This window comes from Garra rufa, chromosome 6 (assembly GCF_049309525.1).
Source record: "Garra rufa chromosome 6, GarRuf1.0, whole genome shotgun sequence".
Taxonomy (NCBI): Eukaryota; Metazoa; Chordata; class Actinopteri; order Cypriniformes; family Cyprinidae; genus Garra; species Garra rufa.
In genome coordinates this window covers 27,108,950-27,177,261 of record NC_133366.1, presented here as the reverse complement: position 1 = coordinate 27,177,261, position 68,312 = coordinate 27,108,950, and the positions used below count along the sequence as shown (strand labels likewise).

At 35.8% G+C, this 68,312-nt stretch overlaps 2 protein-coding genes across 2 annotated transcripts; one reads left to right on the top strand and one right to left on the bottom strand.

The window, feature by feature from the left end:
• Positions 1-15,918: 15,918 nt before the first annotated feature.
• LOC141336735 (transmembrane protein 41A-B) lies at positions 15,919-28,506 on the top strand. The gene is made up of 5 exons (XM_073842463.1): positions 15,919-16,189; positions 22,088-22,238; positions 22,588-22,749; positions 26,472-26,610; positions 26,805-28,506. Exons 1-5 carry the CDS (start codon positions 16,032-16,034, stop codon positions 27,032-27,034), a joined length of 840 nt encoding a protein of 279 aa, XP_073698564.1. The 5' UTR covers positions 15,919-16,031; the 3' UTR covers positions 27,035-28,506.
• Positions 28,507-36,048: 7,542 nt separating this feature from the next.
• Positions 36,049-51,863, bottom strand: igf2bp2b (insulin-like growth factor 2 mRNA binding protein 2b). Its single transcript, XM_073842290.1, has 11 exons — positions 51,559-51,863; positions 47,771-47,905; positions 47,476-47,598; positions 47,172-47,307; positions 45,177-45,305; positions 44,907-44,975; positions 42,360-42,476; positions 41,438-41,512; positions 41,163-41,294; positions 40,672-40,785; positions 36,049-36,356 (listed from the first exon to the last, which is right to left on the bottom strand). The coding sequence occupies exons 1-11, from the start codon at positions 51,738-51,740 to the stop codon at positions 36,258-36,260; spliced, it is 1,311 nt and encodes a 436-aa protein (XP_073698391.1). The 5' UTR covers positions 51,741-51,863; the 3' UTR covers positions 36,049-36,257.
• Between the last annotated feature and the right edge of the window lie 16,449 nt (positions 51,864-68,312).

Sequence of the window (68,312 nt, the reverse complement as noted above, 5' to 3'; positions counted from 1 at the left end):
GACCGATTAGTACAGCCCAAAACATGACAATAATTGACCATTTTTAGCCGCAATAATCAGCAAAATATGCAAGTTTCCTTCAGTTCAGTGGCATTGTTTACATTCCGTGCCACCAATATGGCCAATTGATGATGTGTCAGAATTACTATTAGGAATTTCACTGTTATAATATTTTTTTGTTTGTTTTGCCAATTTTCATAATGTAGGCAGAGAGAATGCATAAGTCTATTAATTTATATAATAAATAGCCTATAATAAATCAGTACATTAGATGAGGTAAAATAAACCATGTGCATGAGTCGACATTCTATTGCTTTGTGCTTACTGGTGAAAGTGCAATACCTGAAATGCAAAAGTAAATTTCTCAAATGACGACCATCATTACGGTTATAATTTTGAGCAAAAATATATATATATATTTTTATCAGTTTAACCGTTAAACAGCATGATGAAAATGGGACAAAGATTTCATTGACTAAAACTAGAGTAAAATACCTCAAATAAAATAGGACAAGGCTGATTAAATATGATAAAAACTACCAAGCACATTTAAAGGAGAAGTTCACTTTCAGAACAAAAATTTACAGATTACGTACTCACTGGCTTGTCGTCCAAGATGTTCATGTCTTTCTGTCTTTAGTCATAAAGAAATTATGTTTTTTTGAGGAAAACATTTCAGGATTTTTCTCCATAGTGGACTTTGTGGAGTTTGAACTTCCAAAATGCAGTTTAAATGTGGCTTCAAACTATCCCAAATGCGGTTGTAAACAATCCCAGCCGAGGAAGAAGAGTTTTATCTAGCGAAATGATCAGTTTTTTTTTAATTACAATTTATATACTTTTTTACCTCAATCCCTCGTCTTGTCTTGTTTGATCTTCTTTGCATGTTCACTTTGCAAACACTGAGTCTGTACTTCTTCAGCAATGTAAGCCCTTCTTTCTCCACTGGGATCGTTTATAACCACATTTGTGATCATTCGAAGCCGCATTTAAACTGCATTTTGGAAGTTCAAACTTGGAGCACCATAGAAGTCCACTATATGAAGAAAAGTCCTGAAATTTTTTTCTACAAAAAACACTATTTCTGCACGACTGAAGAAAGAAAGACAAGAACATCTTGCATGACAAGGAGGTGAGTACATTATCTGTAAATTCTTGTTCTGGAAGTAAACTCACAGGACTAAGACTAAAATTGCAAATAGCTGAAAAAATTAACACTAGCTTCGTGCTACTCTTGATAATGGTGCCTATGGTAAGGGAGAATAATTGTTAAATTAAGCTATTTTAGTTTTCTTTGCACACAAAAAAGTATTTCTTTGTAAAATTACGGTCGAATCACTGATGTTAAGTAATAAGCTAACACGAGTCACGATAAAAGAGCTCAAAAATAAAAGAAGCAAACTATAATAGCATGGTTGCTATGACAAATGCATTTTTATGTCATATTTCACATCTGTTTAACCTCTTAAACTCTGCGGACCCGCCGGCGGGTCCAAAAAGTGTTTCAAAATGTTGCTGCTTCATTTACATGACCTTCCTCATATAGTATCAGCCCAAATATGGTCTCATTTGAAAGCTTAGAGTCTCCTCTTTACGAGGAATACCATAACTTCTAGTTTTATGATTCATAAAGTAGTAAAATTATGCTTAGAATTTATGTTGTTCCACACACAAATTTCCGCCTAACGATTGTGAAGAATTCTTACAAAGAATGTGTTTTTCTTATATTTTTCTCAAAACAGACAAGTCATATATCACAAGAAAGCTCTCATTCTCAAGAATCTGACCATATAAATCATTTTATTGTGTGACAAACACAGATCGAATAATCTTCAATTGAATCGCGATGTCAGAATATAATAAAAAGTGTTTCAAAATTGTTTCAAAATGTTGCTGCTTCATTTACATGACCTTCCTCATATAGTATCAGCCCATAAATGATCTCATTTGAAAGTTTAGAGTCTCCTCTTTACTAGGAATACCATAACTTCTAGTTTTATGATTCATAAAGTAGTAAAATTATGCTTAGAATTTATGTTGTTCCAAACACAAATTTCCGCCTAACGATTATGAAGAATTATTACAAAGAATGTGTATTTCTTATATTTTTCTCAAAACAGACAAGTCATATATCACAAGAAAGCTCTCTTTCTCAAGATTCTGACCATATAAATCATTTTATTGTGTGACAAACAGAGATCAAATAATCTTCAATCGAATCGCGATGTCAGAATATTACCTCAAGAGTAAAATGACATATTCTATAACTTTCCTCCATATTCTACTGCTCCAGTTAGCCGCAAATAGCCACAAACTAAACAAAAAGCCATTTTATCTTTTAGATTAGGATCTCTTCTTTCAAACGAGACCATTCTCACGTTTCTGCGTTGCTTCATTGCTGAGAAATCCGTTGTTTTGCCAGACGCGCTTTTTCCTCCACTTGCGCTTTTATGTGTGTGCGCTCTGAGCCGCTCAAGCAGCTGCGTGTGTGTCTGCGGCCGCACTCAGAGCGTCTCAGTAGATCAGATTACACTCTCCGGCCGCCCGCTGTGCTGAACACAGCTGTGAACGATGACACAGACGCATATCCAGCGCGTAGAAGAAGAAGTGTCATGGAGAGGTTCCGGGTCACACAAGATGCTTCGACGGTTCGGGGAATTGTGGGATATGTAGTTTTTGGACTCTTTGAGTGTAGATATAATGTCTCAGAGGAATATAGCGGTCGCCATTATCCAAAATAGACGCTAAATGAATAAATAACGGGCCGTTTCCATGGAGAGCAGAGGATCCGCGGCTCATAAGCGCGTCTATAAGTATTACAGTGCTTCTATTCAGGTTTGTTTTATTCCTATAATTACTTTGAAACGTAAAGGACACCAAAACAATCTGCTAAGCTATGTATTGAGTGTATATTGAATGTTGACAATAAAGTACAGTAGGTGTTTCAGTAAATACACAGGCAAACATAAAAATGAAACATAATTCAGTCAATAATCATGAAAAGTGCTATGGTACATAGTAAAATAGTAGAGGTCGACCGATGTATCGGTTTTGCCGATTAATCGGCACCGATAGTTGATTGGCCGAACTATCGGTTATCGGCAAAAATCCTTGCCGATAGTTTTTCCGGGTTGCGTTCTTTGCTGAAGCGGCTCACGCTCCGCTGTCATGGAGTATGAGAGGTTATACGAGAGGTTATATGAGAGGCCCTAGACCAATGTTTAATGCCAGGATTGTTACCATATATTTGTATTGATTTATATCCAGCTGTTTATATTCTTAGCCAGCAAAGTTGCAGGTGTAAAAACATGAGAAAGCAAACTGTGTTCATTCAGCCGACAAAATCAGTCACAGCGCGCCATAGTTTTACATTACACATCTTTCCTACATCGTTCATAAAGATTGCATTTAAGCAAACTATTTGTATTTCTGTAGCTCTAATTAAGTCTGTATGCTTAATACAGAGCTATAATTTATGTTTTAGCCTTTTCTTCAGGCCGTTAAAGCATGGTGAGTTTGCATCTTGTTACGCACTTTATTTCACAATGCCATTTTCCTGTTCCTATTTGATTTTAATAACTGATCAACAAAAATATCTATTAAAAATTAAGATAAAAATAATACAAAACGAAATTCGTTAAAGAAGGGATTTTCCACAAATAAAAACGTACGAAGTTGTCAAAAATTGTGTCTGACCCTCTCCAATTCTCCTGGCGTATTGCCGTCCAATTCATACCACGTCCTTTATGACATTTACAAATTACACAAACTTCTTTCGTAATTAACATATTAAACTGAAACAAAACAAAAACAAATAATATTTTAACATAAATGTAAAACAGAAAAGAAATTGTTTCTGAAATGGCTGCAATATAGATCGCACTTTCTCTTTCCGTTTCATGTTTAAACTAACCTTTGCCGCTTTTTTGATCATTCTTGAAGTAAACATTTGCCCGTTTGGTGATTAAATAAACTGTTTTAGATTTATGCTTGAACTATACAACGCGTCCTGTGTGTGTGTGATACCTGCAAGTTGTCCGCGCAACACAGCGCTGCACTTTTGTTCGGTTTCATTAAAGGGTGGGTGAAAAATAGATTCTCCGACGCACCTCAATCCTCTCTTCAATGAGCGTGTGTTTTTCCCGCATATGGCACGCGTGCGCGTCAGAAACGCGGCTGGCTTCATTGCACAGAATTTCCACAGTGAGCTAAGTGTATTGTTTGACAGTGTGAGCTATCAATCGCAGTTTTTGACTTTACATGTGCCTTCATTTCTGCCGTTTATAATGCAGTACTATTAGATGCACTGACAGACTTTCAATTGCTCTTTGTGTTTGTTCGTCCTAAAAAGCTTGATTGCAGATGCAGTTAAATGCACTTGGATTTTCAAATACTTTTATACGAAACTGATGTACACACAGTCAGTTATGTTTTCAGAGCAGGACAAAACATCTGATACATCGAAATAGATCTGTGCATTCGTTTGAATGCAGCCTGTTAAAGCAGCCTCTGTCTGATCTCATCTGTAATAATCAAACGAAAAAGAAAAAAACTATTTCTGTAAACTTGCCGACACTTAAAGAACACTAATTTTAAATAAGTAATTATTTTAAAAAGCAGCCTGCTTATATAATAAAAAAATGTTAAAATTTAAAGATTCCCACCCCTTTACAATGAGCCCATTTGTAACATCAACTAAGATTGATGAAAGCTGTAGAATAGAAGTGTTGTTCCTTGTTAGAGTGTTAATTTCAACATTTACTGATATGTTGTTAAATTTCGAAGTTCATTTTGTTAACATTAATGAACTATGAAATAACTTTAATGATCAATTTATAATTAATATTAATATTTTTATTCATTTACAAAGTATGGTTTAGTATTTATTTTTTTAAATAGTAGAGCACTATTTTAGTTGGCCTTCAATATCCATTTTCAAAAACTATCGGTTAATTAATCGGTATCGGCCAGCGTGGTCCAACCTAGCTATCGGTATCGGTAAAAACCAATATCGGTCGACCTCTATAAAATAGTATTCTAAGGGGTAATATGCTTTATAAAACCTGTTTTTGCTAAGAAACAGAAGTATACTTTTAGGGGGAAAAAAGTGGGGAAATGGGGGTAAAAGGGGCAATGTGACTCCCTTTGGTTATAATTCAATAACTTTCAATTAGAAACTGTTATATGAAAAAATCTTTTTTCTGGTATATCCTGAGACCTAGTGGAATCAAACAAAACAATTTGCAAAGAACTGAGACACCTAAATCCTGAGTTATAGACTTTCAAAAAAAAACTTTTGAAAAAAAAATCAAAAAGCGCCTATGTTTTTTTTGTTTTTATTGTAATATTTGAAATCTATATAATGTTATTTATAAAGAATTACACTGATATTATGTAGTTTAAAAGGTTTTCTATACAATGAAACCATTTTTTTTAATTTCCTCCATTGTATGTGTATAGGGGAACCATTTGAATTTAGGTAGGCCAAATGCAGGCGGAAATCCCCCAAATAGCCGCAGAGCTTAAGGGGTTAAAATAAAACAGCATGCTTTTTCACGTCACTGGATATTTTACGCTGGAAGTGACATTTTTTCCAAGATCCGTTCTGCCAGGTTATTTAAAAATATCTTTTTTGAAAAAGAAACTCTTTGATGTTTGGAACTACACAAGGGTGAGTAAATGATGACATTTTTGGCTGAACTACTTACTTTTTTAAGTTTGATAAGTCCCTCTGAGAGAAAATTCAGTTTCTGTTTCACAGTAAACCATCTTCTGTCAAGAAAGCGTTTGTCATTTTTCCTAATCATCAACTGCATTTACATTTTAAATACTTTACGGATGTCAATATAAAGTAGATTAAGCAGACTGTGTTTTACCATTTTGTTGACACTATTTAAATAAAAGTCAAGGTCTTAATGTCTTAATGCAGCTCTCAGCTGATGACCCATCTTGCAAGAGTGGGAGTGTGGCTTCTGTTGCAGCTACGGTTGCTCTTCTGCGTTGAGGTAGTGAGAAGGGCAGCATGCCATTTCTGCTCAGCACTGCTGCATATGCTTCTGCCAGAGACAATCTGCATGCATACAAAACAAAATACATCCTGTCATAAACCTCTTCTGCCTCTCTCTTTCTCTGACAGAAATGACCTGCTGTGTGGCATTGTGGCATGGTGCTGACTTTATAAAAGTGATAGGGTGTGACAGAGAACAGAGGCATGCATATATACACATCTAGTGGCATTCTAGCTTTTATCCACAAACACAGATTGTAGGCTGTACCCAGATACTCTCAGGTAGGCACATTTACGTTGATGCATTTAACAGATGCTTGCTTTTATCTAAAGCAAGTAAGAGGAATCGCCAAAGAGCCAACAATAGTTGTTCATTTTATGGTAAAGCAACGACAAAGCTTGATGAAATCTTTCTTTTGCATGCCATGCACTATGCTGTAAAATGAACTAGAACAATGAAACATGCCACACAAAGGCAGTCTAGATGTGTAGAGCTCAGCCTCAGGGTTCATGGTGACAATAAATCATGAGATAAACTTGCCCTCTGATGTGTAGAGGATGAAAGCACAGAAAGTGAGATTAAATTTAGACCAGGATTTGTGATGTAGATGTTGTGTCTGACTGAATATTCCCCCCTTGGATGCTCTTTGAGTCTGGCACATGAAGTAGGGGGAAGTGTCAATATATAGCTACCAAAGCCTGCAGCAATAACTATATCTAGGTTGAATGCACCCTCCTCCACATGCTCACTCACATAGCACACATACAACACACATTTATAACATCTGAGAAATCCTTCTCACACTCAGACATTGAGCTTTATTGAACAACTTAAATATCACATTTGCTATCATCCACCAAACAGACACTGCCCGAGGCACTGAGACTGTTATTGGCAGGATGGCACATCTCTGAATCTGTTTAGTGTGTATAAGGTTGTCTTGCTTTCTCAGTGTAATGAGATATGGGCAGGAATTGGACCCTAAGCCTGATGCAGAGTTATATCCATCACCAAAACTGGGTTACACACTTCTATTTCAACAGTGCAGCATCCCATCTGGGGGAAAACCCCATCGAACACCATCCTCTGAATGACTTTACATGCTTGCAATGCATGACTGCTCTCTTACTCCGTCCTGAGCCCTTTACCATGACTCCTTTTCCATTTATTTATTTTTTAATTAGTTCTTTTTTTTATTAAAGCTTGATCTGCCTAACATTGGATTTTGCCTCAGAATAATTTATTATTAAGAGGTTTTTTTAATGCGGTTATGTTTTTGGCAAGTCATTTCAGGTTCAGCTTCTGATTCTCCAGTAGATCCCCAGTGGACCTGCAGTAGATCTCCTGGGTGTAGATTCACCATCTCATTTGTTAAGGGGTCCAATGCATGATCCAGATGTTTCAGTCACTACAAGGGTGAACATAAATCATTTAGGGACAGTGCATGAGTGTGCATATGTTTGTGTGTGAACATGCGAGCAGTAGGCTACTTCTGCTGGAGAATTTAAAACTCATTCATCTTTTTAGAGTTCTTTAGGTACAAATAACAATCTAGTTACTGTGATTTTTTTTTTTTTTTTTTTTTTTTTTGAAGTGGAATTAAAATAAAAATTTTCATTATTTAGCTGCCCTAACAATTGTAGGCATCACTCATACGTGCAATTACAATAAAAGGGAGACTGAGGCTTTCAAGCTTCAAAAATTATTATAACATTGGTCTTATGAAGCCATACAACCGCTTTTTGTGTAAGGACCAGGAACAGACAGAAATTTAAAGGAATACCATGTTTAAAAAAAAGCATATGCTGGTTAGGTATGTTTTAAAGCATGACAAGTCTTTAAAGCATGGATTGAACTGATTTTAGCTGATACTTAGTTGGTCATGAGCTGGTTATGAGATGGTCCTGAGCAGGAGCTAGTTGCCAGCACATGACCAGCTTAAACAAGCTCACAGCCAGCTTATAACCAGTTCAGGACCATCTTAAACCAGCTTATGACCAGCTCAAACCAGCTGCCATGCTTTAAAACATAACTAACCAGCATATGCTGTTTTTTTAACAGGGTAATATCCTCAAAAATGAAAATTCTGTAATCATTTACTTACCGTTATGTTGTTCTAAACCGTAAGACTTTTATTCTAACACACACAGGGAGCACATCAAATATGGTAAATGGAAGCTCAAACATGCTTGTTTGTTGCATGAGTTTCTTTCTCATGCATCAAGGAAATAGGTTTGAGTTTCCATTTAAAAGGGACATAACAGTTTCTGCCAGTCTCATGTGAATATTGAGTACCTATAGAGTAGTAGCCTACTTTATCCTTCATATCAGATTTATAGAAGACAGATGCTTCCCTTGGAAAACAAGCTCCTGCAAGGATGCCATGGGCAGGCATAATAATACACAAGCAAGCCAAGCTTTTGCATGACATTTGTCTTCAAGCTGTGACATTGATATAAATAAACTAGGAACAAATGTTTTTTTGACTGAAATTTTATTTAATTTGTTTATAAAACATAAAACACACTTACACAACTCTGTTGCTGGCCCGGAAAAACAAACTGCATCCCAGAGATTGTCTTATTATTAAGAGGGTCTGTATTACTTACTACTGGAGAAAATATAACGGTCAACTTGAATCATGTGTGACTTGGATCACTTTACAGCCTTCACGTCATTGAATTTCAGGCAGAGCTGTGCAACACTCAATTGTCGTTTAAGAATACATTCATAGGAATGAATGAAAAGTGCTATACAATGAATCCCACCTTGTTTTGGGGGGTGTAAACTATAAAAATATTTTGGTAACACAATAAGGTTCATTAGTTAACATTAGTTAACCATATTAGTTAACATGAACTAATAATGAACTGGACTTATGCAGCATTTATTAATCTTTGTTAATGTTAATTTCAACATTTACTAATACATTATTAAAATTTTGTTAACATTAGTTAATGCAGTGTGAACTAACATGAACAAACAATGAACAACTGTATTTCCGTTAACTAATGTTAATAAAGATTAGTAAATACAGTAACAAATGTATTGTTCATGCTTAGTTCATGTTAGTTAATACATTAACTAATGTTTAACTAATGAACCTTATTGTAAAGTGTTACCAATATTTTAATCCAAAAGTATTGTTTAGTGCAAAACATGTTGAAGATTAGCCAATATACTGAAGATTCATTTTAATGATGAGCAGTTTTCTCTAAAAAGCTGTTTAGTCAGTGTAGTGAAGCCTCTCCTCCATTAACATCCATTCAAAAAAAAAAAAAAAAAAATCCCACGTATTGCTTAAAGGGGCTATATGCAACTTTTTCCCCAAAATAAACGTAACAAAAAAATCCCACGTATTGCTTAAAGGGGCTATATGCAACTTTTTCCCCAAAATAAACGTAACAATAGCCTTTTTATTTGACCATTTATGACTCAAACATCTCCTGATGAGCATACTGACACCTTGTCAGCTCAGTGGGTGCACCTACAGGTCCTTTTCAAAAAATTAGCATATTGTGATAAAGTTCATTATTTTCTGTAATGTACTGATAAACATTAGACTTTCATATATTTTAGATTCATTACACACAACTGAAGTAGTTCAAGCCTTTTATTGTTTTAATATTGATGATTTTGGCATACAGCTCATGAAAACCCAAAATTCCTATCTCAAAAAATTAGCATATCATGAAAAGGTTCTCTAAACAAGCTATTAACCTAATCATCTGAATCAACTAATTAACTCTAAACACCTGCAAAAGATTCCTGAGGCTTTTAAAAACTCCCAGCCTGGTTCATTACTCAAAACCGCAATCATGGGTAAGACTGCCGACCTGACTGCTGTCCAGAAGGCCATCATTGACACCCTCAAGCAAGAGGGTAAGACACAGAAAGAAATTTCTGAACGAATAGGCTGTTCCCAGAGTGCTGTATCAAGGCACCTCAGTGGGAAGTCTGTGGGAAGGAAAAAGTGTGGCAGAAAACGCTGCACAACGAGAAGAGGTGACCGGACCCTGAGGAAGATTGTGGAGAAGGACCGATTCCAGACCTTGGGGGACCTGCGGAAGCAGTGGACTGAGTCTGGAGTAGAAACATCCAGAGCCACCGTGTACAGGCGCCAGGTCAAGCCACTTTTGAACCAGAAACAGCGGCAGAAGCGCCTGACCTGGGCTACAGAGAAGCAGCACTGGACTGTTGCTCAGTGGTCCAAAGTACTTTTTTCGGGTGAAAGCAAATTTATCATGTCATTGGGAAATCAATGTGCCAGAGTCTGGAGGAAGACTGGGGAGAGGGAAATGCCAAATGCCTGAAGTCCAGTGTCAAGTACCCACAGTCAGTGATGGTCTGGGGTGCCATGTCAGCTGCTGGTGTTGGTCCACTGTGTTTTATCAAGGGCAGGGTCAATGCAGCTAGCTATCAGGATATTTTGGAGCACTTCATGCTTCCATCTGCTGAAAAGCTTTATGGAGATGAAGATTTCATTTTTCAGCACGACCTGGCACCTGCTCACAGTGCCAAAACCACTGGTAAATGGTTTACTGACCATGGTATTTACTGTGTTCAATTGGCCTGCCAACTCTCCTGACCTGAACCCCATAGAGAATCTGTGGGATATTGTGAAGATAAAGTTGAGAGACGCAAGACCCAACACTCTGGATGAGCTTAAGGCCGCTATCGAAGCATCCTGGGCCTCCATAACACCTCAGTAGTGCCACAGGCTGATTGCCTCCATGCCACGCCGCATTGAAGCAGTCATTTCTGCAAAAGGATTTCCGACCAAGTATTGAGTGCATAACTGAACATAATTATTTGAAGGTTGACTTTTTTGTATTAAAAACACTTTTCTTTTATTGGTCGGATGAAATATGCTAATTTTTTGAGATAGGAATTTTGGGTTTTCATGAGTTGTATGCCAAAATCATCAATATTAAAACAATAAAAGGCTTGAACTACTTCAGTTGTGTGTAATGAATCTAAAATATATGAAAGTCTAATGTTTATCAGTACATTACAGAAAATAATGAACTTTATCACAATATGCTAATTTTTTGAAAAGGACCTGTATAAGTGGGTGCACCTATAAGCCTGTATCCTATTTTTCCTATTTCCTGTCGGGTCGGATTTTTCGCGCGCTGTCTGCGGACGTGACGTCAAGCGCGTTCATGTTAAATGACATGCCACCACCGCTAGTCATATATATTGCAAACAAACTTAGTTTCTCAAACAATATATGTATTTGACTGTTCTTACGTCTGTAAACATAATGTAGACTTCTTTGCAGCGGATGACTTGTGAAGTGTGTACGTTCGAGCGCGCGCTGCGAGAGCGAGCAGAAAAGAAGAGCAGTTCCGTTTTTTGGCCACAGGTTTCAGTCGCGAGTTTAAATTTCAGAAAATTGCATAGAGCCCCTTTAAGCAGAAGCGTTGACATTAGCTGTTACACTTTTTTGGCTCAAGGTTGCAGTCTTGTTTTCTAGCGGCTTTGCTGCATTCACTGTTCGGTTCTTTAGGAAGCTAAACAAGGTTATCTTTTCCTCACAACCAAAAACACACTTCTTTGTTGACATTGTTGATTTTGTTGTCTAAAAACAAAATAGATGAAGCACCCCTGAAAAAAAAAAAAGCGAAAACCAGCACATGACCAGCTAAGGACCAGCAAGCTCAAACCAGAATGAATGCTTCAAAACCTACCTAAAGAGCATATGCTGTTTTTTTGTTTTGTTTTTTAACAGGGCTGGCACGGAAATACTCATGAGATCCAACTAGTAAATAGTGTAAGTCAATATGCATGAAATAGTTTTAGACCTCACAGATATATTTGATGTGCTCTATGTATGTGCATTGATCACATTTGTACATGTTTATATGTAAATAAAGCCTAAATTAATGGCTTTATAGAAAGTGGGGACTTGTTGGTTTCACTGGTGGATGAAAAAAGAAGACAATGAAGAGACTTGGGTTTGGAAGATAAATGAAAGTCTTTTAGAAATGGCACAAAGTTGAGTAAATGATCAGAGAATTTTTTTTTTCATTCTGGGGTGAACTATCCCTTTATGTTGTTGTCCTTGCTGCATTCATTCATGAAGGAATTATTCCTTTAAGTTGGATCTTTTCAATAAATCAGCTCATTCTGTTCACAATAGCAGTCTGAATGTTTTGATCATGATTGAGGGTGATCTAGATCTGGAGTTCAGCTGATTGAAAACTCAATTATCTGAGCACAGTGGTTTATAGCCCAGTGGTGAAAAAGGTTATCAGGAAATAATGAATGACTTGAATCTGGGTCTGTTTCACACACAAAGGATTTATTTGACTTCACAAGACATAGAATAGAGCATGTGAATTGTGTGTGTGTGTGTGTGTGTGTGTGTGTGTGTGTGTGTGTGTGTGTGTGTGTGTGTGTGTGTGTGTGTGTGTGTGTGTGTGTGTGTGTGTGTGTTTCCACCACGTGCATTCAAACGACCCATCAATGAACTGGTTCAACTGATCAGAGATGTTCCACACAATACAAATCGGTTGATCCTCAACCAATCGTGTAAATGTGGAGACAAATGTGCCTGTTATCAATCTATAATTCCCAGTCAGGCATGGCATTCCTGTGGAGAATTTACACAGCAGTATACACACAGCAGAATTTTATCAATGAATCTGCCTCTGCAGTATGCTGGGAAGGTTATTTTAATCTTTGATGATGAAACAACTTTCTCAAGGGGAACATTAATTAAAAATGTAAACGTCTCTTGCTTTCTTTTTCTTGCCTAAGTGATGCCAATGCCTTTTCCTGAATAAAATATTGCTGTCAGACAAAAATATTAGAATGTTATTCAAGCCCTAACTGCAACTTAAAGGGTTTAGTTCACCCAAACATAAAAATTATGTCACTAATTACTCACCTTCATGTCATTCCAAACCTGTAAGACCTTCATTTAGCCTTTCATTTGATGAAATCTGAAATCTCTGTCCCTCCATAGACAGCCATTAGTGGAGAACATTGACAAAATAGTCTGTTACATACATGGTTTAACTGTAATTTTATGAAGCTACGAGAATACTTTGTATGTGCAAAAAAAAAAAAAAAACAATCCCCAAAATAATAATTATTTTCCTTTGCATGCATGGAAGGACACTTGCTGTCTATGGAGGGTCAGAAAGCTCTCGGATTTCATCAAAAATATCTTAATTTGTGTTTCGAAGATGAACAAAGGTCTTACAGATTTGGAACATGAGGGTGAGTAATTCATGACAGATTTTCATTTTTGGGTGAACTACACTCTTAAAATAAAAGGTTCTTCACAGCGATGCCATAGAAGAACTATTTTTGGTTCCTCAAAGTACCATTCAAAGGGTCTTTAAAGGAAAACTCCACTTTTTTTGGAAATAGGCTCATTCTCCAACTCTCCCCGAGTTAATAAGTTGAGTTTTACCGTTTTGAAATCCATTCAGCCGTTCTCCTGTTCTGGCGATATCACTTTTAGCATAGCTTAGCATTGATCATTGAATCCTATGAGACCAATAGCATCACATTCAAAAATGACCAACGAGTTTCCAAATTTTTTTCCTATTTAAAATTTGACTCTTCTGTAGTTATATTGTGTACTAATACCGGCGGAAAATGTAAAGCTGCGAATTTCTAGGCCGATAAGATTAGGAACTACACTCATTCCATGCTTCAGCCATGTTACGGCAGCAAACTTCCTTGACTATTATGCCGGAATGGGAGTGTAGTTCCTAATCTTATTGGCCTAGAAAATCGCAGCTTTACATTTTCCGCCGGTATTAGTACACAATATGACTTCAGATTATTCAAGTTTTAAATAGGAAAATATCGAAACTCGTTGGTCATTTTTGAACGCAATGCTATATTGGTCTCATAGGATTCAATGATCTATGCTAAGCTATGCTAAAAGTGATATCGCCAGAACAGGAGAACGGCTGAATGGATTTCAAAACGGTAAAACTCAACTTATTAACTCTTATTAAAAGCACCCAGATGACCTGCTATTTCCGGCAAGATTCTGAAATGCATATCTGATGGACAATTTACTATCCGATCAGGCCACAGGAGCAGATTTGTGAATGAAAGTAAAGCAACACAACTGACACTGTACTGTATGTAACATGACAATGGCAACATGACTGATGTAGAATGTTTAAATTTAATTAATACTACACATATTATAAAGAACACTCTCTTTAATGTTAGTCAATTTAAAACTAAATGTAGTAGGCTACTGTACCTACTAGACAGTATGCAATTTCAGACACAGCTCATGTCTTACTAATATCACTTTTTTTCCTGTTTCATAAATTTATTTCTAAACAGCAGTTTGGGTAAGCTACTTGTCTATTAAACAAATGTTTTAAAAAAAAGTTAAGAATTGCAAATCTTTCCAACACCAACCTGTGTTGACAACTGTTTAGACTTTTGATTATGAAGGCAACTCTGCCATCATGTGGTAACAAGATAAAACAAACTTTTGTAGTCCTCCACTAAAACACATGAGGTTGTTGCTTCAGGTGTAAAGTGTAAAACTTTGAAAAAAGAAGAAAAAACAAAGAGTGCCATACATATTTTAAGACAGTAGTACTCAGTGAAAGACCTTGTAATGGTCAGCATAAGATCCCTTTTCTCAATATAATTTTTCACTTGATTTAAGTAAAATTGCTGAAATGTGTTCAAACCATTCCCTCTCTTTCCACATAATATTTGGAATGGATGTTCTTTACCAACCCAATAATGTTTCTTATTTGCAGCACTCTGTATTCTTTTAATTCTTGACATTCTTTTTAATTTTTTTATGTAATTTATATTTTGGGCATCACTTTACGTTTTTATAGTCTCATACTTTTATTACCATGTTCATTATATAATTCCTATAATATCTTGCATTTTTATATTGAGAAAATAGTTTCTCTTTCTCTTTCATGATCAGATTGTAGAATAAAGTATTTCACAGTTAACACGTTTGTAACCGTTTTTGCACATTTGTGACCCTGGACCACAAAACCACTCATAATAATTTTTGGAAATTAAGATTTATGAATGAAATAAGCTTTTCATTGATGTATGGTTTGTTAGGATAGGACAATATTTGGCCAAGATACAACTATTTGAAAATCTGGAATCTGGAAAAAATCTTAGCAATGAATATTGCTAATCAAAAATTACGTTTTGAAATGTACAATATATCTTCATGGAACATGATCCTTACTTAATATCCTAATGATTTTGGCATAAAAGAAAAATAGATAATTTTGACCCATACAATGTATTGTTGGCTATTGCTGCAACTATATCTGTGTGACTTATGACTGGTTGGTTTTGTGGTCCAGGGTCACAATTGACTTTATTAATTGTGGTGTGTACATTTTGTTATATTTCTGTATTTTATTGTAGTACAGTGTAATATTATGACTCACTTTTTTTCAGCAACTCTTTTTTTCTTTCTATTATTTCAATAAAGAATTATAAGCTTTGAACCATCCTGCTCACAAGTAACAATAAACCACAGTGTGTAACACTTGACTTAAAGCAACAAATAAATTAAATAAAAAAGTGTTGTGTACTGTGTACTTACTGTGTTTTATGTTTTGATGACCTGCTCATGCCTTATCAATATAATGGCTCAAAAACAATTGTAGTTTCATTTTTGGATGCCACGAGAGTCATTACTCTGCAGCTGTGAAAATGACGCACTGACAAGTTAATATGGCCTCTAATAATAGCATATACTAATTTTGTTATAGCATATAGTCTAAAAGGGAGTTTTAAAGTATTTTTAAAGTTACACATGTTCCAGAGTCCCGCCATGGGCTCGTATTTTGGGGGGTCTCATGTGACAGATAGGTCCACCCTCATGAGGGGTTTCACTGACACACATTGATGCAATACAGTAAGTCCACGTACTTCCATGGGCTGGAGACGTAACATGTATAAACTGCCCACTGACCGGATCTGCTATTTAACAGGTGTAGCAGCAAGTGCAACAGTGTCGTTTTTAGACAGATCTAGCCCGGGACTATGCGCTCAATCTGGGGTTTAATTGCCTTGGTGGCCTCGGCAACTTTTTACTTGTATCTGCTTGTCTCTTTGTTCCTGCCGCCGGGTCCCCGTGCCGTCCGCCTTCACCACGATGAACCTGAACACACAGCCGATGAACCGGAGGAGGAAGAACTCAGGTAGAATATCTCACTGCGTCTAATCTTCGGTGCTTTTTTGTGAGCAGCTCCTACTTCTGCTATTGTTTGTAGCGATGTGAATTCTATTAAATCCTCTATTAACTGTCAAATTGTAATTAACACGTCTGTTAAACTTGTGTTTTAATACCTACAGGTACGCTAAACATCTGAATATGTTATTTTAACAGTCTTACATGTGATGATAATAACTGACACAACAAATGACAATATGGGAAATAATTTTAGGTAAACATACAAAACATATATAAATAAATAACATTAAATTAAATTAAATGTTAAGCTTCTTCCGATTCGTGAATGAATTGGTATTTTTAATCAGATCTTTTCGATTAATTGGTTCAACTATTAAAATATATATTTATTTAATTGGACGCTTGCACTGAATCTTTAACTTAATACATTAAGTTAAAGATTCAGTGAAAGCGTCCCATTCAAAAATGTAAACAAATGAGTCCATGAATCTTTTTTTTTGTTTATATTTGTAGCATATTGGTTAAAAAAAATATTGTTTTCATTTTTATTTTGCATTAAGAAGCCCCCTTAAGATTGTTAGAGAAGGTTTATACACATATATATTAATATTATGAATTATGAATTACAATCTTTTTATTACCCATAACCATAGTCCAATCTAAATTCATAGTCTGTTGCTATTATGGCATCCCTTCGTTAAAAATGTAGGCCTATCTAAATTATTTATATAAGTTAACCTTGCAAACGTATCTGTTTGATCGGGATTCAGTAACTTGATTTTTCTGCCTTCAATTCAATTATTAAACAAAACTGTGGAAAAGCATACATTTACATTGAATATTTGATGTGTTTTACATTACATGTTTATCCTGAGGGCTTCTTGCTCCAGGTAAAGGAGAATTTTACTCTAGTAGATTAGCAAGATGCCCCATTTCATATATTTGTGCTTTAACTCAACTGTACAGTGCTTCCAGTTATTTCCACTAATGATACATTTCCACTAATAATATATTTGATGATGCATAATCATTAAACTTATGTAAAAATATGCTGCAGTGTAGCAGTAAGTCCACACTGTTTCTAAGGGAAGCATCTACATACACCTTGTGACAATGCTACTTTTCACCTGTGGAACAACTCCGTCTTTCTTTTTTAATAGTTCACTCTATCTTCAGTCATTTCACATTCTTCCATATTGCCTGCATGTATGTTTGATCCAAAATCAGTTTATTTATTATAATAAAACACCCTTATCTTAATTCTAAAAAGAAATATTAGGACAATAAGACATAGAATTATAGAGGATGAGAGATGGATTTGTACTTTGGCAGTTATTCTCTGATGGTGGCAAATATTCCAGAACATTCAGCTCCTGTTTGCCTGTGCTCTCTCCGCATCAGCGTTACTTTATACTGTGCGAGCATCTCTGGGCCTGGTGTGGGAAATGTCCAGAGCATTGGCGCTTCAAGTAGCTCACAATGCAACCCACATCAAAACTCTTGTTCTTTTCCAGCGTCTCATCTGTCCTTCTTGACAGGGACCTAAAGGAACTGATCCTGAGTTCTTATTATACATCTGGTTCTCAGATATTGTCTGCTTAGTTTGTGTGTGACTGTAAGCAGTTAATTAATTAAAGAGTCCAAGACCCCACAGTTCCAGCCATAGTCCTGTTGGTCCTATAGTGTGTAATAACAGCAGAATACTATATGCTAATAAACAAAGCCTTAATAAGCATAACTCCTTATTTAAAGCCCTGAAATCTTCCACGTATTAAAATATATAACTATTAGAGAAAGCATGAATATACTACTGCTTATTTACTCATGCATTTATTTCTAAATTGCATTGCATTAAATTTGTGTTTACTTTCACTTTTGATCAATTTAATACATTCATGCTGAATACAAGTTTTAATTTCTTTTAAAAATTATCCATGCATTTTCCAAACCCCTTGTCATTTAAATCCAGGGGACGCTGGAGCCTAACATATAATTTTTTCGTGTAATTATTTTAAATATTAATGTAATAAACTCTATATTAATTATTTCTTTGTCTGCTCTGAATGCAAATCAACATAGCAGTCATGTCTCAGAACTGGAGCCTGGCAGAGGGCATGAGGTGACAGTTATAAGATCAGACAACTGCCTTCTGGAGTGTCTTGAAACCCTTTAAATTTGCTGAGATGTGCAATATAAAGAGGGAAAGAAAGAGATATCTGGAGGCTTCATATGTGTCATGTATTTTCTGGCATGGCAAGCTAAAATAAATCACATGAATAAATAAATGAGAGAAGAGAGGTCTCAAAAGCCCGGTGCGCGTACAGTATATGTCACTTTCTGAAGTCGTCCAGATATTTAGAATAACAAAACCAGTGGAAAGGACACTGCAGTTTCAAATTGGGTAACGGATCTGCCGTATGTCTACCCTCATCACATTCCGTCCAAAGATCTGACCTTTCTATAGTGTCTTGTGACCTGTCCTGTATGTCTTGGTTCATTTCTTGATTAGCTCACTCCTCTGTACCCTGAGAGAAAATCTGCTGAGGAGGTTGAGATGAAGTTTTTCACATGCTGTTCAGCAGAGATGGCAGAGACAGCTGTGGCCTGTGTACTTATAGCTGTGTGAATCTTTTGGTGGGAATTCCCATGGTTATAAGAGAAGGGAATTTTTGTGTTAACATATGTGCATGTATCATGTTTTACAGTATATAGCCATAAAAATCAGCTGTTTCAAGGACAACTTTAATAGGTCAAACATGTCAGGATTTTAAAAATAGTTTTGCGTATTAAGACTTAAACATTTCGTTCTCCACTGAAGGCTCTCATATTGTTTGTTCTTGTGAGAAAACATACTCAGTATGCACTCAGCATGGAGCGTATCACATGTTTATATTCGTCACACTGGGTACGTATGTGAAATCAAAACCTCAGTTTTGGCACATGGGTGGGGAATACCGCCCCATTGCGTGCCCATATTACCCCCTGGACGGCAGTAAGGAGCTTAGATTACTCACGACTGCACAAGATGTGATTCATCTGCTGTCTATGGTACATCCACATATTTATTGACGATCATGTTAGGTGTCTTTAAAGACATTTTCAACAATCTGGCCGACAAGTACAGCCAAACCACACACACACATGCGCATTTCCACAGCTGAGAGGCTATTTCCGTCCAGTTGCTGTATCATATTTCATTCGTTCACTCAAGCTGAGGGCAGATTTTAGTCTTTCTGTCTCATCTTGCTGACAAGGTAGTGTCTTGATCAGTGGCCTTCAAACATCTTCAACGATCTTTTGGTGAATTAAAGCCTATTGTACAATGAAAGAAAAAAATGGTAAACTAAAAATGGAAGCTACCTGGTTTTATTCAACAAGAATATTAATTTATTATCGCTGACCCTAAATACATTAATTTATACAAACAAACTAAATCTTCTGGGTTAAATCAGGTAAGGTACTGTAACACTTGCAGGTGACTACTTTTTACAGTATGTAGTAGTACCACAATCTATTTATTTACAGTAGTTTATTTACAGATGCTTACATTCCACATCAATTTAAATATCTGATATTGATATAATTGTATAGGCATGTAATTTTAGATTTCACCCCCTTGTCATCCAAGATGTTCATGTCTTTCTTTCTTCAGTCGTAAAGAAATTGTTTTTTGAGGGAAAACATTTCAGGATTTTTTCTCCATATAATGGACTCCTATGGTGCCCCTGAGTTTGAACTTCCAAAATGCTATTTAAATGTAGCTTCAAAGGGCTCTAAATGATCGTTTATTTTTTAAAAAAACATTTACAATTTACATACTTTTTAATCTCTACACAGAGTACACACAAGAGCTAGACAAGACGAGCATTTGAGGTTAAAAAGTATATAAATTGTAATTTTTTTTTTAGAAAATAACTATCGTTTTGCTAGATAAGACCCTTCTTTCCTCGGCTGTGATGGTTTAGAGCCCTTTGAAGCTGCATTTTGGAAGTTCAAATTCGGGGGCACTATAGATGTCCATTATATGGAGAGAAATCCTGAAATGTTTTCCTAAAAAAACATAATTTCCTTACGACTGAAGAAAGAAAGACATGAACATCTTGGATGACAAGGGGGTGAGTACATTATCTGTAAATTTTTGTTTTGAAAGTGAACTACTCCTTTAATATATTTTTTTATTATTTTAGTATGTTTTTTGAGGTTTACATATAATGTAAAAAAACTGTTTTTGCACAAAAAAAACATAAATATGCAGTCAATTTATTATTTTCTACCCTCATTCTGATCTTTTGTCAAAAACGGCTGTTTTAAGGGGTGTATCCTTTCAGGCTTGTCAGTAATCAGCCACTGTTATGATTGGCTAACGTGGTTGCATAGGAAACAGTATCAACGTCCCTTCACTATTGCAAGTGAGTGTTTTGACAACATGATAAAAAAAAAACAAAAAAAAAAACGGTCATTTCCGGACAAAGCATTATGAAATAATTCACTTACAGTTTGTAATGCAGCTGCAGTCAGATCTAGTACCGCTTCAACTTTCAACAAATGTTTCTTTGTGAACTCTCCATGACACTGTGCCTCATCTACAAAACAACATGCTCCAAAAAATCCTCAGACACGATCAAAGCAAACTTTCTTTCACTCCATATGTCCTCCTGACAAAAGACTTAAAGTGAACACGCATCTGTATAGCCTACTGTATCCAGTGTAGACTAGATAGCAGCAGTTGTTATTTCTTGTGCTTTTGATGCGACACGACACTCACATTCAGCGTGTCAGTCGTTGAGCATCAGTGGGTGGGGCCTATTGTGAGAAGATGACTATTCTTTGTTGTGTTACTCTGGAGGCAGCGTTTATGCCAGCAGTTCTCAATTCCAGTCCTTGCCCCTGGAATTGAGAACCACTGGTTTATGCAAATGTTTGTGCCCAGATGACATCATCTTTCACCTCAGATCCAAAAGAGCCATTTTTGGAGCTTGATTCAATAAATGCTTCGTTTATAATGAGGAGAACGTTTTAAGCTATGTTTTAATGGTACAAAGACCTCTTATATGCCAAAAGATCAAGGCAAATTTGATTTCTCATGTCATGACCCTTTTCATTTGCAAGGAACAATGAAACAACCATGGTAACACCTTGTGGTTACACTTGATGAAAGCCCCTGGTCTAAATTAACGAATCACTCATTTAATACATTTTAAGACTGTGAAAGAGGCATGTAAGATTTGTCCTGTATTTCTTTAAAAAAAAAAAAACTCACTCTTTTCTGATCTGGACATTGCAAAGAGATTACTTCACGTATGAATTTAAAGTCTGATTTCAGAAAGTATTTTATTATCCACTCAAAAATGTTATTTTTGATGAGCCCCAGAGACAGATCCCCAGACCCAAGACCATGGGAACCTGACTTTGTTTTAACTTGGAATTAAACTGAGGCTAGATGCATTATCGGCACACAATTTTCCTGTTTAATTTTGTAAGGCTGGTTTGACACAATCTGTATTGTAAAAAAACGCTATATAAATAAGGGTGACTTATTTAATATCACTAAATCAACATTCATTAATACCAGCAAAATTACTTTGTATGGGTCAAATCATGTGGAAATAACTCTTAAGGAACCGTTGCAGGTCACCACTTTTTGCAGTGTCTCACTAGAGGGCAACAGTGAGCTTTCAAATCATTATGCTCAGGTCATTTAACTAAAGCCCACAGTATCCACTCAATCCATTGACTAAAACCCTCTTCCTACTTCATATCAGTCTCTTTAGTCCTGTAAGGGTAAGTGGTTGGGTTGATAGGTTAAAGACAACCACTCTCTAATCGGTCTGAGATGACAACAGAAACATGCCAAGTTTAGTACCATTGTTTTACTGATCCAAACTATCTTTTATGTTTTCTTTAGGTTGAAGTTCCCATCTGATCTAGATGAGTTGAGGGAACTAGCCGAGCTGTTGAAGTTCTATAAGACAGAACACACTGGCTATGTGTTCATCCTCTTTTGCAGTGCCTACCTCTACAAGCAGTCCTTCGCCATTCCAGGCTCATCCTTTTTGGTTGGTAACAGAGGCCTACTCTGGGACACTATTAGTAGACCTGCTTGGAACACCTCATTAGACTGAACTAAAAGCTTTATCACCAGTTTCTCTAAATGCCATTACTCTTTTTAAAAATTCAAAAATTCATTTATACCAACAAAACTATGTTTATGAGTTAAATAAGGTTTAAAAAAGACTTTAAGATAACAATTGCAGGTTACCACTTTTTTGGTGTAAAAGTGTTTGGTGTAAAGGGTACCTGCTATTTTTCACAACCAGTATATACAAACAGTTATTTCTTTATGACTATATATAGCTGATGACCTAATAGAACAACTTTCACTGTCAATTTTCTCTTCACGTCTAGAACATGCTGGCAGGGGCATTGTTTGGCCCGTGGCATGGACTCCTCATCGCCTGCACTTTGACTACAGTGGGTTCCACCAACTGCTACATGCTGTCCCGTACATTTGGCAAACGCCACATTGTCAGGTTCTTCCCTGAGAAGGTGGCGATGCTGCAGAGAATGGTGGGTCACCTCTGGGTGTTTAGCGCATGACAGAGGGATTTTCCATTAATGAATATTCTAAAAATAGTCAGTGGGTGTATGTGTGACTTGGCATTTTGTTTGTTTATACTCTGCATGTACTTCAGCTCAAACAGTAGCATATGATGCTAGCAATGCCAAGGTTATGGGTTTACAGTTTTTTACAGACGCTAGGACACATTTCTCAATACTTGGGTCACTTTTGCAAAACTCTTCACACAGTGAGCACAACAGAAGTCTATGTGGGCTAAACTGAGGATCAATTATCATTGTTTTGGCACAAAATGCATTCAATGACTACATCTCTCAAATTTCATGAATTCTTTTCTCACTCAGACACAACAACTCCCAAAAATCTTTGTACGTACAGGACATTTTGCACATGCGTACATACTGTTTTCAAAACTGTTAAACTTATGTTCAAAACAATAACATAATGCAAAACTGAATAAGACAGCAAAATTCAACAGCAATATTTTATTGAAACATATTTCAAATCTAAAAATGCAGTAGATTAGCATTACTATTGTGTCTGTATCAGTGGATGGTGTGTATACAAATTCTTGTATTTTGGAATTACTTAGTGCAAAAAAATTAAAATAGATAAACAACATAAAATATTACAGTTTTTTACAGACGCTAGGACACATTTCTCAATACTTAGGTCACTTTTGCAAAACTCTTCACACAGTGAGCACAACAGAAGTCTATGTGGGCTAAACTGAGGATCAATTATCATTGTTTTGGCACAAAATGCATTCAATGACTCAATGATCTCTCAAATTTCATGAATTCTTTTCTCACTCAGACACAACAACTCCCAAAAATCTTTGTACGTACAGGACATTTTGCACATGCGTACATACTGTTTTCAAAACTGTTAAACTTATGTTCAAAACAATAACATAATGCAAAACTGAATAAGACAGCAAAATTCAACAGCAATATTTTATTGAAACATATTTCAAATCTAAAAATGCAGTAGATTAGCATTACTATTGTATCTGTATCAGTGGATGGTGTGTATACAAATTCTTGTATTTTGGAATTACTTAGTGCAAAAAAATTAAAATAGATAAACAACATAAAATATTAAAGAATTCTGCATCATGTCTGATTCATTCCAGTAACATATATTGCAATTATAAACAGAGATGTGTCCTTGTTTTACACAAGAAAACACTGTGTAGTGTAATGCTACATGTTGTTAGTGTTTTTTAGGTCATTGTTTTGTGGGTGACAAAGTGTGTTTGTCGGCTGTCAACCTTTGCTAGTGTTCTGGAAGAATGAGTTTATTTGAGACCTGAATAGAGTGTTTTGGTAGTTGTAGTGCATTTTGAATGTGAAATGAACTGCTTTGCCAAGCTGAAAGTCGGTTAGGAGAATTGTGTGAAGAGTTTTGCAAAAGTGACCTAAGTATTGAGAAATGTGTCCTAGCGTCTGTAAAAAACTGTAATTCCCAGGGAATGTGCGAACTGAAAAATTGTATCCCTTGAGGCCAGTTCACATCAAGGAGAATAGCTGTAATGATAACAATTTAGATATTTTTTTAAATCATTAAATGCTCAAGAATCGCATTTAAAGAGTCCACGCCACAACTATAATAATAATAACACAAAGTAATGATACAGAACTACATTGAAGGCCTGGTTCACCCAAAATGAAATTAGGTCTTACGTGTTTAGAATGAAATGAGGGTGAGTAATTAAAAGACAGAATTTTCATTTTGAATTACATTTTAATTAATGTCTGATGGTGTTGACAAAAAGTGGGCATAAGTTTAGCATGAACAGCATACGTTTAATTGTAGTTCACAGTATATTTACAACACAGAAGAAGAACATTCTGTACTCTAAGTTTACTTTTGTTATGCTTAAAGTACACTAAAATGTATACAGTGCACAGCATAAATGAGTACACCCCCTCTAAAACTTAACAAATTGAGCAATTACTCTTTACTTAGAAGACATGTTAGGGTTCTTTGAAAATATAATGTTCCAACAATCCTGCTTGATCAATTACCAAAGAAGAATGTCAAAATTATTCAGCAAAATAAGATTTTCTTATCAAATGTTGTGTTGCAAAAATGAGTACACCCTCCTAAAAGGTACTAAATAAAACAAAAAAAGTGTAGGTTTAAGGCTTTATTTTATCAACAGGTAAGTATATTGAACCAAAACTTTTAAAGACATTTTAAAGTAATTTCCTGACAGTTAAAAGTATTTTATAGCCTACTGAATCATACATGACAGACTTAATGCTGTCAACAAGGAAACCACTTGAGAGAGAACTGCCAGGTGACTTATTTCTTAGTATAAAGAGGACAGTGTTACAGGAGGAATACTAAATTATTGTTTTAAGTGTGAAAATATAGCAGAAGTAGCACCGACATTCAAAAACGATGGACTTGTGAGAAGCCTCCTGAAATAATCAGGTCTTCACTTTAAGTTTTCATTTAGTGATAAGTGATTTTTTGCTAGAAAAAGAGCCATTGAAATACCATGCAAGTGTCTCAGAGCCATTAAAAGCTATAAAAGGAGTGACACTTTATCTCACAGAGTATGACACAGCCTGCAGAAGTGACATGCATGTTTGTTGTCACCACTACTGTAGCCATAGCACAATAAACTCATTTAACCTCTTTTTCACAGCCCATATTTACAAAATATAGACTTCTGGGAATCCATACTCTGGTCTCAAAAGATCAAGTTAATCATTTCGGATTAATCAAAAGCATCTTGCTAGAGGAGGAGTACAGTGAGAAGTGTCTGGTTCCCACAGTGACGCTCAGTGGTAGTAAAGCTCTTATATAGGGATATATGAGTGCTGAAGGTGTGAGGCAGTTGTGCTTTATCTTTATCAGTTTATGCTGTCACACACCACTGTGTGATGTAATACAAAAAAACTGAAACTGAAGATGCTACCCTCCCCTCATTTCCTGCATTATTGGGTATTTTTTCAGCATGACAATGAAGATATTGATTCTCCCAAGGTGAAGATCTTTCAGTGGGCATGTATTTTAACCAATCTTAATGCTCTTGAGCGGCTGTGGGGGATTCTGTAGAGACGAGCTGAGCCAAACTCTCCGTTACAGACCAGGGTATTTAAGGAGGTCGTCCTCCAGAAGTTAAACAGGACAGATGTGAAAATTTGTCATGAACTTGTACACTCAGTGCCAAGAAGGGTCAGAGCAGTATACTTAAAGTTCTGGAGGACTTACTAAGTACTAGAATATTATACATTTGCTGAATTAAATCTAGGGTGTACTCATTTCTATAATCATTTATTTAAACAAAATTGGTTAATTTACTTATTTTACAGAAAATATTGGCATATATTTTGTACATTTTAATTTAGCCATCTTTCCATTAATTACATTAGTGATCATTAAGAAAATACATCTTTTCTATTTATTCAGAGGGGGTGTACTGTACTATATACCTTTTTTTTTAACTAAAACGTGGGCCAATTTAAGTATACTACTAATATCTATATAAAGCAATGTATACATGGAAAACATAGTTAAACTTAAGTTTACAAAATAAAAATCTTTTTTTTTAAAGAAACTTTGAATGTGATGAAAAAATCTGATTGAAAATAGCCCAATTTGGCAACCCTGATCATAATAATTATTGCCATGTCATCTATAGATCTTTGGTGTTGAAACATAATGCAACATATGCACATGATATATCTCTCTCTAGGTGGAAGAGAACAGGAGTGGTTTGTTCTTCTTCTTGCTCTTTCTACGGTTCTTTCCCATGACACCAAACTGGTTTCTGAATGTCACCTCTCCAATCCTGAACATCCCCATCCCCATATTCTTTTTCTCCATCCTCATTGGTGAGCCTACAGTACATGTTCATTATTTATAAATTAATGTTTGTTTTTTTTTTTTTTCAAAAATTTCCTAATGATTCCATTGAGACCTTTTATAGTTTTTTTAGGTGGCCAGACTCTAAACAATTATGAAGTAAAAATACAGCTTCTGTTGAAAAACAACCCTCATGGACTTAAACACTTAATTTTTTCCCCAGGTCTAATCCCTTATAATTTTATCTGTGTCCGTACGGGAGCCATCTTGTCCGAGATCCACTCTTTGGATGACATCTTTTCATGGGGCACCATCTTGCAGCTCTTGATGATCGCTTGTGTGGCTCTACTTCCTGGAGCTCTGATCCACCGCTATAGTCAGGCCCACCTAAAACTTGACGGCCTGGAACCCAACGGACACCAGATGGTCCTAAATGATCGCAAGACTAGATGACTCAAAGATGACAGACAGAAGAGGAGACTGCAGTCTGTTAATATGGATCTGGAGTCACAGCTCAGGATTTGTTTATGAATGTCCGAATGCAGAGTGGAAATGCACAGAAATACAAAGTATTAATTATCAAAAGTCTATAATGAAGATAAAGTGCAAAAGAAGAGACTAATAATGTCTTAAAAGAGAACACACTCAGATTGCTGACTTACGTATTTTTAAGTATTGCCTTATTTTATAGGAAAAAGGGAATTTCGACAGCTTAGTTTTTTAACAGCTTTAAGTTTTTTACTGAAGAAAAATAGTTGTTGTCGGATGTTGTTTATTGACTATGTTTGTGTGTAGCTTTATGTGTGTTTATACTATAGCTTTATTTATTTGCAGCATTTGTAAATACATGTGATTTTGAGTATGTTTACACATTAACAAAAAAGAACTAATGATTAGCTACTTAGTAACTTAAAAATGTTAACATCTAAAGGATCTGATATAATATTTAAGCTGAATTAACCTAAATAGATTCATTTATATTAACTATACTAATCTGTATAGATCAAATCAGGTAGAAATATCTCTTTAAATGAACAATTGCAGGTGAACACTTTTTACACATTTAAATGTGAATATTTTGCTTAAGAGATGCACACAAAAAGATCCAATTTCTTATGTTTTAGACAAAAAAATGTGTTTATTTAAATATAGTATTCCAATTTAATTTATACTGTATCCAACGCTATTTTCAATGTGAATCCGATTATGATACTTTATAGCACATTTTTTTCAATTACTGCACTTGTTATTCTTGTAGTTATTTAACTATTACCTATATTTATTCACTGAAAGTAGTACTTCTGCACTGCAAAAATAAGGTGGATACCACTGAATACAGGCTTTAAAAAATAAGCCTTTAAAATATATTAAGGTGAATTTTTAATTTTATTTAAAAAATCCTCAAGAATCCTACGATCATGATGTTCTTTAATTCCCACGTTAGTGTCATGCCTTAAATATAGACTTGTGCACTGATCATTTACATGATGGGCTAAATCCTCTGGAGTTGCACAGTACATTCAGGGATTGATAACTGACTTTGTCATAAGTCTAAAGCTTTGTTATTTGTGCACATGTGCTCTAGCTACACTGCTAATGCCCTGTTTTGGACTGTTGGCAGCATTAATGCTGTGCATTTGAATTTTTACAGCATAAAATGGCACAGTAAATGCATCTCATCCATTCAACTTCAGGTGCAGCTTGAACTTTACACATTTTGTCAAGAATGTATCAATTATAAGCATGTCACAGAAACTCCACACTGTTTCTGTGGTAAATATGATGTGCATCTTTTGATTCTTTTAAATTGCAAAATGCAATTTCATGAATTGCATCTACAGGTGCTACTTGATCAATTACCAAATTACAGAGACTGTCCTGTTTTAAGCAATTTATGGAAAAATAAATCAATGTCTTAATGCGTACTGATGTTGATGGTTTAGTTTCTGCATGTGGTTAAGTGCTTGAAAGTCATAATTCTATTTTAACCAAGTTATAAACACTTTTTTCACAATTAAGAAGTCCTTCAAAAGTTTTAAACAGTTTAAATTCAACAATAAATATAGCTGCAAGCAGCAATATAGGGGCTAAGTACAGCAGAGGTAAAATGAAGAGCTAAGGAGCTGTCTTTAATTACTTAGTTAAGATCAGGGTTCTCCAACCCTGCTCCTGGAAAGCTACCTTATTGCAGACTTAAGTTCCAACCCTGTAAAATAAGTAGCCCTGAACACCTTGATTAGCTGGTCCAGGGGCCTCATTTATAAAGACTTGCGTAGAAACCATCCTTGATTTTATCTAAGAACTTTTCTGATTTGATCGTAAGAGCGATTCAGAGAAAACGAACGTACCACGAAATCCATGCGTACGCCAGTCATTCGGTTATAAATCACAAATGATCGTGGAATTGTGTGCAGCTGAATGTTCCGCCGTCGAAACGCCCCTGCTTAATTAATTAACATAACATAATTAACATAATAAAATGAGCTCATTCCTCTCTGTCAAAAACTCTGTGACAATGGCAAGTAAAAAGGAGCGCAAGAAATCAAATTATAGTGAGGCTGAACTATCTGCAATACCCGGCATTACCACAAGGAAACGGTCGTACGCCAAGCTGGAATCTGACGTGGAGATAAGTACTTTTCCACGTCAAAGACGTTTTTTATAAATCTGTACTTTGACGTGGATTTGATCGTACGAACACTCTAAGATCAAATCAGTGTGTAAGAAAGTTTTATAAATGAGGCCCCAGGTGTTGGATTAGGGTTGAAGCTGAACTTTTCAGCATGGTAGCTCTCAAGGTACAGGGTTGGAGACCCCCGTTAAAGACATTTGTTGATAAAGAATTTTACTACAAAACTCAAAATGGCCGATACCCAAAAAGGCCAACATGTTTGATTCGGCATGCCAAACGTTTAGATTTTTGGCCAAACAGAAATATCAATATTTTATATCTTTTGACCCGTAGGTGGTGCTGTCCTCACGTCATGCTTGTTATAACACATACCAAGTTTAGTCAGAATCCGCTAAAGTGTTGTGGAGATATAGCCTCGCCATTTTTTGCACAAACCTAATCAAGTTCATTAGTGCGTTTTTATGAATAACTTTTTGCCCTAATGCTCTTAAGATGATCTGAGCCAGTTTTGGTGAAAATTGGACAAACTGTCCAGGATGAGTTCGAAAAAGTAGATATTTTAGACAATTCAAAATTGCAAAAAATCTTGACCATAGAAATTTAAGATTTTGGTATGCATTTCACTTGGTATGAGCCAAGGAATCAGAAGAAAAAATAATTTTGCTTTTAGACAGGTTTAATAGTTATTAGCATAAACATGAGTGCAAATCTGACCTTTTGGTGGCGCTAGAGAGTTTGAGTTAGAGACTCCAAATTTGCTGTGGTTAATGATAAGACTGTCCTCTATTTGTGTGCCAAATTTCATAACTTTTTCACACACGATTCTATAATATTCAAATGCTCCAAGCTCAAAATGGCTGACATAGGAAAATTTTAATTCATTTGGTTCGGTATGCTACACCGAATCTAACAAGATCACTCTTACGATTTTTGGTCAAACTGTTCAGAAAATATGAACAAAATTATTATAATTTTTTTTAATATCTATCTTACTGAAACTACAAAACTACTTATGTGCCCTCAGGTCATGCTTGGTATAACGCGTACCAAGTTTGGTCTGAATCAACTAAAGCATTGTGAAGATATAGCCTCATGTCCATTTTTGCGCAATGTTTCGGCAAATTCGTTAACATGTTTTCCGAAAAACGGTTTGGTATATTAAAAAGCTTTTGATAACTTTTTGCCAGCATTGTCTGAATCTGATCTGAGCCAGTTTTGGTGAAAATTGGACAAACCATCTAGGGCGAGTTTGAAAGTTTTTTCTTTTTTTTTTTTTCTCGCAGAAATATGACTGCAAATTTGGCTTATTGGTGGTGCTACATATTTTGAGTTAGAGACTTTGCTATGGTTAATATTATAATAATATATAGGAAAATTTGAATTAATTAGGTTCGGTATGCTACACCGAATCTAACAAGATCACTCTTACGATTTTTGGTCAAACTGTTCAGAAAATATGAACAAAATTATTATTATTTTTTTTTAATATCTATCTTATTGAAACTACAAAACTACTTATGTGCCCTCAGGTCATGCTTGGTATAATCAACTAAAGCATTGTGAAGATATAGCCTCATGTCCATTTTTGCGCAATGCTTCGGCAAATTCGTTAACATGTTTTCCGAAAAACGGTTTGGTATATTAAAAAGCTTTTGATAACTTTTTGCCAGCATTGTCTGAATCTGATCTGAGCCAGTTTTGGTGAAAATTGGACAAACCATCTAGGGCGAGTTTGAAAGTTTTTTTCTTTTCTTTTTTTTCTCTCGCAGAAATATGACTGCGTTAGAGTTAGAGACTTTGCTGTGGTTAATATTGAGACTGCCCTCTATTGGTGTGCCATAACTTTCCCGCAAGCAGTTCTATGGGCTGCCATAGACTTCCTGACTGAAGAAGAAGGAATAATTATAATCAGAAAACTAACGGATACAAAAGGTGCCTTCAGTGCTTGGCAACTACTAATAATGAACATTGGAAAGAATTTAATTATTGTTACCTATATGAAGCTATAGACTGCTAAAAATGAAAATCTGAACTATGAGATAAAACCGCAACTGCAAGAAAAAAATCTGAGATTAAAAGTACAACTTTTATGAACTTCATAAGTGATTTTGAATCTTCACAATTTCAAGAAAAAGAATTGTAAGAATTGTTTTATCTTGTGGTGGAAACAAGCTTCCACAAAATTTTTAAGCTAATAATGACAAAAGCTAACTTGATATATTGATATAAAGATGAATAAAAACAAAACAAAACTTTGTTTTAAAGACTCTTTATTGCTCATATCCATATGAAGGGTAGTGTGACCCTCCCAGAAAACAAAAACAGATGTGTATTCATGATTGTTCACTCAAACTCTTATTGTCCCCAACTCACCCACATTTGACTAGAGCCCATAGTATACCAATGGAATATGTCCCCATTTTGCCCAGATCTTAAATTAGTTTGTTTACCCATTTTTACATTGTGTGACATCATTATAAGAGTTGACATCCCAGATAAGCATTAAAGGGACAGGCTTATCAAACACCCAAAACTATTCACGGTACAAGTGGTCAAAAAAGACATTTCGAACATGGTAGAATGTGAAGAAAAATAGACACAGAGACAGCTGCAAAAGTAATACGGCAAAGATTAGGTTTCGTGTACATGTTGTTATTGTAGATGATATAAGAGATGGTCTTGAGACAGCTGGATACCCCTCCAATTTGAAACAGCAAAATTTTACTATTCAATCGTGTCTAATATTTTTACGCAGTAAACTGTAGAAGATTCATCCTATACTAAAACCTCACACAAACATGGTGTTAGAATAAAATTCAAAACTAACTTGTTATTAGCCATCTCGTCAGATACGACCTCCAAAACAGAGCCTTTCGTAACAGAGTAACATAAAGATAACGTCTTACTTCTAAATGTCGCTATACAGGTTGAAAAACACTGTGTACGTTGGATTAAGCTATATATTTGTCAAGACGATTATTTGAGTACAAACATAAACGGCAAGAAACAAAGTACTGTCAACCCAAATGCTCAGTTGCCCAAGAGTTGTATTGACCTCAAGAGCTCACTTGAGTCAAACGGTCTCTGATGCAGGGGCCTGAAACCTCTTTCGCAAGAACAAGCAGGCCGTGTTGGTGCCTTGCGCTAATCCTTTTTTTCTTCTTGTTCTTTTATTTAGAAAAATAAAAAAATGCTCTAAGTTTGAGAGCTTTAGAAGGTATACAAAATATCCAAAAGGGAGAAAAGATCAGACTGAGGTACCCTGTTCTTGAGGTAGAATGTTATATTGTACTGGTTCACACGAAGCTGCGTGGACTTTCAATATATCATTGTCATGTCTCAATCATGGTTGTATCAGTTTATGCTCTATGACTGTAAAGTACTGCAATGCTGGCTGTTTGTATTTGATCAGTCAGCCAATATTTTTGAACTGTCACCTATATACAGTACATTAATTTTTTTATTCCATCAGCCTTTCGGATGTGCAACATTAAAAGGCTCAATGCCGTCATCCCTCACCAATCACATTACCTTTATATATATTACAAAAAAAGGGACGTCTTTACTAATGGTAATAATAAAAAAACACTTTGTCTTGGCTTTGCTCTTCTCTGTTGTCAAGAATGCATTTATAGACAATTGTGTTGTCTCGGGCATACATTACCTAATGCAAACACACACTTGCAGGGGAAAATGTGCACTCATCTCAGACGGGGGAATTTATGAAATTATGTTTGCTACATGGAAAGTACATGTTTGCAGAAGGCATTCAAATCATATATATTAACAAGTGTCAGGAAGACCTAAAAGGACTCCCATGGGCTCCTGTTACAGAACCTACAGACAAGTGCGTACACTACTATTCAAAAGTCTTTTTCACCAAGGCTGCACTTCTTTGAACAAAAATATAGTAAAACCAGGAATCTTCTGAAATATTATTATAATTTGATGTACATGTATTTTAAAATGTAATTTATTCCTGTGATGCAAAGCTACATTAAGCATCTTTATTTCAGTCTTCACTGTCACATGATCTCTCAGCCCAATTTTTTTCTTAAGCTCCTCAAGGCTGCATTTACTTGATCAAAGATGAAAAACAGTAATATTGTGAAATATTAATACAGGTTAAAATAATGATTTTCTATTTTACTATATTTTAAAATGTAATTTATTCCAATCATCAAATCAAATCAGCATATTAGAATGATTTCTGAAGGATCATATGATAATGTTGTAATGATGCTGAAAATTCAGCTTTGTTTTACAGCAATAAATTACATTTTAAAACATACTGTATTGACAGAAAATTTGCATATAAAAAAACATTTCACATTATATTACTGTTTTTTATTTATTTATTTATTTTTTGATCAAATAAATGCTATGGAAGCCCATTTCGCCATTGAATAAAACATAAAAAAGGTAATTGCAACTTTTTATCTCACAATTCTGACTTTTTTCCTCAGAATTGTGAACATTGCGAGTTATAAACTTATAAACTTTAAAAAAAAAAAAAGTCAGAATTGTGAGGTATAAACTTGCAATTCTGAGAAAAAAGTCAGAATTGTGAGATATAAACTTGAAATTCTGACTTTATTTCTCAAAAAGTTCATTTACATATAAAATAACATTTCACATTATATTACACTGTTTTGTTTTTTTCTGGATTTCTGATCAAATAAATAATTCCCGCCACTAAATAAAACATAAAAATGGTAATTGCAACTTTTTATCTCACAATTCAGACTTTTTTTCCCTCAGAATTGCATGAAACAAACTTACAATCTTGACTTTTTTTCGCAAAATTGTGAGTTTGTATCTCGCAATTCAGACTTTTTTTCTCGCAATTGTGAGTTTGTATCTCGCTATTTTGACTTTTTTCTCAGAATTGTGAGCATTGCGAGTTATAAACTTACAATTCTGAGACAAAAGTCAGAATTGGGAGATACAAACTTGCAATTCTGAAGAAAAGTCTGAATTGTGAGTTTCTATCTTGCAATTCTAACTTTATTTCTCAAAAAGTTCATTTACATATGAAATAACATTTCACATTATTTTACTGTTTTGTTTTTGATCAAATAAATACTATGGAAGCCTGTTTCCACTGCTGAATAAAACATAAAAAAAGGTAATTGCAACTCTCTATCTCGCAATTCTGACTTTTTCCTTATAAACTTACAATTCTGAGAAAAATGTCAGAATTGTGAGATATAAACTTGCACTTTTGAGAAAAAAGTCAGAACTGTGAGTTTGTATCTCACAATTCTGACTTTTTTTCTCGCAATTGTGAGTTTGTATCTCGCAATTCTGACTTTTTGTCTCAGAATTGTGAGCATTGCGAGTTATAAACTTACAATTCTGAGAAAAGTCAGAATTGTGAGATATAAACTTGCAATTCTGACTTTATTTCTCATTTACATATGAAATAATAATAATATTTCACATTATATTACTGTTTTGTTTTCTGTTTTCTGGATTTTTGATCAAATAAATATTATGGAAGCCCATTTCTGACACTGAATAAAACATAAAAAAGGTAATTGCAACTTTTTATCTCACAATTCTGCCTTTTTTTCCGCAGAATTGCATGACACAAACTTGTAATTTTGACTTTTTTCTCAAAATTGTGAGTTTGCATCTCCCAATTCTGACTTTTTTTTCTCAGAATTGTAAGAAAAAAGTCACAATTGTGAGATATAAACTCACAATGCTGAGAAAAAAGTCATAATTGTATGTTTGTATCTCACAATTCAGACTTTATTACTCAAAATTGCGAGTTTATGTTTTGCAATTCCTACTTAATAAATTGTAAGTTTATATCTCATAATTTGGAAAGAAAAAGTCAGAACTGCTTGTATTATGCAATTGCGAGATCAAAAGAGTCAGAATTGGGAAATAAAAAGGCGTATTTACCTTTTTTTTTTTTTATTCAGTTGCGGCAATAGGCTTCTATAAAATGCAGCCTTGATGAGCATAAAAAACTTATGTTAAAAAACATTAAAAAATCTTACTAATCCCAAACTTTCAAACAGCATCCATTAATGCGTTCTTGCAGAAGACAAAAAAATATTTTTTGTAAAAAATAAATAAAAATCTTACTAACCACAAACCTTTGAATGGTAGTGTTCTGCTCATATGCGTAATATCATTAGTGGGGAGTACAGGATATAACCTTTAGATTCCCAAAGATCTATATCTACTCTGTTTTGGGACTGTACATTTTTTTACAGCACACAGACAGCTCTTATTTTGTGTATTAACGAATAAGTTGGGAACAGGGAAACATTTAAGAAAAAGAAATATAAATTAAAAAAGAGAGAAAAGAGAACAGGGCAGCAAGCAGAGGAGAAACGCTCAGACTCAGCAGTGGAAAAGAGGAACTGGAAGTGAATTGCTGGCACACAGCTAGCACCCTTTTACATCATGTATGTTCCTTTGTAACATCACTTAATGCTTTTAGTCAACGTATTGTACTAATTAGTTAGTATCAAAGGTCAACAAACAAATCTGATTACTCACATTAAATGGCCTGAAATCAGTTTCCAAAGAAAATTCTGTTGAATAAATCTATAGAATAGTTTTTAGAATCTTATTAATATACTGCTGTGCAATTTCTTATATCTCTTAATAAATTAGTAGATCTACTGCACAACTAGACCTGCAAGTCCCAATGAAATCTACCTGCATTTTGCATTCACCTCATCCAGCAGTCTACTTCACAGTGCACAAGTCCTCTATATACTCTATATACGCTTGGTCAGTAATAAGAAGAGCTCAATATGAAATATCAGGTCCATGGTCATAAAAAGATCTCTGACCTGATAACACTCTTGATCATCCTCATTCATATCCACATGACCAAATGTTTTTGTGCTTTTAGTTCTTTGGTTGTTTTGAACTGCTGGTCCTCTTCATCAGCTTCTGTCTCTCTCTGTTTCCCGCTCTGTCTCGATCTCCCTGTCTATTTCTTGAAATCTTTCTCGCATTTCGATTTGTCCTCGCGTGAGCTACATTCATTAGCTGCTGCTTGCTGGCGTCTGCTGATCATTTTGATGGTTGTGAGGGTGTTGGCACCATTTGCTGGTGTTTCCGCTCTTGCTGTTTGACCTGTTGAACGATCTCCCTTATCTTGCGCTGGGCCGTCTGCAAACAAACACACCGTAGCCAAAAGGTGATTGGAGTGCACTTGCAAATCCAACATTTACATCAACCGCTGATATTTTAGTCACTACGCTGATATTCCTAGTAACTATGCAAATAAACAGTCTAAAACTGGGAAGTCAAAGTTGATACCATGCCAATAGGGCAAATCTCATGAATAATAATTATGTAATGTTGACATTGCTTTGTGATCATCCTGAATGGGTCAATAGTGTAAATGAATAAATATTTATGAGATGATATTTGTATTCAGTTACTATAGTTCTAGATGAAAGCCAACAAGCAAGCATTTAAACATATATTAATAAATACCTAAATTTAGGGTTACCACTTTTAATACCCAAAAATAAGGGACACATTAGGGGGGGGGGGGGGGGGGGTTCATATGAGTTGTGCAATATGGGACGTCCTGAATAAGAACTGATCATTGTTTTTTTCTACTTTTTAGAAATGGGGTCTATATACCCCGTTAAAATGTAATAATGTCCCATATCTCAAAAATGCTGCAGTAAAAAGGTTTCATATGAGTTTTGCATATAATATGGACCGTCCTGAATAAGAACTGATCATTGTTTTTTTTCTACTTATTAGACTCTAAAGTCTAATAATGTCCCATTTCTCAGAAAAGAACCGTCAAGTACACAAATAAATAAAACGGATATTAAAGCAGAAATGCAAATAAATAAGTAAAAATTCACGAGCATTTTGTAGTATTATCTCTCAGTCCTGGGCGTCTAAATGAAAAGCGCTCTGCAAGCGCGTTCTCTCTGTGTTGTTCCTGAAACTACCGTAATCACTGTAATATGCGCGCACACTTAAAATCAATCGCAGCTGGCTTGACCGTGTTTTTCTGAACCGCGGCTGGCTTTACCCCAGTGATTATTTGCATTAGACGCTGCTTTAAAAAAAATTATAAAAAATACGGGACAAAACCCGTCCCGTATTGATTCAAAACGGGACGCGCAATTTCATTCTCAAATACGGGACGATTCCGTATTTTAAGGGACGGGTGGCAACCCTACCTAAATTTAAAGGGATAGTTCACCCAAAAATGTAAATTAACCCATGATTTGCTAACGCCTAGGTGTATACGACTTTCTTCTTTCAGAAGAAAACAATCTGAGTTATATTAAAAAATGTCCTGGCAGTGAATAGGTGTTGAGATTCTAATGTCTAATGTCTAATGAAGTTCATCCATTCATGGCTCCGGGTGGATAACAAAGGCCTTCTGAAGTAAAGTGATGTGTTTGTGTAAGAAAAATATCCATTTTTAAAACTGTAAAAACTGCAATCTGTAGTTTCCTCTGTCATACGCGCATACATGAGAGGGTGATGGTGCGAGACCCAAGTTTTGTTTACAGCAAAACCAGTTTCCTCTTGGCTTATATCGAAATCCTCTGACATTTTTCTTTACAAATCATGGTTTTCCTTTGTCTTTGTAGTGTTACAAGCTCTTTGTGCATATATAAGATCTGTAAAGTTGCAAAGATTAAAGTCTCAAACCCAAAGAGATATTTTTTATGAAAGTTAAGACTCAGACACGCCTTCCTAAAACGGCTCATTCAAACATGCCCCACAAATCTACTTCAACTGCCCAAATGTATAATAAAAGAATAATATAAAAGAAAGAAGGCTTAACTTTCATTCTTGCTGTAGTATTGCTGCAGCTGCCATGTTGTGGAGATGCTGTGTGTTTTTTTGCGAAAGCAAAAGTACTTTGTTTGGCCGTCCAAATGAGTACACAACTAAAAATCAGTGGTTATGTTATATTTACAACACTGTTCCAAAACAGTACAATGCAAATATTTGAGTTTGTGCAGCCTATTTTACGGAGGACTGTTTCCTGTACCTGCGAGAATAGCCTACAATGCCGGCTGTGCACAAAGGCTTTTTAAAGTAGAGCAATTCCAACTTTGCAAGGACAGTCTGGTGCTTCTGACTCACAGCCTGTAAGTATGTTTTCATATTTAAAGAATTTGCTACTCACTATTCGATGCGTTTCAGAAAGGCAGGGCAGAGAAAAGCAACAATAATGTACAGTATGTGGAAAATAATGTGTTTTTTTTAGGGCTGTCAAAATTAACGCGTTAATAGTGCGTTAACGCAAATTCATTTTAACGGCACTAATTTTATTAACGCGCGATTAACGCAGCGCGCATTTTCTGTTTGACCCACTACGTAGCCCATAGTTAAAGAAATGGATGCACAGTGTTGCCAACCTAGCGAAAAGTGTCTAGCAACAATACATAAACACATAATTGGACAAACCTAATATAGTCTCTCCGGTTTTACTGAACGAGCGCGAGGTCTCCCAATGCGCGCGCACCTCCCTCTCTTTATATCTGCGTCTGCTCTGTTCAGCGAGTGGCAGAGGAGCAGCGCTTTCAGTTAAAACAGATGTTATGTTCATTCCAGTGCTTGAAGTGGGCCAGTACGCAGGCACTTCTGTATTTTATCCTTTTGCGTACTTGCACTTTTTCATGCGTACCGGCACTTCTGGCATATTTAATGAATGCAAGCGGAGTCTGTATACGTTAGGATTGGTGCTGTGGAATTGATGCGTAAAGCCACATACGAGTATGCACGCGAAAACGGCGTATTATATGCAAGCCAAAGTTAATTTCAGCTTATTAATAGCACGCCAAATAGAAACAGAAAGTTGTGCTAGTGCGCATTTTCATGAGACCAGGCTCTCCAATCAGTACATTATAACCAAAACAATACATTAAAAAAAAGAAGCAGGTTTTTGCGATCACATAACTTTAAATGGGTAAACTCCTAAAAAGTCAAAGGATCCTGAAGGAATTCAGACAGGAAGTTAAAAACAACGATAATAATGCAGGGAGTGACTTATGTCCAGATGCCGGTAAATGATTCTTTTCAGTGATTGAATCATGATCATAATGCAGGATTTTTTTTTCAGTTATTATTTCATATTACTTTGGTTGTCTGATAACAAAAATACTTAATCAAAACAATGGAAACAGTTTTGTTGAGAACTTGGCTGCATCAGATTACAGTATGTGGGCACCGAGAGTCAAAGAAATGTAATAATAAATGTAGATTTTGCTTGTTCAGAAGAAGTGAGCTGCCCTGTCCGGCAAATAATATAAACAAGCTTGTGGAAGTAAATTGCTCAGTGCAAAGAAAGAGAAGTAATGGGAACCTGGTGTTTCTATGTTCTTTTTTTCATGTGTCTAATAGACATGAACAAGTTATTTGAAAAACATCTATGACATCTATAACAAGTTAGTCTTCATGTCGAGTATGGTTTCACTGATAATAAACACATATTTGCTTAAAGCATCCATGTTTGTCCATGCCAATGTTGATTAGAGTATTAAAAACTTTAAAAAGTATTAATTAAGGGTACATTTAGAGCAGATAAAAATGTGCGATTAATCGCGAGTTAACTCATGACAACCATGCGATTAATCGCGATTAAAAATTTTAATCGATTGACAGCCCTAGTTTTTTTTTAACCTTAAACTGCATAAACACATTGCATTACACCAAAGACACAAAATAATGTTCTTTTTACCAATATCATATCACCTTTATTAATCCCCCGGAGGCCTGTGGAGAACTTTTTATTATGGAAAGATGCACTTTATTGCATTTCAAAATCTCAACAGCCATTTACTGCCATTATAAAGCTTGGGAGAGCCAGGAGATTTTTTTATATAACTCTGATTGTATTCATCAGAAAGAAGAAAGTCATTGACACCTAGGATGGCTTGAGGGTGAATACATCATGGGGTAATTTCCATTTTTAGGTGAACTATCCCTTAAAATGAATGATGATGCTCTTGAGAAACTTGGATTAAACAGCTTGATTTATATGGATTACTTTTATGGTGTCTTCATAAACTTCTTAAAACTTGAGCAGTTTGGTTGCGTGGACTTTTGGAGAACATGAAAATGTCTGAATTTGTATTTTGAAGATAAAAGTCTTGTGGATTTGGGACGACATGAGGGTAAGAGTAAAGTTTTTAACTTTTAAAAAGACAAATTACAGTAAATTTCACTAAAAAATAGTACATCTAAATTTAGTCAGACTTATTCAATTCAAAAATATTTAATATTGCTGAATCAACATAAAATCAATCATTCATACCACTAAAACTATTGTACATGGGTTAAAATGGGTAGAAATGATCTCTTTCTACATGAAAACTGCAGGTAACTAATGCAAATGACCACTTTATGCAGTGGTGACTTGGTTTGACCCTAATGTTTTGACAAATTCAAATAAACCGTAAACAGTTTAAGGCCTGGGAGGATGTCAAAAACATACCTGGCTGGCAAAGAAATGTCCAATTATCTTAACAAACACTTCATCATTTTCATCTGGTGTCTGGTCCCGTGGTACAATGACCTCAGCACTGGTGAGATTCTGCAGCTCATTGACCTGTGGTGGTAAGAGGTCAGAGGTCACAAACAGTTTGCATTTAGACCTGGGATTAAAGCTGTAATCACAAGTGAACCGTACTCAATGTTTCCTAGGTGTTGCCCAACAACTTATTATTGACATTTACTAATTACTTAAATTCACTCAATGAAAGAACCTGACTTAAATGGCTCATTTTGTTAAACCCATTTGTGGTGAGATTAAAATCGGGAAGCATTTAAAAGTAACATTCAGTGATAGTTCCTTGAAAATCTGATCTCAAGTTACTACCAGGTGTAAAAAACAATTGGTCTCACTTGACTTGTGTGCGTTTACACAAGGTTTTAACATCTGTCTTTGGTGATCCAATTAAAAGTACAGAAAGCAAGCACACATACCGTTTTGCCACCCTTCCCGATGACTCGTCCGGCGGCGGATGAAGGCACTTTTATATGTGCCTCTAACTTCACCTCTTCCTTAGAAGTGAAAAAATTCTCCTCTTTCAACTTCCCATATATCCTCCCCTGTGCCTACAGCCACACACACATACACAGATGAGTAAAGGAGAAATGAGGGGTGAATATACAGATCGATGTAAACTGCCCTGGGTCCTGCCTAATGGAATCTTTACCCTGATGATCAGCAGCCTAAATGACTGAATTATGGCTTTTACCTTGAACTGAGCCTCTGGTGGTCCAGTGATAATGACCATTCTCTCAGGATCCTCAGGATTGTCTGGGGCAGCAATCTGCAGTAACACAAAACAGCACTCTCTTTTTTCCATTCTGTCTTGATTTGAGTACAAAAGACTTCAACTGCTACAAATGTCAGTGATACCCTAATAGACATAAAAAAATATCCACCTTTTTCTTTCCATAACATTGGTCACGGCCATTTGCAAATTTTATGGGTCTGGCTTCTGGTTTCATCCACACCCAGCTATTTTTAGCTGTACAAAACAGCTCGTTTTGCTGCTTGATATTTCAAATGGGTGAGTCTTACCATATTATTTCAATGTATTATCTTAATTATGAGCACACTGGTTTGTACTGCAAAAAGTTTTACCCTTTACTGCACGTTGTTATTCTTCTCATTATTTCCCTATAGCGGCTAATGAACTGGAAGTCTCACCCATAGGCTTACTTCCACGTTAAAAAATAAGGTGTATAGTAACCTAAAAATGGTAAAGACTAACTGGTTTTATTCAAGTCAAAATATGATTTAACATTAAAGAATCAGCCTATACACATCGATATATACCAGCAAAACTAAATTTTACAATTTAATGCCATTGAGAAATAGCTCTTCAAGGTAACAATTGCAGGCCACAATTTTTATAGTGTATACAGCTCAAGTCTACATTATATACCATACTTTTGCCTGAAAACAACTGTTAGATTTAGGGACCATGCAGCACTGGTGAAACTAGCATCAGCCATCAGCTGGCCCAAAACTGTAGAAACTCAAACATCAAGGTTTTCTAAGACATGAATAACAGGCCTAAGGACACAATCTGGTCCAAACCATTTAAGCTTTATTCAAAACTGGTTAATGTTCACAATGAAAGAACTGAGTGGGAATCAGAAGTGTCTCACTTTTATTGAGGCTCCAGCGTAGTGTGCCAGCTCTTTAATGTGCTGCCCTTTCTTCCCAATGAGAGCTCCTACAGCTGGAGTGGGGACGAAGAGGTAGACCACTTCCTGTTCAGTACCCTGAAACACACACAGACAGCCATGACTCTTGTTAGTCAATATCGCTTTATTAATACTACTTTACAGTAGTAAACACCATTAGCTTCAGAATTTAATGATTTCTTTTATAATTACAGTATAACTTCTATTTCCACTACAAAGCAGCTATAAAGCATTTTCAGGTAAATTAAATTATACAATGCTGTACTCATTGATTGTTTACATATAATGAAATGTCTATAAATAAAGGGGTCAAGGGGGCAGTGCGTTTTTTAAATTATTTAATGTTTCCTGAGGTGCATGTATAATCCTAGTATGTTTTTTTCCACTATAAACTGTATTAATGTTAATTTTCTACCCTGAATTTATCCCTGATTTGAACACTCCGTTGGAAGGGGCATGTCTGCTATGAGAATATAGATGCCCGCTGCTATGACTGTCTGGCATCTTTCATATAAAATGAACACTGAAACTCTCAAAAAACATTTTTACTATAACAGCCTATAAGGTAAATTATTGTGAAAAGTACCGATTATTAGGGATGTAACAATGTCAAATTTCACAATATGATAATGTCACGATATTAAGTCCACGATATGATATTATTGCAATATTTATAAAAACAAACAGCAACAAAAAACAAATGAAGGCTTGAAAAAAAAAGTCTTGTACCTGAACTCAAACCTCAGTTTAGTTGTGGTATACTGTCTCTATCTAAATTACATTCACACTGGTGTTTTAGGAAGCCAAACTAAATTAGAATATAATAATAGAAATAACAATTTTATATTATGTTATTCCTATGATAGTAATAGCCGTTGTAAAACAACTTATATTATTTTTGCTTTTTACTAGAGTAGGGGAATCACAATACTTCTTTCTTATGTTTTACACTTGAAAGAGATATTTTGAACTTGGACTGCAGTAACATTACCCATTAAAACCGATAGCTGTCAGCAATTCATACTGCACTTTTAAGCTTTTATTTTAATGGAAAACTCCAGCTTTAATGAAAACAGGCTTACAAAAAAGTGTCTCACTACAAATCTAGTGAAATGCTGTAATCATTTGCAACAAAAATAAAGCATAAATGGTGGCAGTTCCATTCCTAAATGTGCACTAAATTTAAAATTTATGTGGACTAAACAAGTTCACTGAACTGAACTGAGCCATTCTGATTTACAGAAAACACCAGATCACAAGCTGATTGCCTGAATGAAGTGCACACTTTGCTTTGAAACGTGCAGCGAAAACAGACTTGATGAAGGCATTAAGCCCTATTGTGCTTTTGGTTTAAGTTTGTTTGACAGATACTGTGCCATAGCATAATGGCCCAAAACACAACTTTTAATACCTTTTTTGTGTCACAGTTCCATCAGTTTATGTCATTGGTTTCTCCCGTTGTCTCCCCCTGTTGATCTGTGTACTTTGGTTTAACCCTCGTTAGCGTCATCCCCGTCACCTGTGTCTAATCAGTAATCACCCTTTATAAGTTAGTCTTTGTTTTCAGTCTCTTGTCGGTCCTTAATGTTATCACAACGTGTGTGGAAGTTCTCTCTGTTCCTGCCTGTTTCATCTTGAAGATTTATATTAAATATATTGTTTTGTATCTCGTCTCATGTCTCGTTCGTCCAGCACGCAACCGTAACATTTTGTTAGAATAAGAAGTTTAAGTATATTTTAAAAAGTACACTTTTTGCCTGGAAGACCTAACGTTTCATATCGTCATGTGACTATGATAATATCAAGACAGTTTTGCTATCGTGATACCACGATAATATTGTTACTTCCCAGCTGATTATTATTTTTTGCAGTTTCAGATTTTTTATATTATGCATCTTGGGGTTCATTTATAAAGATAGGTAGAAAAGAATAATTCATATATAAACTTTAATGTTTTTATTGTTAAACAACCTCTTATGTCTAAATATTAAGAACATTTTGATTCTCCACATCATGACCTCTTAAATAGCAGGGTGCATTTTAAGCTTGAATTATTAATACCATCTAATGATTCTGTAAATACATATGTCAACATGTTGCCATATGTATGCATAACATGCAGAAAAATAGAATGTATTTTTATAATCTATACTTATAAATTTAAATGATTTTTCAATTTCATTTTTATTCTACATTTGGAATTTGAATAATTTTTCTGTATCCATTTGACACCACAATTCAAATTTATTAACTAAATTAGAATTTAAAAGACATTCTGAACGCTCTGTAGTTCTGAATAAAGTTCTGAATGGTGCAAAACACTGCAACTTAAAAAAGGGGCACATGAATGTGCTACAAAATAGTAATCTTGTGATAAATGACTAAGTTTACACATAATACAATAGTTGAAAACCGTCTTATGAGCATTGTCATGACATGCAGCAGTGCGCAGTTACAGAAAACCATTATGAAAGAAGTATAATGACATAACATATAACAAGTACTCACTCCTTGCTGAAGAGATAATGCTCCAGAGGGGGGAACCCCATACAGACCACCCATTACTGATGGGGGGCCCTGCAATGAAGAACAGCAAGGGTGTGTGATGAGACCAATGTAACTCAAAATTTTAAAGCAAACAGATGGCTATTTAAGTGAAAATTCACAGTAAGATGAAAATCAACCCATTATTACACACTCTTTACAGATCACACATTCTTTTGTCAAATAATTGATAGGGAAGTGTCCTGATATACACATGCACATCCTGATTCTCACCAGCAGAGGGCTGTAGTTGGTTGGGGACAGAGATCCATGCAGACCAGAGGCTGGAGGGAGAACAGACAAGCCAGAGGAGAAGATCCCCAACGCGCTCATGTTTAGACCTGGCATCATGTTAGTCTGCTGCTGAAACCAGATATAAAGAGAGATGTGAATCTCAGAGTACAAGTGAGACTTTATGCAAAGTGTGGAAAGAATCAATCTTGTTCAATTTGCGAGTCAAACAGTTGAATCAGCAAAGTATATTAAATGAGTTGATGCCAATTCACATCCACACTCTGCCTGATAATCACTGCCGATCCAGGCAAAATAAGTTCTGCTTTACTAAGATTAAAGAAACAGGATTAAAGCCACTGTAAAACCCAAACACTGTGTAAGAAGAGTTAAAGGATATGTTTGGGGTTTATCAGTCCCTACGACATTGTTCTCTGCAATACTTCATTCTGAACAATTGTGAGTATCGATTTATCCACTCAGTAGATATATATATAATTTATTTACCGCTATATGTATTTCATTGCTGTCCATGATAACATGCCACTTTCATATCTCAAGTTGAACAGCTTAACTGGCCTTGAAGTACAATTCATTTTATCATAATAAACCTAATTGCAAAGAATGACCTATTTTTTCCTGATTTAAACCATAAAAATTAGTTCAGTTGTAAATTAATTCAAGTATTTAGGTTAGTGTATTTAGGCTGATTAAATTAAATAAAACTTTCGACTTTAATAAAATCTGTTAACTTACATGTTGCTATATTCAGGTTACCATTTTTTTTTTCAATGTAAGCTCTACAAGACAGCTCAAGACAGCTCTACAAGAAAGATACAATAATCAGTCATGCAATAATTAATAATAATAATCAATTCAGTAAATTTATCCACCTTTTTTTTCATGTAAGAGTGGGCGCTAGCCATTTGTTAATTTTATGGGTTTGGCTTCCGGTCTCATCCACATCCAGCTATTTTTAGCTGTACAAAACAGTTTGCTTTGCTGCCTGATATTGCAAATTAATGTGTCTTTACCATATTATTTTAATATTTTATCTTAATTATGAACACACTGGTTTGTAGTGCAAACAGTTTTACCGTTTACTGCATGTCGTTATTTCCCTAATAAGCGGCTAATAAACCGAAAGTCTCATCCATAGGCTTTTCCACGTTGAAGAATAAGGTGCATAACTTTATCAATATTTCATGTCCCTGAATTGATTTATTTATTAAGTCCTGTAACAAACTCTTGTTTCTATAGTTCAAGTGTTTTGAAATTCTTTTCCGGTACATTACTAAAAAACACTTGTTTAAAGCATCATAAAAATAATTTGAAATGGTGCAGTATATTTGTGCATCTTGGTAGATCTGCATTCTTAAAACTGGATCCTGTTTTAAAGTTATTTTATGTGTTTTTAGAAATACAGAAAAGAAAGAAGACTCTTTGGGTGGTTGCTCAACTGCATTCAATCGCTAAAAGTTTGAGAAAAAAGGTTGTTTTCTACAACCAATTAAGTTTTATAATTACACATTTTTAAAATAAAGTACCCAATCCTTCTAAAAATACAGGTTTAAAGTTCTGTAAACATGGGCTTTTACTTTTGACAGCAATTCAAAATATTTTCATTGAGGGCAAACTTCCACATAACTGCACAGAGGTCAGTTCAGGTCAGAATCGAAGGAATCGAAACATGCAAACAGTACACATAATTCATTATTTTCTACATTTTATCTTTAAACAGGACTGTCAACAGATTAATTAATGGTGATGCTAATTTTGAATTTTGGTCTTTCATAAGTGATATTTCAACTTAGAATATTGTTGTAGGATTAGTGTTTAGAGAAAGAACAAAAAATTGGCCTCATGTCACTTATTATACAATACTTTTACAATACTTTTCAGAACCCCTGTTGTTTTAAAGCGACTTTACATAGATGTAATCTATAAATAAACTCCCATCCATCCACCAATAAACCTCAAAAGCTATGATTTACTCACATTAAGTGAAGCCACATCATTCTCATGGGCTTCTCTAAGTTTCTTCATGATCTCCGCTTCTGCATTACAGCACTCCTCCACCCCTCCCCTCACCGTGATGGTACGTTCTTGGTTATATATAGTCAGGTCTTGTAATCTGAAAGAAGATGAAGAAAATAAGCATTGCCACTTGAGGTGAACATTCAATACATACGGTACACAACTAAATCTCAATCTTATCACTGTATCTCATACTATAAGACATTGTTTAACCACAATGTTTAACTGAGGTCACAAGTTTAAGATCTGTATAGAGCACACTTACGAAGAAATTGTGATCTTGGTCCCAGTATCTTGCTCTATCTTCTTCAGGTTCCTGCCCTCCTTCCCTATAAGTCTCCCAACAAGGCTATTGTGGGCTAAGATCTTCAGAGGAACCTCCTCAACACTGTTTCATTAAAAGAGCACGCAATATTTTTTAAATTTGTTTTAAATAAAACTAAAAACAACATGAGGTTATTTGCTTACTTACATTTAAATTATTTGTCTAAAAAAATCAATTCCAAAGCAAATGAAGCATGTAAAATTTAATGTGCCCTACAGCCAGAAGAGATACTGACATCTTGGTGTCGCTGGCCTCTTTTTCCATTATTTCCAGGATCATCCTGCAGGCTTGTGAACAGCCCTCTTTAGATGAGTGGATAGTGATGGCCTTCTCAGTTGCTCCTGCATTCTCCTTACGATGGATATCTACCCTGAGACAGAGAGTGATAGATTACCTTTATCACATTTTTGAACCTCACTGTCACTAATGTTAATAAAAATATGATACCGAGAATAGTTTATGATCTCAGAAAGAAGAATGACTGTGCAATGTTAGTAATTAGAGGCACTCGATATATTGTTAGACAGTATATTATTTTGTTTTATTAACTAAAACTAAGACCGTTTTTGTTATTTAAAAAAAAAAATGTAAACTGAAATAAAAGAAACTGAGAAATAAAAATCAATATAAACATATTAAAAATGAGACAAAAACAACAAAATTTCAAAAGCTTACTTTAAAAATAAACTGATTCAAATTATTAAAAATATAATAGGTATAAAAAACACTACAAAAAGTATAAAATAACACAATATTTTTTGCCAGTGACTGGAAAAAAATGACTTATAATACCCATAGTGGAATTGTGCACACACAACTTGTAACTTTGACCCACAAAGTGTTTACCATGTAATATTAAGCGTGTCAAGCAGCATTTACAAATTCAATTTCAAGTTTAAAGTAGTCAAACAAGAAAAACACATCAAGACTCTACAGGTTTATTCCATTCATTTGTGCTACAGTTGTTTTTGAACACATAAACAAGAATAAAGAATTTGTGTCAAAGGGTTTTCATGTACAAATATTACAATATTGTATTTCCTGAATGCACTGTATCAGAGTAACACTTGACATGTATGGATTTTTTATGTCGATGCTGATATCACTGTTAAGTTCAAATTCATTTAGAAATAAAAATTCTTGACACACATACATACAGTGCATTCAGAAAGTATTCAGACCCCACTACAATTGTTTATATATTTTTTTTCATTAATCTACAATCTGTACCTCATAATGACAAAGTGAAAACAGAATTTTAGAAATGTCTGTAAATTTATTAAAAAGAAAAAACTGAAATATCACATTTACATAAGTATTCAGACCCTTTGCAACAACATTTGAACATATCTCAGGCACCTCTTGTCACGTATATGGACTGGTTGCCTTGTGTTTGCCCTGTCTTTGTGTTTCTGTTTGGTTCCTGTTTCCTTATTTGGTCATGTTCCTTTCCTTGTTTAGTTAACTGATTATTCCCTGCACCCGAGTTTATTTATCCTGTGCATTTAAGTTCCTGCTTGTCCCTACCATTTCTTCTGGTCTTAAATGTCTCAACGTTGTGTTGGATGTATGTTCTCCTGCTTACCCCTTTCCCTGTTTGAATTACCCTTTGTGAGTAGTAAGTAGGCCTACCAACGCTTTGTGTGATCGAGAATCTTGAAAGTGAAAATGAAAGTAAAATGCAAGAGTGCATTCAAAAGCGTAATATGCCCCGCATATTAATAATGGCTCCCTGATGCCCGCAATTTAAATACAGTGTAATTTCCCAACAATATAATTGCGAGAAAAAAACTATGAAATATAGTTTTTCCTCCCATCTAGTATTTAGAGGGTTCGTAGTACATTTTGCAGTACATGGTAATTTCCTTTCTGATTTATCAGAAAGTTAAAGGGATAGTTCACCCAAAAATGAAAATTTGATGTTTATCTGCTTACTCCCAGGGCATCCAAGATGTAGGTGACTTTGTTTCTTCAGTAGAACACAAACAAAGATTTTAAACTTAAACCGCTGCAGCCTGTTAGTCATATAATGGCAGTGGATGGGCACCAAACCATTGAAAGTAAAAAAAAAAACATGCACAGACAAATCCAAAGTACACCCTGCGGCTCGTGACAATACATTGATGTCCTAAGGCACAAAATGATCATTTTTTGCAAGAATTTGAACAGTATTTATATAATTTTTTTACCTTTGATACACAGCAATGTGCAACTGTCCCGAGCGTGTGCTCAGCATTCGGCACTTGTATGCCGGAAGGGGAAATCGGTGAAAAGTCAATAGAGCCGGATGAGTTCGCACAAGCAAACGTAATCTTTGTTTTAAACAATCAGGATAAGCACAAGTAATTACCATTTTGAATAGCCGCCATACCCACAATCTCTGTGCACTGTGTAAACAACTGTGTAAAAAGTGTCGTATACACTCGACAGATTGCTTCCGGCGTTTGCGTATACTAGAGCACGTACACAGGTAACACGTCGGATGCTGAGCTCGCACTCAGGACAGCTGGACATGGCAGTGTATCATAGGTAAAAAATGATATAAATAATGTTCAGTTTCTCACAAAAATTATCGTTTCGTGTCTTAGGACATCAATGTATCGTCACGAGTGCAGGGTGTAATTTGGATTTGTCTGTGCATGTTTTTTTTTTACTTTCAAAGGTTTGGTGCCCATCCACTACCATTATATGACTAACAGGCTGCAACGGTTTGATTTAAAAATCTTCGTTTGTGTTCTACTAAAGAAACACATACATTTTTCATTTTTGGGTGAACTATCTCTTTAATATAAAGGAAACACTGATTTCTGCAGAGCACCATCCCAAAAGTAAAGTGTGCTGGTAGCAGCCTCATGCTGTGGGGCTGTTTTTCAGTGGCAGGGACTGAGGGACTCGTCAGAGTAGAAGGAAAGCTCAATGCATCAAAATATTGAAATGAAAAATGAAAAACCTTAATGAAAACCCAGTCCAGAGCATTCACAACCTCAGACTGGGCAGAAGGTTCACCTTCCAACATGACAATGATCCTAAGCACACAGCCAAGGCAGTATAGAGTGGACAACTCTGTGAATGTCCTAGAGTGGCCCAGCCAGAGCCCTGACTTGAACCCTATTGAACATCTCTGGAGAGACCTGAAAATAGCTGCCCACCAATGGTCCCCATCCAACCTGACCGAGCCTGAGAGGATTTGCAAAGAAGAATGGCAGAAAATCCCACAATCCAAGTGTGCAAAGCTTGCTGTGTCATACCCAAAAAGACTTAAGGCTGTAATTGCTGTAGTGTAGTTTAAATACATAAATACATACATACAAAATTGTTTTGATTCTGTATTCTTTGAATAACCTGCTTTGTTGGTGCACACTTTCTCAAAAAATAAGGAAACAATACAATTACATATAGTACACAGTGAATATGTTATAAATATGACAAACTGGCAAACCGGACATGGTACACCTTAGTTTGATCAAGGATTTAAAGTTGTTTACCCAAAAGACTTAAGTATTATATTGCTTGCTCTTTAATTATTAAACTGGGATCAGCATAAAAGTCCAGCTTCCTACTCCTTCTGGCGAAACAGAAAAACCAAAAACCTCGGCCAAATGCCAAGTGAGTAATTTTTAATTAGCTAGCTACTTCACATTGAAAAATGGCAACATCTATATTAACATAATCTAGATAACATAGTAACATCTGGGTTTATTCAAATAAAAAAAACATTTTACAACCTATATACATTTATTTATAAAAGCAAAATTAAGTTTTATAGGTTAATGAGGTAGAAATATCAATTGCTATTTACCTGCGCAGAAAAACAGGTTTTCAGTACAGACGAAAAGATTACAATACAAAGAGTAAAATTATAAACTTTTTTTTCAGCCACGGCAAGGTGTTGAATCAGTGCATACCCTTTTGGTGATATTAAACTATGAGAGCTAGCTATAACATCTGGAGTTAAATTAAATTAAACTCAATACTTATTAGTCAAATACTGGTTAAAATATTTATATTATCAAGACTTCTTACTTGGACTGTGTCTGCTTTGTGATGTTCTTTATGGTGAGTCCCTCTTTCCCAATGATGGCTCCTACAAACTGAGTGGGCACTAGGATTCGTAGAGGCAGATCTTGCTGACGATGTCTGGGCCCTTGGTGGCCTCCCATGGCCCCAGACTGACCATACTCCTGCTCCCGACTTCCTGTCCCCATTTTAGATGCCCCTCGCGGGACCTGGGGTTTTACACCCCCGTCCCTTGCTGCCTCCTCGTCCAGTATGTACGACACACTGAAGGAGTGATTCTCAAAACTGTGGTCTGTCAACTTCTCAACAGCCCTGGAGAAGAATACGAGAAAAAGAGATCAGTCAATGATTTGATCAGTCACTAGATCATGATTTACTTTACACAGATCCCAAACAACACCCGCAATGAGAAATTAAAAATTGGTAACACTGGCTGTAAGACTTCTGTTACCGTCATTAATGGGCTACATTACATGTTTTTCTCTCACATTTTGCATAACCTGTTACTGTGATTGTCACCTTACTACTAGGGTTGGGCAACTGACATTCAATCATGAGGAATTTGACTTGAATTGGCCACACCCAATGGGCTAACTTGGAATTTGAATTGAAATGACAGGAAGAAGTATTGCAATTCAAATACTGTGAACAGTCAATCAGTTAAAGGGCAGAGGAAATTCATTAGTGCAACACAACTTTTACAACAAAACATTTAACTGCACAACTTATTTGGACTATTTATGCTTATTTATCTCTTGATAAAAATACATTGTTTGATTAGACATATTTCTCTAAATAGTTCAAAATTGTCAAATTAACAGTAAAGCTCCATAAAACGTATATCATATTGTAATATAAAAATATTCATTACCAAAAACTGTATCTACTAAAGTAAATTAGAGCCTTCTTATATTATATGATCCTTCAACATGATGCATAAAATGAATTTTAATTTGTAAAATATAAACAAATTTATTTTATGCAAAAATAATGAAATGCATTATCATTCAAAGTTTTGGGGACAGTGCGATTTTTATTGTTTGAAAGAAGTCTTATCTGTATTTGATTGGTCAAAAATACAGTAAAAACTGCAAAATATTTGTAAAATTGTAAAATATTTCTGCAATTTAAATAACTGTTTTCTTTGTGAATATATTTTAAAATGTAATTTGTTTCTATGAGCCAAAATTGATCCTTCAGAAATCATTCTAATATGCTGATTTGCCGCTCAAGAAACATTTCTTGTTATTGTCAATTTTGAAAACATTTGTACTCTTTCATTTTTTTTTTGTTGAAACCGTGATAAAGCAAATCAGATTCTTAAAAAAAAAACAGGAACTTCTAAAGAGCAGCATTGAAATAGTAAAGATATTTATAATGTTATAAAAGATGTGTAATCTGTGATCAGTTTCATGAATCCTTGCTGAATAAATGTATTCATTTATTTAAAATAAAAATAAAATCTGACTCATCCCAAACTTGAGAATGGTAGTGCATATATAATTTATAATGAAAAATAAAAGCTAATAAAATTAGATTGAATTCCTTTAAAATTCATATTATTTAAATGGTTTTATTTAAATCAGGAAAGAGCTACAACTGAATTAACATCTCAGTTCAATTCTGAATAGTGCACAGCCCTGCTCACTACAAACGCTGGTACAATTACTGAGCGCCGGTCTGTCGCCCTATGACAGGAAATAGTAAATCAGACAACTCGCAAGGCACACATACCCACCCATTGGGACAGACCTCCCTCAGATCAAAGCTCCAAAATAAGATCTCTGGAAACCAGAAATCATCCAAACCCCTAAACACTTCTTCCACCATACACATACATATTAAGATACATAAAACACAGTCAAAACCACCTTTTACAACTGCAGCCTAAACTGTGATGACAGCTTGATTGATCCATTGTGACTAGTCCTGCCATATAAATACAAACAGATCCGTTAACCTATTATCTGCATTATCCCGTTGGGAGAAAATCCCCATGTTCACTGATGTGGAACCACTTTAGAGATCTAAATTAGTTAACGGGAACATTTGATGATACAGGATGGGAGATCTGTGGTTTAAAGGGCTGTTTGAAAGTGTGTGTTTGTGTGTTAGCCATATGAGAGAAGTTTGGGGTTAAACACCAGCTGGCAAGACTTGGCGACTGGTCCAACACACACACACACACACACACACACACACACACACACACACACACACACACACAGAGGACTTTTATCAGCTGCTAGGAACACAGTTACTATTGTTTGAGGCCAAGTGTTCAGTCAGGCATGAGTTCCGGAGCAAATATTCTCAGCATCTCTCAGCTGATGTCCTTTCATTCACAATTGTAATGCTACAAATGCAACATCAGCTATGTGAAGTGTTTTCCACAGTGCTGGATGAGGTAGGACTGCTTTGTCAGAACTTCATTTTTTTTATCCACAAACAACCACTTCATATACAGGACCTTAAAACCAAGACCACCAGTAGCTTGGCATGCTACCTGCTTCATAGATGGAAAAATAGCTTTGTTGTGACTAAACTACCTGGGTTAAAGGGATAGTTCACCCAAAAATGAAAATTCTGACATTAACAAACACAAATGAAATTATTTTGATGAAATTGAAGAGCTTCTGAGCCTACACAGATAGCAATGGTACTACCACGTTCAAGGCCCAGAAATGTAGTAAAGACAACGATAAAATAGTCCATGTGACATGAGTGGTACAACTGTAATTTTATAAAGGTATGAGAATACTTTGCGCAAAGAAAACAAAAATAACCACTATTAAAAAAATTTCTTCTCTTCCATTTCAATCTTCAAAGCATGCGTTGTGTACGCTCATGAACATGCATTGAAGAAATTGTTGAATAAAGTGTTTTCTTTGCGCACAAAAGCATTCTTGTAGCTTCAGAAAATTACGGTTGAACCACTGATGTACTATTTGATGGACTATTTTAATGATGTCCTTACCACCTTTCTGGACCTTAAATGTGGTAGTTGTGTTGCTGTCTATGCAAGGTCAGAAAGCTCTCGGATTTTGGTTCGGAATGACATTAGGGTAATTAGTAACAACATTTTCATTTTTAGGTAAACTATACCTTTAATAAAAGTAGACTGAATTGACAAGTGGTAAACCGATATGTCACCAATACACTGCTGATTTAAATTTCTGGTAAGGATTCACTGAATGGTCGGCACCCGAAATTATTCTTTGCAAATAAGCGAAAAGGCTGAATAAATTAGCGAACAATGACGTATGAATCAAATGAAGGAACGCACTAATAAAGCAAACATGTCAGCAGTGTGGAAGAATTTAAAACTGTCCGGAAAAGATGAAAAAATCATTCCAAGCACTGACAGCGAGAGACTGTTTAGAACTGCATCACATGCCTTCGATGAGAACAGAAAGGGATGGTTGTTGCTGGTTACTGTATGATGACTGAAATCGCGAAATGGCCTTAAACCATTATTTAATAAACTACACAACGTTATGTTGTCTTATACACGCAAAAAATTGTATGTATTCTGACAGCTCTGCACAAGCTTGTCAGCCAGGGTTCAAAGTCTAAAGCGTGAGGAAAATCTGCGCTGAAACAGTGTAATGAGAATCATTCATAAATCTGCTGCTGTCAGCAAAAAGTAGTACTGAGGTCTTCTTGTTGGTTTCCGCCAAAATAAAAGTCAACATTCATAAATGATAGCATTGTAATTTTACTGTTGTTCTGTAAAAAAAAAAAGAGTAAGACAAAAATAATGATAACAATTATTACAACAGCTCTATTAATGCATTTATTATATTATTATCCTTTTTATTTATTTATACTTTAAAAAACACATGCTTGATTCAAGAAGGGGGTGTTAAAAATGGCCAAAGAATATTATTTTACTAACTTATTTATTTTAATTTAAATTGTGCTTTGTTGGTAGGCTATAATGTCTACTAGAATGTTTCAAATATTCAGAGTTAAGTAAATATGTTTTAATGGGTTTTTTTATTTGAAAAGCAAGAGAAAACTATAAAAAGCACATTTTGGCTATTTAATTTATGCAATAGTGAAAAAAAAATTGGCAAAATACATGGGGGAAAAACATGAAAAAAACGTGTGCGGTAATCGGCTTTCGGCCCATTGTTTATTTTTGTTCGGCTTTGGCCAAGAATTTTCATTTCGGTGCATTCCTATTTTATATATGTCAGTACGTGAGTTTTGTGCATCTAATACGTACTTCATAAATGAAAGCATAGCTAAAGTAAAAGACTGAAAAAATGGCAAAAATGTGCCCAGATCTCAGATTTAAAAATAGAGAGTGCATTTTTAATACTCGCGTGACAAGCACATATATGAATGACGTCAGTAGGCTTTAATCGATTACTGTCTATTACTGTACGGTCCACGTCTGCATTGTGATGCATCGATGCAACGATTAATTTCAACACCCCTAAAAGCTAGTAGAATTTACCCTGTATCTTTAATCTGAAAATTCCAAAGTAAAGCTTACATCTTTCCAAAAGTAATTGTGTTTGATTATTATATTGACTGGTTACTGAAAATAGCATTGGGCGGAGTTATCTTGCTGTAGTTACTAAAGCCGGGCATACACTGTACGATTTTTGACCCTTTTTGCCACGATTTTTCACTCGTGCGAGAATTTCTTGGATCGGGCCGATTTTCAGCTGACTCGTGCGTCTCACATCGTGTAGTATACACAGGGTAACGAGAAGCGATTACCCTCTCACGATCGACAATCGTATGGTCGGATGAAAATCAAACTGGTTTGAAATTCTGGTCGGCCCTCGTGAGTGTATCGCACCGTTGAAGCAATGCTACGAGCGTCTACGACCTGATTACCCCAAAACTCTGGCACTGCGCCTGTGCAAACACGAAAGTGAAAGTGAAGGAAGTAGTGATGGGAAGTTCGGATCATTTTACCGACTCGGACCTTTGAGTCTCGTTCAGCAAAATGAACGAATCTTTTTCCGAGTAATTTCGTTCATTTTAACAATAAATATAATTCAAATGTTAGCCTTTAACCTCCCTAACACATCTACTGCTGACACAAACGTTAATCACACTTCAAACAAAACAAAACAAAACAAAACAAAACTATAATGCTATAAGAAACAGAAAATATTAAATCATTGTTTGCCTGGGTCTTTAGTCTAGAGCCCTGCATTTGAGTCCGAGCCCGTCGGGGCCCGAATTTTTTTTTTTTTGCCCCTAGGGCCGGGCTTCGGGCCAATTTTCACGTCATAACTTGCACATATATCGGGCGTGATTTCATGATTTCATGCGTGCGTCCCCGGAAGCGCCAGTGATTTCTCGCGCATAGCAGAGTATGAGCGGAGCGCGGAGTGGAGCGGTGTGATTTTGAATGGAGGAAGGAGCGGATTTTTTTAAAAGTCGGAGCGTCATGGTTTTCACTCTCTTCAAGAGCGCTCCACCACCGCTGTTTAGCTTGATAGAGATGGATCACTCAAATCAGAAATAATGTGATCTGTAGGTAAAATAACTGACGAAAACGTATTATTTTCATTACAAACTTTGCACTGGATAAAGCAGCAATACTCTTTTAATGCTGACAATTATTAGCTGTGGTCGGAACAAATATTGCACACTATGTTTGAAACTCTCCTGTTATTTTATTTTATTATATTTTATGAACAGGACTGTTACATTTCAAACATACTTAATTTGTTTTTTTTTTTGTTTTTGTTTTTTGACGCGGAGCGGTGTTTCTGACATCAGTGAGAGAGGAGTGGAGCTGGATTATTAAATGCAAGGAGTGCGGGGGAAATTGTTGCCGCTCCACTGTGCTCACATACCGCAGAGAGATTTTCAGCCACGTGGTAAAGTTGTGTTTTTTAAGTTTTCTATATTATTATTTATTCTTTATATATTTGTTCAATATTCGTTTACTTTACCACTGCGACTTTGTATGTTCCGGTTTTGCGCAGCAGAACTGCCTGCCCTGTTTGAAATGCCTTTGTTCTGAGATGGTGATAATAAACTTTAAATCTAACATTTTGCTATATTGATGTTTGTTTTATATCTGTGAATTGCATTGTAGACTAGTCAAGTGTTGATTTGATATATGGTTAAATTGAGTAAACACACTGTGGACCACATACCGCTTGGATATCGATGTCACTTAAAAAACTAACTTACATTTAAAAAACAAACAAACAAACAAACAAAAAACTCCAAACTTTTCTCTAAATTGTTCTGATAAAAAAACCGAAACGAAAAAACATAAACTTTCTATTAAATACGAAATCTGGTCTATTTTAATGGCTGTAACAGTATAAGCTGTTTGGCGGAAAAAAAGACGGGCTTCGGGTCGGACTCGGGCCAAAATTTTTGATAAGCTGTCGGACACGGGCCGGGCTACAGCCTGTGCGTCTCGGACCAGGGCCGGGCTAGGGCTTAGATTTAAGTCTATGTCTACTTTAGTCTATGGTTCGCTCACCTCGCCTAACGACTCTAAAAACAGGTGAACTAATTCCAGTAATAGGATGTTGCGCATGCGCGACTGAACGAATCACTCCCCGAGACGACTCGTTTGTCCCGAGTCACATTAAAGATTCGTTCAAAATGAGCGAATCGTTCAAGAACGACCCATCACTAGAAGGAAGCAACATGTTCTGTTATTTCAAAAGTTCAATAAAAAAAATAATAATAAAAAAAGAACATTCTTCAGATACAAATAACATCATAAAAAAAAAAGATAAAAAAAGTCCATGCGCTTACACGAACTCACGGAAAGGCACGAGATCGAGCGCTTTTTGCTCTGGTGACCCTCATCATTCCTTGTCAGCATCCTACTACCGTGTTTTTGTTGTTCTTCTTCTTCTGTTTCAAGTCCGACGTGCGATATTGGACGCACAGTGTGAGCGGTAAGATCGCATAAGAGCATCGGGTCGTACAGTGTGAGAACATAAATCGTGAGCTGCGAACTTTTACACCCTGCGATTCTGTCGTGCAGTTTGAGCTAGAGCCAAGAGCAACGATTGATAATATCGCACAGTGTATCCCAGGCTTAAGAAGCATTGAATGAGTAAATAACCGTTTACACAGGAAGCGTTTCTGGATTGCAACAGAACAGAACAGAACAGAACAGAATGCGTGTATTTCAAAATACTTTTTTAATGTTGAACTATGCCTAATTTAACTTAATGCCATCTGAATGCTTAGTGCAATGCACCAATAGACCACCACACAGAACACAATGCCAACAAGCAACATTTGGGTATTAGGTGAGATTCACTTCAATCAAAAAGAGATGGGCCAATAAAGCTACACATTCACACAGATTTGTACGAAGCAGGTTTGTGCGCGCCAGTCAGCTGAACTTGAAGCGGGTCAGAGGAATAAACAAAACTCACTATCAATCACCAGTGACTGTAACAGGGTGACATACAGTACCATGCTGCACTTGCAGGCCAAATGACATCACCAGCCATAAGAAGATCACTAGACTACATCACCTTCTTTAATGGGGCCAGATGAGTGTCGGTTACTGTTTTGATATCACCTTCAACTCAACTTTTATAGGACACAGCAGAGTTTAAACTGTAAATAGTAGTAAACATGTAGCTTTAAAAGATAGCCCTTCTAGAGCTAACTCTTAAGAAAAAAGTTAATATACACTACCATTCAACAGTTTAAGGTCAGTACAACTTTTATTCAGCATGGATGCATTAAAGTGATCCAAGGTGACACAAAAGCATATGTTACAATATAAATTAAGTTTTTACAAAGATATGAAAAATCAGCATATTAGAATGATTTCTGAAAGATAATGTGGCACAGAAGAGTTGAATAATGGCTGGTGAAAATTCAGCTTTGATTCACAGGAATAAAAGACATTTTACAATATGTTCACATAGAAAACGTATTTTAAATTGTAATAATATTTCACAATATTACCATTTTTTGCTGTATTTTTAATCAATGACAATGAAATTCAGCTTTGGTAAGCATTTGAGACTTTAAAACACTTTACAAAGCTGAACTATCATATGAATAATTTCAGTGAACGATTTAATTGTTCTGTAAAGGCTGCTTATATTTTGTACAGGGTTAAAATGAAATTAATAATATTAAAATGACAATAATATTATTAATACGTTTACAAAATTCATAACACTGTTTTCAACAGGAATGTTGTTCAGCCATTCAACAGGAATGGTGTATTATATACTGTATAATTACTGTCAGAGATGTGTGAGATATTAAAGATCAAGTCATTTACCTCACTGTGTCCACACGTTTGCTGAGACAGATCAAACATTAACTGTGCTACCTGAACATGTTAGCACTGCCAGAGATCACCTTCGCACAACATCCTGCTTTTCCAGTTCTGCAGACATGCCGAGACTCCTGTCAAGTTCCACTATTTTACTTACACACCAGCGACACACCTCCTTACAAAGAAAGGGAGCAGATACGCTCATAGTGCGATGCAACAATGTGACTATCCTGACAGGGTGCAAAAGACACCAATGCGCCATGACAGTTGCTCCACCAGCCATGTTGTTTTAGTCATGTAATAGAGGTTTCAGGACCAGACAGGTGCCAGGATGGCTCTCCACCCATGTGTTTAGAAAAGCCAGGAAAACTTGATCTATTGTAATGAGTCAAAGAGTAAACCTAGCCAGTTGCACAACCATTGTCAAATCACATCAGGACCGTAACCAAAAAAAATAGGCAACTATAGTAAAACTGTAATGACATTCACACAGAGCATGGTTGAAAGCCTACACATGACACACGTCACATATGACGTGGGATCTTCAAAACTAAACCAACGACATCAAGACAAAGGCTAAAGGAAACACCCTTTAGTTTTGGTGATTTGAGCCTCAGGCTCTAAATGAACAGCGGGGTGATGGGCGAACAGCCCTGAAGTCTTTTATCTTCAACAAATCTGGAATAACCGGCACAAAATAACCAAAACAAAGAGTAGAACCTGCTAAACTCCTGCAGGCAGATGTAGGATATGTTTGAGGCCCCAGGGACCCTGAAGTGGCCGTGGCTCCCACCCGCCTAGAGACACTTCTAAGCTGAATTAACCCGATTTCCCACTTCGTCTCTTAATCACTTAAGCACATAAGCATCCTGAAAGTGTGCAAAGAATCAGAGCCAAGAAACAGAGCAAGTGCATTTTCCACTGGGACAAAAGACGTTGTATTGTGAGCTATAGCAAATGTATTGGAGAATGCCTAGTGCTACAGCCAAGCACTAGGCATAGTTGCCCTCAGTGCTTTGGTGTGGAGAAAAATTATTTAGCCTCCTCAGCAACTAATGTAGCTCTCACCTTAATCAGATCTACAATATCTAGTCATCTATATTAGCAGTATGGCATCTGGAGATCTCTATCATCTCACAAACTGATCTAGTGAGTGTGGGATGCTCTGAAATGAACAGGGTCATTTCTGTCCCATCTCGGTCAGAGCTACTGCCAATGGGATCAAAGCTAAGACACTACTGACCCCTTAATACACTGAGTGATTCATGTGAACCTTCACCTCGGCTCATTAGATGGATCTATACTAGTTGAGTCTGAACTGAAATGTCACTTTGAACTACCCACTTGATAGTTTTGAGAATCAACATTAATTAACCTTTTAACATTAATTAATACTAAAAACCTAATGAGCCACACATACTGTAAAAACATTTTATAGTCAGCATGAAATGTCTATTTCATGTAATCTATTTTCTAAAAGCATAATATTCAGAGTTTAAAATTAATACCCACCAAATGTAGGTGAAAGTTAACAGAGGCAGGTAATACATATCAACTTATTAGCCAAATGGGTGGGTTATGGTTCATAAATGATGTCCTCCATTAACAGTGATGTTGGACAAGTACTGGCTTCACAGTACTGTGAATTTTTCATTATTTTTCAGTATTATCGAAAAATTATAATATAGATCACCCTTTCTCTTTCTGTTTGCATTATAAAACAACTATATTCAACTAATTAATAGCATTTTTCTTTATTCCTGAAATGAACTTTTGCTTGTATAGTGATTACATGCATTGTTTTGGACAACCTGTTTGAACTTGACATGACACATGAGACAAGAGTACGAGAATTACACAAAAAATTGTGAGAAATCAGCTATTCATCGTATGAATCATCAGCCTGTCTGCTAATCTAAAGTGTTCCCCATAAAACAATCATTATGAAATTAGCAATGTTTAAAAATAACAATGACATAAATGCTATACTTAAAAATAATTTTAAATATAAGTGATTTTGATAATCTGATTCAATTCTGATTTAATTTTTGCTTTGGTTAATATTAGTTTGAACTAAAGGGATAGTTCACCCCCCCCCCCAAAAAAAAAAAAAAACTGTCATTATTCCTCACCCTCCTTTCGTTCCAAACCCATAAAACCCTTGTTCATCTTCAAAACACAAATTAAGATATTTTTGATTAAATCTGAGAGCTTTTTGACCCTGCATAGACAGCAATGCAACTATGTTCAAGACCCAGAAAGGTAGTAAGGACATCTTTGAAATACCTTAATTTTAAGCCTAATTTTATGAAGCTACAAAAATACTTTTTGTGCACAAAGAAAACAAAAATAATGGCAATTTCTTCTCTTCCGAACGTGAGTACTGACATGGAAGAGTTTGTTAAATAAATTGTTGAATGAAGCTCTTGAGCTTCATAAAATTATGGTTAAACCATTGATGCCACATGGACTATTTTAACAATGTCCATAATAAATTTCTGGGCCTTGAACAGTTGCGATGTAGTGTTTTTGTACTTTCAGTTGCATTTCTGACTATGCAGGGTCAGAAAGCTCTCGGATTAGGGCTGGACAAAATATCGAACGATATTGTGAGGCGCGTTTAGTCAATGAAGCCGGTGCTTTGATTAGTAGTAAATCTCCATCACGTGCGTTCCGCTCAGGTTCCGCTGGAGCGGCAATTAATACACAGAGACGTAAATCTCTGACAAGCTACGCCATATCGAGCTTAATATCGAATGCGATTTACGTCTCTGTGTATTAATTGCCGCTCCAGCGGAACCTGAGCGGAACGCACGTGATGGAGATTTACTACAAAGTACCGGCTTCATTGACTAAACGCGCCTCACAATATCGTTCGATATATTGTCCAGCCCTATCTCGGATTTCATCAAAAATATCTTAACTTGTGTTCCGAAGATGAACAAAGGTCTTACGGGTTTAAAAACGACATGAGGGTGAGTAATTAATGACAGAATTTTCATTTTTGGGTGGCATTTAGTAGCCAAATTGCCTGGTGAGTGAAAAAGTTAATTTTAAAACCCTGATAATATTGATATTCTTATAAACGATTCATTGACGTATTTTTATGTTATTATTATAATTTTTTTGGTACTTTTTTTTTTTTACCAAAATATAATAATGTTGCATCTCAAAATTTTTTCTTTTCTTGATAATGCTGCATTAAGGTACCATACCTGCACTTCCCAAGTGAGATAAATGTCTTTATTAAACCAAATTTGATTTCATTTAATAAAATTCAAATTAATATTTAAACCCAATATGTGTGGTACAACACTGCACCACTAGTTCAGCAACAACTGTTGCTTTTAAACCAGCATTTACTGTCAACATGATTTTAATTCTAAAGCCCCTGGTGTTGTCTCTTGAATATAAATCAGCCAGAAATAGAATCACTGCCGCTCTTCACATTCCAGAGGTACACCTGGACATTACTTGCCACATTAACATTCAACATAAGCTGTTTTACCACAGCAGCATCCCGCTGCCCCCAGTGGCTAATCCATTAGCATTCTGCATAGCTCAGTCAATTATTTATGAGTTGAAATTCTTGTATTAGCATTCTGATGCCCTCTACAGCACAAATTAGTGTTTAAGAGTAAACAGCATTAATAAGCATACTTGACAAAGCGAGTACACGCAATGCATTAGCTATTTGTAAAATACAACACAGCAGGATTTTTTGGCTACCTGAGACTGAGAAATTGCAGGTATAGCAATTTAGTTAAACCTGGAAATTCTTAGATTATATCACACTGCAGACTACATTTCAAAATTATGACTTACTTTCTTTTCTTAAGATACTGTAAAGAAACAGTTTGGTTCAAAATATCTTTTGTGTTTCACAGAAGAAAGCCATTGATTTTTGGAATGTGTAAATGATGCAGAATTGTTTTGTTGAACTATCCCTTTAATGCTGGTTGGTCCACGCTGCCCCCCCCCCTCCCCCCCCAAAAAAAAAAAAATGTTGCAAAACACAACTGTCACTATGACACTGGCCCAACAAACACTAACAGGTTTATCACAATAATCCAACAACTGTTGGAATTTGATGTTTGTTAGAGCCAGTGTGAACCATATAGGGATGGTGGGGAAATGTCGTTTTAACTTAAAGATAAACACACCATGATCAGTAGTGATCATTTTCTAATCCAGTGGTTCTCAAACTTTTTTGCTCGCGCCCCCCTTTAAACCTTTAAAAAATCTGGCGCCCCCCTCCTGAAAATACCTATCCCACCTAAGGCTAACAAATGATTTTACTAAACATAATGAAAAATTTATGCTTAGTTAAAAAAAAAAAAAACGCTACAGGACAAAAACACATGCAACACTTGAAACATTAAAAAATAGCACAGGGAGAATAACTATTATTATAATTCTCTCTGTTATTTATTTATTTATTTATTTTATTTTTTTGTGGGTTTCATGCTGTCCTAAGGCAAAGCAGGGCTTGAAATTAACTTTTTTACTTGGTAGCACTGGTACTCCTAACTTCAAAAAGTTAGGAGCACCAAAAAAATATAGGAGCACCCAATTTATTTTTAGTAATGTGCCGATCTTGTTTCTTCATGGCTGACTCTGATTGCAGATGTTTTTCAAGCAAATGGGCTAATTCTGAGAGCCTTTTTTATATATTTATTTTACGCCTTAAACAAGGGACAGGAATGAATGAAAATATGAGTACACAAACAAGATGTTTATTTTCTCTGTTGTAAGTACAGCCGTTTAAATTACAGGCAGCCACTGCATTTTTAAAGGTCCCATATTGTACACATTTCTGGAGGTTTATTTTAGTTTAGATGTCCTTAAGAATATATATTTGCGGTATAAGTGCCAAAATCCATCTCAATATATTTTTACAGCTCCTTTTTTAAGAGCTCTGTCAAAAACAGGTCGATTTTGGCCCATCTAATTAATATTCATGAGCCTCTCTTCTGATTGGCCTGTTGTTTTCTGAGTGACGCACAGCCAGGCCAATCACAGGTAACTATGGTCATGTATCGTTGTAGCCGAACCCAGAGCCATAGAGAGAGCCTAGCCTGCTGATACTCAACAAGATATTTCAGAATAATCATTAATGTTTTTTCTTTTTCAAACACCGAATGCAGTAAGCTACATAACTGTTGCTTTAGTAAAGCCCCTTTCACAATGCGCGCTGATTCTGGAAAATTACGGGAACGAGCGCTGTGTGAACAAAAGCCAGAACCATAAAGGCAGTGTTGTAGTGATGATGCACGTTACCCTGTGACTCTTCACGACAAAAAAATACGTGCAAAGTGGAATGAAGCGGCGATAAGGCAGAGCCAGCGCCGCACTATCAGCACTGAAGCACAGTTTGTTCAGGTTAGTTTCAGTTTAGTGAAACGTACGCGTCGCATTACATCTCACATCCAAACGTCACATGTCTTTATGGGTTGTGTGTAAAGCACGCACAGATTCCGGAAAACAACTGTGAATGAACCAAATTAAACAATTCCGGAACAAATCATGGGACACATTATCAGTGCATTTACCGGAATCGCTGTGTGAAAGAGGCTGAAGTTGACGTGCCACTGGTCTCTTATATTCACGTTGTTCTGAAGCTTGTGCAATGATGTAGTTTCGACATCTATCGACTGAACAGGGTTTTCTAGATTAGTTTCCGTGTTGTAGTTGCTTAGCAATGTTATGGACGCGATGTTGTCTGGGTTTGACAAAAGGAGGGTGGGACGGTGGTTGGTGCTGGGGTGGTGACTGAAGGCGGTGACTGAGTAGATCGGACGTCACATCGTTACGGAAGTCACAGCGGCTCGTGAAAATGAACAGCTACTTTAAGCAGGCTGTGTGCAGTTTACTGTGGATTGACTGCTTTGAAACTCATATGGTAGTTACATAGCCCCTAGACCTCAGTTATCATGAAAAAAGCCAGGGAATTTCGATTTTGACAATATGGGACCTTTAAAGAATCTACAGTATAAATAACAAAAAATAAACGACACAGTTCTTTCTTAGTCGTGTAGGCAATAAATGCAGCGATAATCAAAGTAGGCTACTGTTTCAATATTCAAAGTGCAAAGTGCGAATTTTCCCATCATGATACAGAGCTATAGAAAACTACACAACTGATTATAGCCCAATACTAATAACAGCCTAGATATTTTATGTAGCCTAATTTGCGCGCATTGGGGAGTCGATCTCTAAGCGTGGGGTATTAAAATTGCTTTTGAATGCGTGTGCGCTAGGGCTGCACGATATTGGGAAAAAATTACATTGCGATATATTTTTTTTCCTGCGATATATATTGCGATGTGTACAAATTCATTTATGTTCATCAGGTGTTTTGAACTGCTTAAAAATCAAATAATAATTCAAAAATAATTGGGATAATTTTGTAAGCATTTTCAAAGAATAAAAAAATGTAAAAGTATAATCAAAACCCTGAAATAAAATACTTTTTAAAGCCTATTTTCGGTTGTTTCATAAACAGTTTGACTCACCTTATTCACTGTCAATTCAGGCAAATCAAGGCTCTAATATGTTATGAAATTAATAATGAATGTTGCTTTTACCCTGATGAAAGGGAACTCATTTTGAGAATGAAAAGAGGACACTTCATTATCACATTAAGGAATTAACATGAGTGACAAAATAAGTAATTTAACATTTTATTCAACAACTTCTTTTTTGAAAACAGATTAGTAAATATATTTTGTCACAAAATAAAAATAAAAAGTCAGAAGATTCTTTTTTTTAGTTTTGCATACTTTGTTTAGCCAAAGTAAAACAAGTGTTGCTCATCAGCTAACAAAAGAATACACTTTTCAACAACTCTATAAAAAAATTGGCTTCTTTCTCAGAACTGTTGCATAAAGTAAATATAAATATTCAAATACACCAATTTGGTGCTTCTGTATGCATTAATTTACTCATTGAAGCGGTTGTTGCTGCATAATATTCCACTTGTGCCTTGCATTTGTTGTACTGCTCTGGGGTGGCAATTTGAGAAAATAAGTGCGTGACGGCATAACATAAGGCTTGTCAAGCGAGCGGATCATGTTTGTAAAACCCTGCTTGGTGACCGTGTTTATTGGTACCATGTCTTTCGCAAGGTGAAATGTAATAGCATCAGTGACATCTTTCTGTCGCTTAGAGCCCTTCTCGTAAGGCGTCACACTGGCAAACGCATCCGAAATAGTTTTTTGCTTTGGACGGCAATCTGATCTGGTTTTGCATTCGTCATACAGTGCTTTGTGGTGCCGACTTAAATGGTCAAACAAATTCGTAGTGTTTCCGCGAGTTGTGGCAACAACTGCCAGGCACTCCCGACAAAGCACCTGTTTTTGGTCAGCATCATCGTTTTTGTATCCAGAATACTTCCATATGACCGACGTTGCGTTTCTTTTTGCGTCCAAATCTTCCATTTCGGCGCTTTTCTCCTGTCCCGCGCTCATTTCGTCATGCGCACCAAAGAGTATGTGCGCATACAGAGACTGCATGCATGAAGTAGGTGAAGCAATGCGTGCTTTGTAGTTTTTAAAGAACCCTTAAATGAGAGTTAATTACTTTATATTAGACAAATATAGATCCGTGAATAGAAAGTTTAGAGATATAGAAAGTAATTTTTTAAATCAGACACACATAATTTTATTTTTATTTTGCCCAGCATCGTGACTGCCGCGATGTGACTATCGCGCATGCGTACATCGCGATGACGATGCTGAAACGATGTATCGTGCAGCCCTAGTGTGCGCGTTTTACTTTTGGTTTCATTTTAACGATCTGTGCATGCATTCTACAATACAAGACATTAATTTTACAAAAACCATTTGAAAGTGTGAGGACACAAACAGGATTTTTAAAAAGCCCCAAGTGGAAATTACGCCCCTGCGTTGAGTGGAAGTCTGCCGCTGAGTTATCATTTGTGAATGTATGCTGCATTGTACAGTATACCGAGACTGAGGCGCCAGAATACTGCAGTTCAGCGGAGTGCAGTGTCAGTGACATCTCTGCTGGACACCACAAAGCGACAGTTGCAAATCATTTAACTTTGAAGCTGAGAGCAATTATACCTCGTCAAACTTTCTGCATTGAGCTTTTGAATGACCAGCACCTGCCTGGGTCTGTGCGAATTAATCTATGGTTTTATGTTCTCTTTCACACACCGATCCATCTCCCATTCTAAGTGACGTCCTTTGGCTGTTTACATTTTTATTAGGGCCGGGACTTTAACGCGTTAATTTAGATTACTTAATTACACAAAATTAACGCGTTAAATTTTTTTAACGCATTTTAATCGCACTTAATTTTGCACTGCGGAACGTTTCTCACTGGATGAGTTTCAGCGGACCGATTATACTGGAGCACCAACTAGCGTTCAGACCAAAGGAATGCGCATATCACCGCAGCACATCGAGCCTCAAGTATCACCTCAATGCTTTTACAGAAGGTCTACCTACCTATAGGGTACCTGAATTTCTGAAATGTAGGC

Coding starts and splice junctions, on each gene's coding strand:
- LOC141336735 (XM_073842463.1), top strand. CDS start 16,032: ATGCGCTCAATCTGGGGTTTAATTGCCTTGGTGGCCTCGGCAACTTTT. Junction 16,190..22,087: donor CCGGAGGAGGAAGAACTCAG/GTAGAATATCTC, acceptor TGTTTTCTTTAG/GTTGAAGTTCCCATCTGATC. Junction 22,239..22,587: donor TTCCAGGCTCATCCTTTTTG/GTTGGTAACAGA, acceptor CTTCACGTCTAG/AACATGCTGGCAGGGGCATT.
- igf2bp2b (XM_073842290.1), bottom strand. CDS start 51,740: ATGGGGACAGGAAGTCGGGAGCAGGAGTATGGTCAGTCTGGGGCCATG. Junction 44,976..45,176: donor CCAACTACAGCCCTCTGCTG/GTGAGAATCAGG, acceptor TCTTCATTGCAG/GGCCCCCCATCAGTAATGGG. Junction 40,786..41,162: donor TCGGGAAGGGTGGCAAAACG/GTATGTGTGCTT, acceptor TTACCACCACAG/GTCAATGAGCTGCAGAATCT.